The sequence below is a fragment of the Coffea eugenioides genome, chromosome 11 (genome assembly GCF_003713205.1).
Source record: "Coffea eugenioides isolate CCC68of chromosome 11, Ceug_1.0, whole genome shotgun sequence".
NCBI classification, from domain to species: Eukaryota; Viridiplantae; Streptophyta; class Magnoliopsida; order Gentianales; family Rubiaceae; genus Coffea; species Coffea eugenioides.
Window position 1 is genome coordinate 9,940,318 of NC_040045.1, and position 72,089 is coordinate 10,012,406.

Here is a 72,089-nt window from a genome sequence, read left to right on the forward strand (position 1 = left end):
GTTGTGGGGCCGTTACCAAAGTCGTCCAATCAACATTTATATATATTGGCTGTAACCGACTATTTCTCTAAATGGGCTGAAATTGTACCACTCAAACAAGTTAGAAAAGAAGATGTGAATTTCATTTGTATGAATATTATTTACCATTATGGAGTTCCCCGATACATTATCACTGATAACGGAAAACTCTTCTCTAATAACTTAATGGATAAACTGTGTGAGAAATTCAAATTCAAGCAACACAAGTCCTTCATGTACAATGCTCCCACCAACGGTCTCGCAGAGGTATTCAACAAAATTTAATATAACTTGTTGAAGAAAGTAGTGGCTAAATCAAAAAAAGATAGGCATGAAAAGATAGGAGAAGCTCTTTGGGTCTATCGCACCACATATCGAACTCCAACGCAAGTTACGCCATATGCCTTAGTCTATGGTATAGAAACTGTCTTGCCTTTTAAGCAACAAATTTCTTCTCTGAGAATTGCTATCCAAGAACGGCTCACGGAGGAAGAAAATGTTCGCCTGCGCCTTGAAAAATTAGAAGTCTTAGATAAAAAGAGATTGGAAACCCAACAAAATCTTGAATGCTATCAATATCGCCTTTCTAAAGCTTTCAATAAGAAAGTTCGGCGCTGTTCCTTTCAAATTGATGATATGGTGCTCACAATTCAAAGGTTAATAGTTATGATTGATCGTACCAAAGACAAATTGGTCTTCAAATGGGATGGACCATATGTTGTTCGAGAAATTTACACAAATGACGCGTACAAGATAGTTGACAAAGATGGCATCAATGTTGGTCCCATAAATAGAAAATTTCTAAAGTTATGCATGCCATAAAAAAAAAATACTCCGTGACGCATGAGTCTAAACTGCATGTTACGTCAGACCCGCATGAGCTAAAACTGTGGATAGCAACCGCCAAAGTGTAGCACGTGGTTAAACTACTGAAATACTCTATCAAATCTAAAGTGGTAAACAAAAGGATTTTTCTAACTCGTAAGAGTCTAAACTGTGAACGGTAGGAACTACGTGTGACTTAATTCTCTTTTGGGATACGTAGGCAGTTTAGAGGGTAACTTCTAAGTTCAGTTACAATCCTATAAAACTAAATTCTTTGCCCTGATTATTCTTTTGTTGCAAAAAAAAGAACGTTCCTCTTTAGGACAGTTCAAATTATTTTGCGGCATACACTTGAAAGTACGTTGTTCAGATTATCAAATTATTTGGACAATTATTTTCTCAAGTGTGATTAGAATTATGCAAAGATGGAATCGTTTATGTTACAGTTGATAACTTAAAATAGTGACTATTAAAAGAATAAGGAAAAATAAGGGACATCTACAAGGGTGTCATGAAAAAAAATTCAAATTTCATTATCGAATAAAAAAGAAATGGTTATGCCTGTGGCTACATGCCTTGAGCGATCAACAATAGATGACACTTGAAACAAAGTAAAAGATTGCAACTGATCCTAAAGTTTAAATGATGACAACTCTTTGCGATTGTTTTCAAGTAATGCTTGCATCTTGTCCAAGGTTTGACTCGCTTCAGCAAGTAGGGGCGGAGAATCCTCAATCTTTCGAACTTCATTTCATAAGTCGACCATCGTACCTTGCATTCGGGTATGCTCATATTGCTCTTCTTATAACAGTGAAAGTGTCTCCTTCCTGTGAGTATCTAAGAACTCAAGTCGCTTCATTAACTCTATTTCCTCGCGGTCAATCTCCTTAAGTTTCAACATGTGCGTTGAGATCTTTTCTACTTGTTGTTTCTCCTTACTCTGAGCGTCTCTAAGATGCTGGGTAGCTGTAGAAAACAACTCATTATATGATTAAATTGAAATTTTATTTGAAAGAAAAGACTTTACTACGACGTAACGAGCTGCATTTGCAAAAAAAGCCTTTAAAAGGCCTTGCAAGTTTGAGATATCCGTGGTATTGAAACTTTGCATTTCCTTTATGATTTCGTTTGCTTTCATCTCAAGAGTAGGCATGCCCTCCAGGGCTGTTTGCGATATCATCACTCTCAAATTATTCCACAGCATTTGAATGTAGTCTCGACGACATGTTGAGATCACCGTTTGGGGGTAAAAGTCAGACACTTGAGGTATCTTTGGCCACAATGGTGGGTCAAAAACCTTGAGTTTCTTTTTCTCCGGAGGAGTCATATGTTCTTCTTTCTGTGTTATGATTTGCTGAACCAAACTTCCATTATCTACCACCTTTTTGAAATTCTCATGAATATCCTTTAGTTGGGTAGAATCAACCACTTGTTTTGTCAAAAACTCAAAGGCAGTGGGTCCTTCAACATATCGTTGGCTTAGTTCTCCCTCATTAATAAAAATCAAGTTCTGATCATTCAGCAGCAAGAAAAATATTATGAGACATATCATGAGTATGATATTACTAAGTAATTTTCAAATGCCAAACTAAAGAAGACGAGAAGAGTTCTTACAATATTAGCATGGCTAATATTAGGCATAGATATGCCCAGAATGTCCTTAAAGAATTCTTTATAATCCAAAACAGTATCATCCAAAGGGAGAGTCATTACCTTGGATTTCCTACGCTTCCAATATTGGTCTATACTGGTAGACTGCTCGTCCTCATCAACAATGGAATCACGAGACTCATGATCAGTGGATTTTACAATTATTGAAAGAAGGCGGAATGAAGTACCCTTCAGAGATTCTTCATTGGAAGTCAGGATTTCAGGAGTAGCAACCTTGTTGATTGAACTCTTCAAAATTTTTTTCTCGCTTCTCACGGTCTTTCGCTTCATTTCAAGATTATTGCCAATCTTGGAAGGATTATTCGGGTTTGCAAGTTCCTTTCCCTTTGATTTCTTCTGCTCCTCATTTGATTGGGCACTCTTATCTCCCTTTGAGGAGATAGTCATCATGTACCATAAACCACCATGTTAAAAACCTGAAGATGTATGCTTGCTAGCATTCAAGGGATAGCTAGGAAAAACACATTTGACTCTATTTTATTGCGAATAGCAGTGCACCAAAGTATTCGACTTAAGTCATAATTTGTGGAACGAACATCTGCTCCAAGTTCCTGTGGGAGAACTTGTTAAAACCCGAATTGCCGCGCGAATCTATATGGACTATATGGCTCAACAAGAAAATCTCCTTCAGCATGCAAAACTAAGTAATTTGAGCAGGCACTTACAAAATAACGTAGTTCTGAATTCGCTAACTTGCCATTATCAACAAAAAGTTCATTTTGATTCTTCACAAGAGAAGTTGTCCCTCAAGTTGCTTTGTCTCCTTGATGAATGAGGTCGCGAGCACTGTTTTCATTAAAGTATTTCCCTCTAGAATAATTGGTCATTGTTGGTTCAGGCATGGTATTTGGAGTTAAATAATGGGTAGAGAAATAATTCGCTAACCAAGCATATACGTAGTGCATCGAAAAAACTGCACGCGCATACCCTAGGGTAGATGAATTTGAAATTTTATTGAGTCTGCGGTAGATATTGAGTAAGACAGGAACAGCAAGACAAGTCTTACGACTGGCAGCCAACATACTAGCCATTTTGAAAGTAGATGGCCTAATATAATAGAGGTCCTCATCTGGTAAAGCAAATACGCATAACCAACAAGATATAAATGCTGCAAGATAGGTCTTTTCTCGCAAGTGAGATTTAACTCCGATGGTATCAACTATGCCATTGTTTTGACTTGAAAACTTACGTGGTTGTCCAATTTTTCCATCCGAATTTTGGGTCGCTTGAGTACGAGAGCCTTCTTTATCCTTATTTGTTTTGATTTTGAATATCTCATTTTACCTTTAAACCAAAAGGTAATCCATTGGTTAGCAGAAAACTCCAACTTTGTTGGATTCTCCTTGTTGAAGGTGATGCAAGGTCTCGAACAAATTATTCACAACTTTGAGGAATACGTCTCGATTTATTTTCGTTGACTCCAATTAGCTCTTTTGCGCACGGAATTACCTCTTCATAGATACCTCCGATGATTGGAAGTCCTTCTAACTTGTGCAAATCCCAAAGTGAGAGAGACAATTCTCTGACAGATGTATGCAAGGTATTGGTGTCTAGGCACCATGCCTTATAAAATGCGCTAAGTACATGAGAATTCCTATCGTATGTGAAAAACGAAGCATATAAGGCGTCAAACAAGTGATTTTCACGAAGCACTTTTTTGCTCCTTCCGAGGATATCCTCCAACCACTCCCAGTAATTCTCGATATAACTAAATTCACCACTAAGTCTCAAGGAAGGACTCAAGTGTGCGTTTTCATCTATGATTCACCTGCCAAGGGTTTGAAAGGGAATTGTCCTTGGCTCCTTATTATGAATAAGTGATTTCAAGGAGTGAACTTTCGTGTCATTATCTTGAGAAAGTTTGAGTGACCAATCCTTCAATTCTAGGTACTGGTGAGAAGGCCTCTTACCAGAGTAAGTTCCTTGTATAGGGGGATGCACCAATAACTTCGTTCTTTTGTCACCATAGTCATCATGGCTGTCGGCGATAAGGAGATACTTTTCGTTTGAAGATATGACTTCCTTGAACATCACCATTGTATCAAGATCAACCTGCAACAAAAGTAAGAAAAAGAAAATTTGGTTAAAATAACATGGTCGAAAATAGTAAAAGAGCATCTCGAGTTTTGGTGAACTCTTATTGAAGTGGGTAATCGAGCCTCCTTCTTTGTACTCCTCAAGCCATAATAGACTCTCGTGGGAGTTTGCGGTTGCACCTTCTTCAAATTTTGGTTGCACCATCTTCTTTGTACTCCTCAAGCCATGATAGGCTCTCGTGGGAGTTTGCAGTTGCACATTCTTCATGTACTCCTCAAGCCATAATATGGCTCTCGTGGGAGTTTGCGGTTGCACCTTCTTCAAATTAAATGTCCACCATATATGATGTGTCGAGGGATCTTCCTTTCACGTCACGCAAAAAAAAGGGGGGGGGGGGTTTGGCGTTGACAAGAAGTAAGAGCCAGGGAGTATATAGATTATCTTGGCGTTTTGAATTCCAAGAGCTGTGGTCCTAAAATTGTGGACAGAATTGGAGCGTCAATTTGCTTCAAACAAGAGATGTCAACATTAGCTGCGACTCAAAAAAAAGAAATTTTCAGCCATAATTTTGCTTGATAGAAAAAAAGAAAAAAAGAGGGAAAGATGAAGGCAATATGGCTTACTTGAATAACCGTAGTATCCCCAAATTTAACCGATAAATCATGCTATGTGGAGGATATTGGTTCAATTTGCAAGTTTTAAAGAGTCCATGTAAGATGCCGTCAAGTGGAAACAGGAAAATACGTAAGCTATGGGCAAACTCCAATGGTGGGACACATTATTTATTTACGACAGTAGTGTAGCATAACCAAGTAGCTCTAGTGCAAGTAGTGCAAACGAGCAATAACGAGGATTTATTAAATTCAAACCCACAAGGTTATCATGTGAAGATGTGCTCGTTCAAAGCCTTAATTTCTAGAAGGCTAATTGCTACAAAGTCACAAGTCTATCCGCTAGGCTATATGAGCTTATTGGATTGAGTCATTCAATACCACAAAAATTGACGTGTTTAACATGAATTCTAATTCAATATTATGAATTGCATGTGTATTGAGTCAATTTGACAAACAACTAGGGTGCAAGGCTACACGAATGGTTTCGGCAATAATTAAAGTTTGGTAGAGCCCGATTTTCAGCAGCCTCAATCAAAAAGAGATTAAATGAGTAGCGGTCTCGACAAGCAAATTTTCAGTGTACTTCACTAAATTCACTAAATTCGTGATGAAATCCAAGTGAATTTTGATTCAGTAGATGAGTTGACAAGAATTAAAATTCAAGCAGCAAGGAATGTCGATGATTACCTAGCCAAAGTGAAGCTTGCTTGTTGCGTTTTCTTCAAGAGAACGGTGTGATGATTGGCCTTCGGCTGGTCAATTTTCAATGGGTCTTGCTCCTTCAAATAGAGCTGGTACCATTGAAAATAGGAAGTCGATGTCCATTGTGAGATCGCAGTAGTCTATAGCAACATATTGAATTTGAATTTGGAAGTTACTAACTCCAAGCGACTTTTGAGAGGTGAATTGAGAAGTTCCCAATTCAATTTAGGAAGCTTACTGTATCCAGTATTAAGTGTCAAGGTCTGATGAGTTTCCTAATCTTGACACCACGTTTCGGTTGTCTAAAGTGTAAGCTCTATGATAGATATTGAATGGAAAGTTTCTACTGAATGATTTGGTGGCCATGTTTTGATTGTCGAAGATGCTTAAGCGGTGTTGCGGTCATAAAAGATTTCCCAAGTGGTAACTTGAAACCAAGTTGCAACAGAAGCGGTGATACCCAATTGGATGTTTCCATTTTCAAATATTGCCGGTTACTATAAGCATTTGAGTGATTTTGGAAAGTGGAGCATTACGTTTTCTTTTAGAATTTCTGAAGTTGTCCAAAAACTTTTAGTTTCTAATGTCCGCGGCTAGTCTCTTAGGACATTTGGAATTCCAAAAGATTAACGAGACAACCATTTGGACAATGAAATTGGTTTTGGCAATTACTAAGTTCTTGCAATGGTACAACTTCAATTTTAGCAGCTTGGGTTTGATTTCCAAGAGAAGCTACGCTAATGGAATTCCAAATTGCTCAATTTTGAGACAAAAAGAAAAATAAAAATAAAGATGGAGATTAAAACTTCAAGCCTCGTCTTTGGCAATTGTCAAGCAATGTCTCACCAAGTCTTGAAGTGGGGGCATTTGTAGACAAAGAAAATTTATTTAATTTATTTAGTCAAGATTTATTTAAATTAAATTGATCTTGATTAAATTAAATTAAATTATAAAAGTCCATCATGTTTTGGACTGGCAAATTAGGCCAATATTATATGGGCTCTTAAATCAAATTAAATTCATAATATCCATTTAAGTTGGAGTGAATTAATTGATTTATTAATTCACCATGAACTATTTGGGTTGGCCTACTATTTAAGCCCAAGTTAAATGAGTTTCTTGAGTTACAAGTTATTCAAAATACAGGAAGGTTCTGAGGGTTTTCTTGAAGATTTAACCTACATATTTTGACTATAAATAGAGGTCTCCCCTCAACGCAAAGGGATATAGAAAAATTCCTAACTTTCGGAGAAACTCTGTCAAATTCTCTCAAGAGCTTTCTTCCTCAAATCCAAGTCCAAATCAAGCCAAATAAATCCTTCTGCCATTGGTGTTGAAGACTTAAGAGTTCCAAGTATTCGATGCCATCATCAAATCAATCGTTTTCTATGCCAAAATTGTAGGAAACAGTCTTTTGATCGGAGAATAAGCCTTTTGGCCCCTTTGATTGAACTCATTGGAAGAAAAGAATCCGGGATTAAATTCTGTGGTTCCAGAATTTTCGGAGGTTGTAACCCACTTATTGTTTGATTTAATAAATTTGATATTTGTGCAAGTTTTCTTACCCTTTATTTTAGGCAACGAAATTTGTGCTTACAATGTCCATTATAAGTAACTTTACGTCATCGTTCTCTGGTTCCTTAGTCTCAAGGGTGAATGTTATCAGGTGTTTGATCACTTTGAAGATGGTTTCAAGTTGAGGATCCTTCTTAGGTAAGAGAAAATCAACAAATGTTTCAACTAAATTATCAGTTGGTGCCCAGGACTTAGTCAAGGAATAAGACTTGAGTAACTTGAGAAACAGCTCTATAACTTGTGGGGTGTCTAGCTTGAACGCTTTCAGTAGATCATCAAGCATAACGCTCTCCTCCTCAATCTGGTCTTCATCCATTTGATAAATCTAGCACAAGCAATAAGCATATGCTGTCTGGACAACTAAATCTTCGAAATGAGTCAAGAAATGTTCATCTAGACAAAAAACAAAATTTCCGAAAGAGGAGACGTAGCTTTGGAGACGTTTTAGCATCTCGTACATGGTTTTAATATTGAAACCACACGGCCACAACTTGCAACAGATCATCGCAGAAGAAATACCATGCACCATAATGGCTTAGGGGATGGAAGTCTTGAAATGAACAATTGGATACAATATGCGCATAAGCCGCTTTCATTTGTGGTCTCAAAAGAATAAGATTTATTTGCAACTTAGACATTGAAATGGTTAGAGCTTTATGAACTTTGGGCTTATATTTGTTAGGATCACTAAACAAATCACACCTTGACATACCACTGAGACCTGCACTTAGCAAATCACTCCTTGACATTCCACTGAGACCTGCACTACCAAACCAGGACTTCAACTTTTTTGGGGGGCCAAAAAATAGGGGATGATACTGGATGTTTATCAATGAAACAATAAATAAATAAATAAAATGGCTCAGTAAAAAAAAGTTAACATGAAAATTTAGATGTATCTTCTAATTGAAATGCATGTATGTGTAGGGTTGAAAATGAAGCACCTGATCTTTTTTTTAAGGGTAAAAAACAAAAAAGCCCCCTGTGATAAACCTAATACACAGAAAAGCCCCCCATGGTTTCAAAATATACAACACGACCCCTCATGCTTTGAACTAAATTGTAAAGGTGACGGAATCCGTTAAACTTAACGGAAATGGTCAAAATGACCAAAATACCCTGATATAATTCAACAAAAAAACAGCTCAAAAAATCATTTATTTTATTTTCTAAGTAGAGAGAATTGAGAGTTAAGGGGTAGAATAGGTATATTTGATAAAAATTAGGTATAAAAAATTTTTTTTAGGTTCCAATATGTCATTTCCGTTAAGTTTAACGGATTCCGTCACCTTTACAATTTAGTTCAAAGCATGAGGGGTCATGTTGTATATTTTGAAACCATGGGGGGCTTTTCTGTGTATTAGGTTTATCACAGGGGGCTTTTTTGTTTTTAACCCTTTTTTTAAAAAAAAATAAAAAACACAAGAAAGAGGCTGGGGTTAGGCATAGAACCCAATCTGATTATTAAAAATTTTCAAATAGTACATGATAAATAAGATTATACCTCATAATTTTTGACTAACTGAAAATTTTACAAACTTTTAAATGATCTCAGCATGCTCCACATTTATGGTACTATGAAGCACCTTCGTTTCTTACCCTTCTCACTCAATCTATCTTAATGCACTCCTTTATCCTTAATGCGTACTGTATAAATTTCTTTTCCAAGACTAAAGATAATCCTTTATATGTAACTGAGGGAAGAATGAATTGAAATGTATGAATATCAAAGTGAAATAAATTAAACTAGAACTGTATCTAAAACGACAGCTATTATTAAATATCTTTAAGAGTTTCAACTTTGTAAAATAATTTACTAGAAATCAAAGCAAATAATCACTAATTAAACCCATTAATTCTCAAGTTTGGAGCGGAAAGGACTTAAAACTGAATTAAGCGGGGGCAGGTGGCTGCTGGTGGGCCTCCCTCCCTCCCCCTCCCCCCAAAAGGAAGAAAATATTTGTTCCGGCAGTGGATACTTGTTTCCTTATAAGCAGCTTTACAATCATTAGTTGCCTCTTTAAAAGTAGCATCAAGGTCCAGCCCGATCGACCCCATCTTTCGAACAACAAACAGCACACCGGCATTGCTCAAATATTCGAAATACCTCAAACACATTCTCCACAGTGTTACTTCCACTGTCAGGATCCAGATCTGATTAGAAGCAACTATTCGGTGCATCCCTTCCAGCTCTTCCCATACAAGCAGCTGGCACATGAGAGACTCAACACCACCAGTGGAAGGCTGGTTCTAAGTACTCTTGTTAGTAACTTTTCGAAGGAATTCCATGGAAAGATATCTCCTGAGACAAAACACTTGAATGGCTAGTTGAGAAAAGAAGTATGAGAATATAGAGTTGTTATAGGGAGTTTCGGTACTGGAAAGAAAGAAAGAACAGAGGGGACTTGGGGAGAAACGGAATGGTTGTTGAATGAGTTGTACACATTAAGACCAGGTCATAGAAGATAAAAGAAGAGCAGATTCATTGGGTGCTATCATGCTAGACACTGTAGTCAAAGTTTGCTGTGGGAGTTTTTAAGGGGCAAAATGGACAATTTGTTTCTAAACTTTTTTTTGCTAGAGTTGACTTAGTCCGTAATTTTTATTTCTGATCAAGTTGCTCTTTAAACTTACTCTGTTTGGATTTGAAAGTTTTTCAAATACTAATTTTCATCTATAAATCTACAGTAACACACTCCAAAAATATCACCAAAAAACACTCCTTATATTTCAAATACAACTTACAAAAAAAAAAAATAAATAAATCCTATTACCTTTTCTTCTTCCTCCAATCACTACCACCCCACTACTATAATTAGGACTGCAAACGAGTCGAGTTTTGAATTTATCGAGTCGAGTTAGACTTATTTATATGCGAGCTTGTTGAGCTCGAGCTCAGCTCGACCTAGGAAAAGGCAAATTCGAGATCGACTCGCTTATGGCTCGCGAGTTTAGCTCGATTTTTGTCTCGCGAGTGGCTGGAGTTTTGCTCGATTTTCTAGCTGACGTGAAGTTTGAAATCAGCTCAAAATTAGCTTGACTTTCTAGAAATTTAGGCAAGAAAACAACATTTTTGTCCGCATATTTTTGATAAAATTTGAGCATGATAACAACAATTTTCACATATTCTTGATCCTAAAGCCTACAAATTATCCATTAATACAATCATAAATATATAAGACATAGAAATCTAAATGTCCAACACTTGAAATGTTCAACCATTGTCACACAAGGAAACAAAGTACAGTAAGTCACCAACAAGTTTCAAATGTAAATAGTGTCTTCAACAGTTCATCAACAAGCCGAGCTCCGATGGAAAATTGATCTTTGTTTGTTGTACTGCTTTTTTTAGTTTTTGCAATCGGATAGCACATGACTTCCTATGCCTTAGCAAACTTAAAGTTGTACTAGTTTTCGTCTTCTTGAATTTTGCATGGCAATGAATACACTCCAACATGAGAGTTTTTTGAGGGCCAACTTCAACATATTAGAAGTCATCCCATGCTACTGATTTTCTGGCCCTCTTTTTTTTCCTAAAAGCATCCAAGCTATCATCTACAGCAACCTCTTGATTAGTTGTTACACTGGTTGAATGTGTATCACCTTCTAATGCCTCATCTTCACTCCCTAATTCTTCATCTCCAAGAGAGAATTCCAACTCTTCGTCAGTGTTAACATCAATATCTTTGTCAGTGATATTCACAAGACTAGCGGAATCACCAACTGATCTAATAATTGGTGAAGACTGCTCTTGGTTGAACGTATCCATCTTACAGTCTCAATTTCTTTTAGCTATACATAGAGAGAGAAAAAAGAAAGGCATATGCAGCATTCTTTTAGCCCCGAAATTAGTCTATGTATATTGCATGCAAGAACTTAGTCTATGTATATTGAAAAAATACTTAATAGAACCAAAAAGATCTTGTTTAATCATGAATACTAGTACTCCAACCTGTTTTCCCAATCATGGGATTAAAGCTAGTTCAACCTTAGAATAAAAACTAGAAGACAGGTGAATCCATTATGCACCATCTTTAATATCTAGGCAGAAACTTCTAAAATGTAAGAGCTGATATTGGACTTCAACAAAAAGCTTAATTATTGACTGGATAATTTTCCTGTCCATTTCTTTCAGTTATTAACAGGGAACAAAAACAATAAAACATGTTGACAGGCTTAGCTAATCCAAAGAATTTATGAAGTGAAGAATTGAGCAGTCACTAGGAAGAATTAAGCAGTTACTATGAATTAAGCAGGCTTAGCTAATCCAAAGAATTAAGCAGTTTGAAAAATGATGTTATTTCAATCAGCTATATCATACGATAACCAAACAGTTGCAAAAAAAAGAACACTAAGACAATAGGAAAGAACAACAACTGCTCTCTCTAGCCCCATTTTCAAGCGGTAGCGAGTGGATGGGTTTGAATAAAATTGAGAGCTTCTAAGATCAAATTCTGTTTTGCAGGTGTGTTAAAAAAAAAGACTTTGCTAGGCCAACAGAAATTATTGATTGAATGAAACTTCATTGCATCCAAAAACACAAAAAACATGACAAAGAAGAGGAGAAACAAGAATCTCTACCCTCCAAAAAAAAAAGGAAAAGAAGAACCAAAGAACAAGAGACAACTAGAGGAATGGCATAACGAAGGAAGCAATATATTAGTCAACTTAGCAGTAGCTGAGAAAAATTTCAAGAGCTGAAATTTTACTGGAACTTATGCATGCAAATGATGATGTAGACCACATGCAAGGGAAAAGAGCAAACAGAATTTACAGATAATGAAAATAGAGTCTTAACTCGATAAAATGAAAATTATAGCTAATCTTAATCAGCAACTAAATGAAAGCAAGTTAAAAAAGAATGCAAAAATTTATTTTTGACTGCAGATATTGTGCCATCTCACTAACCTATCAGCATCTTTACAAAGCAGAAGTAGGTTCCCTTCCTCGTCTCTTACAATCACAAACACCCTCTTTCTTAAACTACTGAACTCGATAACTTTTAGAAGTTCAAAAATTTTGCAAGAAAAGTGGAGACCTCTTTAGAATAAACATAACACCCTTTACATCTAATTCATCCCAAAAAAAGAGAATTTTTAAGCAAACAAACATAATGCAAGAGAATAAATTAAATGAGCTGATGGAAGAGAGATATATTAAGCCAGAAATATAAAAAACATGAAGATTTATCTCAGTCTTAATAAGAGACCTTTTAACCTTCTTATCAGTTAATGGGTCTAACTCATAGATTAAGATGCTTGTTTGAGACCTCTCGTAAAACTCAAATCCAAGTTCTCTAGCTGCAACTACAAACACTGCCTTGGTGGTGGTCAAGGGGGAGGTATTAATGTATGGCAGAGGTCTTGGTGGAGGTCGACGGGGAGATGGAGATAGAGGTGGTGGTGGCTTGCTTTGTTTCACTTAGCTCGATTTCACTCAGAGGTCTTCTCAAACTTAGTCAACTTAGCAGTAGTCGAGCTCAGCAGTAGCAGCAGTACATATGCGGGTGACAATCTAGGGATGTTAGACACGATAGGGAATGGTGGTCCTCATGGAGGTGGGCTCAGTGGGTTGCGCCAGTAGAATAGCTCAGAGGTGGTAGAGGTGGAGCTGGCAGACGTGGCGGTGGCGGAAATGGGAATTGGGGACAGAAGAAAAATTGAAGTTTCAGATAGGGGAAATGGGAATTTAGGAACCTAATTAGATAAACAGGTCTTCTTGTAAATTTTAATTGATATAGGGGTATTTTAATAATTTCACAATAAGTCAAGCTTTTTAGGCAGCTCGTCAAGCTATTGAACCTGAGAATGGAGGCTCGAGATCGACCCGTTTGTATTAACGAATGGAGCTCGAGCTCGGTATTGATCGATCTCGAGTCGAGTTATGACTCGAGCTGCTTGCGAGCCGAGTCGTGAGCAGCCCTAACCATAATCACTCTCTTCTCCATCATCGCTGTCACCTCCACTGTTGCTCCTCCCATTCTCTCTCCTCACCCTCCTTTCTCCCCTCCTTTTCCTCTTCTTCTCCTTCCTCCTCCCTCCCTTCCCCTCTCTAAAGACCCAACAGCAACTCCGGCTGCGACCCTCCGGGTGTGGCCAGCAGTTTCAACTAGATCGCACTAGCCGCGACCACGACCTTTTTTGGTTGGACCGGGAAGGTCACACCAACAATCTCCGGGTGGGTCTAAGGGGGAAGACATGGGGAAGGGAGGAAGAGGGGGAGGGGGGAGGGGAGGAAGAATAGGAAGAGAGAGAGAAGGAAGGGGGAGAGAACGGTGGTGGTGAGGGGGAGAGAGAGAGGGAGGAGGAGGAAGGGGGAAGGGTTGGTGGGGTGGTGGTGGGTGGTGGTGGGTGGTTTTAAGTTTTTGTTTAATTTTAAAAATATCCCATTAAAATTTTAAATTTTAAAAATATCTCAAAATATATATTCAAATATACCCCCAAAACACCATTAAAAATATTTACAGTAAAATATTTTAAAAATATCCGAAAAATAGCTAATGATTTGGTCCAATTAATTAAATCCCTTTATGATGGCGCCATCACCTAAAAGTGATCAGACTTCTAATTTAATACTAAATAAGGCTATTTTGGAAATTTTGTGCTCTAATGGTAATAAAATTAAGTAAATAAAAAAGAAATCATGTAATTGTTGGGGTACTTTTCATATTTAAAACATTTTTGAGGTATTTTTAAGATATAATTAATTTAACTTTTTACTTCTTTCCCTACTACAACTCTTCCTACCACTACCACCACCCCATTCTTTTCCCTCTCATCTTTTGCCTACTAGTCCACTCTACCACCCTTTTACCCATCAACCGACCATTCCCTATTCTTCGATACCCTTATCCCCTACCACACTTTTTGCAACCCCCTTACCTTACCTTTATTTGTTTTTTTCTCTGTTCCTGCTTCTCTCTTCCCCCATCCTTTTAACACCAATGCGCTCCCACCTCTCTCTCCTCTTTCTTGCCTCTCTTACACCTCTCTCCCTTCCCTCTTCCCTTTTACCTTAGCGCCTCCCACTCTCTCTCCTCTGTTGATATCCATTTTCAAGATTATACCTATTAGATTTGATCGTGATTTGACCAAATCTGGTTGCAATAGAATGGCGAGCTAAAGGGAAGAGAGACAGGAGAAAGAAGCCAGTGAAAGGAGTAGGAAATGGAGAAAAACAAGAGGATGAAGAGGAGGAGAGATAGGTGGAAGGAGAAGGATATGGGAAGAAGAAGGAGGTGAGTAATGACGGATGCAGTTTGGTTTGTGAAGAAAGTTGTGCACCTTTGGTGGTGGAGGCAGGAGAGAGAACAAAGTTCCCAAAATATCCCTATTTAGTTGTTAAATTAGGAGCCAAATTGCGCTTTGGTAGCGACGTCGCTACAAAAGCTTAATTGGATCCAAAAATTAAGTTCACATACCAAATTAATCACGAATAAAGGTTAGAGATTGAATTAGCTCTAATGAAAATGTTTAGGGACAAAATTGGGCAATTTTCCTTTGTAAGAAGATGACCCAAAAAATGTTTTAGTACAAGTTATTCAACTTAATCCGGGTGTTTTCAAAATTGGATTGGACCAACTGGTTCGATTGATCGAACCGAGAATCAATTATGATATTGCTCCGATTCACTAGTAAACCCAAAAAGTCAATTAAACTAGTCAAATCTGTTGGTCAAATCAGTCAAAACTAGTAAAGGGCCAAATTTTTGAATCGATAGATATTATTTTTTTTTAAATTTCAAAGTCATCCATGTTACTTAAAAGAATAAAGAAAGAGAAACCTTTGAACCAGTTGAACTAGTTTGAACCCCAAACCAAAAACTCATTCGATTCACTTAATGATGGGGGTTTAAAAACATTGGTTAATCTTAGTTAACTCACGAGAAAGAACATAAATGCTGGGGAAGGGAAGGGAAGGGAAGGAGGATGAATTAGAGAGAAGAAAATACGGTAGGAAAGGAGGCATTGAAGATTGTGAACCAATATTGCCAAGAAGAGAAATAAGTAAAACAAAAAAGGAAGGAGGACTAGAAGTATAGAAAAAATAATAAAAATAACTTATATAGGTAGGAAAACACACTTTAAATTTTCTTTTCCAAACAAAGACACATTTTGAGTGCGTGTAAATTATGAATTTCTAGCAAAATGATATAGAAGTCCTTTAAAATTATTGGAGGTTTTACTAATGAAAAGAAAAGTTTATAAGAAACAAGATGGAAGCTTGTATAGTGTTTCTTTCAGCCTTAGGTATAATAATAATAATAGCAATAATAAGTTTACTAGGAGGATAGAAGGAAAAGAAAAAATGTTTGCTTGGAGGAGAAGATTTTTAGGCGCTAAATGTAAAATTTAATAAAACTTATCAAATTGTGTGTGTGTGTGTGTATATATATATATAATAAAAAAGAGAAAGCGAATCCAGCCAAATTTGACTTGTAATTATTTGCCTTTTTATTTATGCAAATTTATATGGCTGAAGTGAGAAACAACTAGATTTTTTATGCATACCTACGAACTAATTTGTGTAGATACAAGTCAATCCTAATTTTTTTGGGTCGTTGCTAGAGGATAAGTACTAATAAGTAGAGAAAATTGATTCATTTGCTCAAAGTAAGAAACTAGCTTGGACCTGGCCGTGCTGCGCATCGGCTTGTCTAGTGATAATTTTCGCTGTCTATCTAGTCCTATTTTTTTGTCTTGTGCAAAATCCAGATAATTTTGTGGATGCTAATAATGTATCTGTGGATTTAATAGGCAAATAATGTTTAAAAGACCGAAAGACAAATAACATTTAAGACAGTGGCAAAGATTATATAAATAAAATCATTCCCTTTTGACAACACATGTGCTTTATACTGGATATTCATACATATTAGTACCTGCAATTAAGTTTCATGATCTATGCAGGTGCAGGATAACAAACTAAACTATTAATAGCAATCTCATGATCCATTATTTGTCAAGGACTGAAGCAGTTCAAAAGAAACTATCTAAGCAGTGGACCCAATCATTTAGCTATATAACAAAAGATTTAATAAAAGTAACATAATTAAGGTATTACAGGCATACTTGCCCTTAAGCTTCTTTGCTAGACTATCTTCAATATTCTCAGGCGGATTGCTGTCTTCTGGACCTTCTTTAGTACATAGCTAAGACATATTGGATGGATCTTTGGACAGTGTTTCCACTAGTGTAGCTCCATTTTCAGATAGCCCTTCTGGAAAATCAAGGCTCCTGTTTACTCCACTGCTCCCAGATGCATCATCTTTCTTGGAACAGTTGCCTCTAGCAGTTTCCTCAAGCGCCAACTTAGTGGTTATTGTGAACATTTCTTCCTTTGTTTGTTGTTTTTTGTTGATATCTTGGTGAGGACTGAGGAAGTGCCCACTGCAGAAGAAACTTCAATGCAATCTGGAAATGTTATAGTAACATATCATCTGTAGTGTAAGCTTTGGACACAATAGTTTTAATTTGTGCCTAGTCTTGAAAGTGAGTCTCATAAGTCTCGAAAAGGTAGACAAGTATATATTTCTTTAAGGAATCATTAAGTTCAATGTTTACTTCAAAGTGCTGCAGCAAAAATTATTTTTTGAGTTGTAGTAAGCTATTGTTATCTCTTTTGTTATGCATGGATATAAAATAGAAAGAAATTACCTACACTTTCTTGTGCCTATTTATTCTAAAGTGGAGTGAATAGAATCATTTTTTCTGCATTTTCTCCAGATATAGTGCAATTGATTGATCCTGAATCATCAATTAGAATGATGGAAATTCGAGCCCTCAAATTCAACAACAGAAATTAACAGCAATGTATATGCAGAAAGAGGATTGAATTAATTAAAGAGCATGAATTAGTAACTTTACCTCATATCAACTTCACTTTGTTGATTGCAAGAAGGACAACTGATAATTCAATCAATGTCTGCATTCACTGTTCCTGTATTTAGTGTTTCCAAAGGCAAGTTTCACAGTTGCTTGCACCCAAGCTGTTTTTCACTGAATCAAATTGCTGTGAAAGATATTTGAAGCAAAAATGACAGTTAACAGTAAAAAAGACAAGATCATAACTGTACCTAAGCTTTTTCTCCTTTGCTCAATATGATGAAAGAAAGAACCATCATCTTAAGGGTTTCTCCTTTCCCTTCTCCCTTTTGTATATATGGTAGGTTTTAGAAACCGTACCATAGATAATTAAAAATTGTTTCTGAAAAGAAAACACCACTTTGTAGCAGAAAAAAGGAAGAATTCGCTGGTAAATTCAAACAAAGTACAATCACTAAAAGAAGTGGATTCTTGGGGAAAAAGCAATCACGTGCATATGGAGGGTTTTTATGGTACTAATTGAAAGAAACTACAATGGTTTGTTCAAAAAATTAGTAGAACAGTAGCATCTTTTGCAGGTTCATATTCGGCTATCTAAGTGGAAGAAACGGAGAAGCTGCAAGAAAACTCTTCAGAAGCATCAAAATTAATGATTAGGGCTATGTGATACTAGCAATGCAAATGGGGTTATTAGTGAGAGGCCTAAAACTGACCCATATGCTTAAGTCAACCCATAAACAGTATCAACTATTTGCATCAAACAAAAAAATAAGAAGGAAATATTTTCAAATATACAAAAAATAGCCCTAAATAGTTAATAACTATTCACACAACAACTTTTCATGAAAGGATGCAATTGACTTTTAACACTTATTAAAACACAAAACAAAATTAAAAAAATGAATATATTTAATCCATTATTACCAATTGACCCCTAAATAGTAAGCTACTATTGGAATTCTCCATTGTAAGACCAAGTCCCAAATAGACATTTACCATTCTTTAAGGTCCAAAATAAATAAAACAAAGTTCCTTCCTCCCATAAGAACTTAGCACTTGCCAAATAAGAATATGCGACTTCAAGTCACGTTTTCCTGGGCTCCACGTTTTCTTCTGCAAAATTGCAGAAATGTTAACTTTTTAAAATTGTACATGGTACCCCAATTACTCAAAATGCATTCTAGATCATTATTTTGCCAAAATTATCATTGTATGCACATGTAAAATGATCAAAATATGCATTTTACGCTTTATAACGGATCAAAAACACCTTTAACGCAAATCGAGGGGTTGAGTTCTTTGATCAAACTTCACCTTTTTCGTCTCAAATGGTCATCTTTACTTCCATTTGTCGAACCTACAGTACAAAAATAACAAACTAACTTAAATACACACATTAAACACAAAATCATACCAAATTAACATATATAACTCAAACATTGGGTTGCTTCCCAACTAGCGCTTTTGTTTATAGTCATTGGCTCGATTCAAAAGATTTGGCTCATTAAGTTGAAGAGAGTCATCCAAATGACATATGAGTCCTTTGGGGACAATTTCACCTGTCAAGTATGTGACGACCCCACCTCCCCCTAAGGCGAACCAGAGGGCTTAGCGGGTCGCTTGCCCAACTCCCGCCAGAACTCGAAGTCCAAAAGCAAATAAAAGCTAAAAGTACCAAAAGAGTACCATTCACATTATATACATCGGCAAAAGAGTTCTATTTACATCCCCAAAAATAACTACCCATACCATTACATCCTTATGATTATAACCAAAACCAAAGAGTAGACTATAAGAAGGGTCCTTACACGGATCACTATAATAAGAAAAAAACATATTAACTCTTCGGTTATTACAAACAAAACCCAACTATACTAGTGATGGTGCCAAAATTTCCCCGCGTCAGCCCCTGCTAAGGAAAACAAAAGAAAAGGGGGTAAGCTATAAGTTTAGTGACTAACCAGGGGTAGAAATGTAATTTTTACATGTCAACATTTGCATAGTGAGAGCAAAGCAAAAGCAGAAAAGTAACACTACATGGTAAGGATACGGGTGGCTCCAAAGCCAACTCAGTCGTCGAGCTTGATCACTGGTTGACCCTTGAGATCCTGAACCATACAGCTCGCTTCTCTTAAAGGATCCCCCATAGAGAGACTATGAGCCTCAGCTCAAGTCACGAGCAATAAATGCTCTAAAATATTTTTCAAATAATAAATGCTCTAAAATCGTAGTTCAAGCAATAAATGCTTTCGTTCAAGCAATAACATGCTCTGGTTCAAGCAATAAATGCTCTGTTCAAGGAATAATTGCTCCGCAAATGTTTCACAAGCAATAAATGCTCCATAACAAATCACAAAATCATATTTCACAGGTATCAATAGCAACTAATGGGGTTTAGGTCGAATGCGATAAAATACACCCTCGCCTAAGTGCCCATTTTTCATAGTAAACTCATATTAGCATGGAGTTACACAGAAACCCTGATTACTCACCTAAAGAGTAAGTATAACGAGAGAAAGTACGGAAATGAATTCAAATTGTCAGCTAGTGGGCCCCACCGGCTCCGTCTAGCCCGTCACCGCCTGTAGCAGAAGGTTGAGCCATATTATCACACAAACAACTACTAAAGTGTGCGAATTAAGAAAAATGGCAAAATTGGCACATGCATGTGTGGAAACGGCAAACGAAAACGTAAACGGCCGGCAATGGAAACGGCAGATTTGGCACCTAGAACTGTTTTGATCAAATTTCAGGCTACGGTTATTGGATTGAAATGAATGAGGTACCGTTACGAAGCTAAGAAGAAAGGTTACAACTTTCATGAAGACACCTCAAGCCAGATCTCAATGGAACTAGGACAAAAATGTACAAAACAGTTGTAACCAGTTCATTTCGGGTTACTAAATAGGTCCTGTTTGAAAGACCCTAACTCACGACTCAGAGATTGGAATCAAGAAATTCCAAAGGCATTAGAAATATTATTTATAAGGCTATAACTTTTGTGTTTTGACCAAAAGCTGAATCAGTACGGAGCATAGGGAAAAATGGGTTCAAAGTTCCTGTCAGAACTGTCCAAATTCAAAGGCAGTTCTAACAACCGATCTTGTTTTGGACATAACTGAAGCTATGGAACTCAGATTTGGATGCACTTTATACCATTTCGAAGCTAAGACCAAGATCTACATTTATTATGAAGGGATCAACACCCAGTTCGCACGTTATCCAGGCGAACCGAGCATGGCCAGAGGCCAAATTTGAAAACGTAACACAATCCAGTGTTCCAAACAGGAGAGATTGTTTTAGCCATAACTCAGGCTACACTGATCTGTTTGACCTTAAATTTTGCAGGGACATCAAGGACTTAAGAAGCTGTAACTTTCATGTTTTGAGAAACTTCTGAATCAGCACACATCATAAAGAAAAACACAACTCAAATTTGGATTTGTGGATTGCCCTGTTTCCAGTTTTGCCGGTTTTTGAACTTTGCAAACACATGGTCCGTTGCTACGATTCTTATACCAGTTTTCTGACTAATTTTATACCAAATAGTCCTACATATATCAGCTTCTAAAAGACCTACCAATGGTCCAAAATCTTCTCCTCAAATTACCACAAAAATTACCAAACACCAACCACAATCTAGAATCCAATTTCACTAGTTTTTCACTCACTACAAAAACCCTAACCAACTAAACCCTAACCAAGCTAAACTAACTTCCATTTATTTTAGGGTTTCATAACCAAACCTGCTTTTGTTAAGAACCCACCATTCAAATGAGATAATCACACCAAAAGTTCCATTATCAAGTCTAATCACCAACCAAATCAACTAAGAAAACCTATAACAAGAAGCCCTAATTTCTCTTGGTTTGACCGAAATTTCAGCAGCAAAATATCACCAAGATGAACCATTAAACTCTATATAATCACCATCTATTTCATATAAGATCATAAAAACAACAAAAGCATCACTTTTCATGGATTCAAGACTTAAGCACCAAACTTTAAGTTCCAAGGGAGATGACTTACCTTCTAGTTGCAAGTTTCTTAGGTTGATCTTCCAAAACTCAAACCCCAAGTTGTTCCTCCAAGATCCAAACTCAAGGTTGATGAAAACAATTGCAAGAAACAAAAGCTTTTCTCTCTCTTTTTCTTTCTCTCCCTCTCGGCTCTCTCTCTCTCTCTTTTTCTTTTGCTATTTTGTTGATGATTAGCTTGGTTTCTCTTGTATATTCTAGAATTATGCTTAGTCATCAACCATAAGAGATATTTCTCACTCAACCAATCACATAAAAGTTTCACAATTGCCTCTTAGCCCCTACACTCCAACTTGCATTTTGTTCAACTCTTGCCCTTAAACATTTAATTCTTTGCAAATTAGTCCATAGGTCATTAACTTAATCTAGTCCAAACTAATTAATCTTACTTAGTTTCTCTACTAATCATCCCACTAACTTAATCATCTATACTTAACCATGCCTTAGCATGCACAAATGCAATTAAACAACAATCTTTTTACATTAGCTCAATGAAGGATTTTAAACCCAACTTAACCTTTATAAAAGAAATCGAATCCGGTATCTACTTATACGAAAACATACATTAGCATGCATAATATTTACTACCACATAAACTTTTGATTAATACGTAAACTAGGATTTTGTGTAAAAATATCAAAGATGTAAATCCATTAGGGTTTTAATAAAATTCCAAATTAAGGTTTTTTTTTTATTCTAAAAGCAAAATCACATGTAAAGAATTACCATCATCCTTAAAATCAAATTTTATAGCAAAATTTAGCACTAATAATCCTTATTCAAAATTAAGGACGAATCGGGATCTCACAAAGTAGGATTTTAATGGTCCTGACCACCACAACGGCCCCATGAGGAAAGACTTGAGTGACTTCAAATGGTCCTGACCATCCTGATTTGAGTTTTCTGGGAAACAATCTTAGGCGTGATTTGTACAAGAGCACTTTTTGCCCCATCTCAAATTATTTAGGTATAAGATGCTTATCATGCCAATATTTGACTTTATCTTTATAAATCTTAACATTTTCATAAGCATGTAGCTGGTGTTCTTCAACACCTGCAAGATTAAAATCCATATTAATTGCTTTGATAGCCCAATATGCCTTATGTTCAATCTCTACAGGTAAATGAAAAAGTTTTCATTTACTAATCGATACGGCGACATCCCCAAAGGTTTCTTAACCGATAAGCCCATAGTGCGTCGTCGAGTTTTCTTGCCCAATCTTTTCTTAATTTGTTCACTGTTTTCTCCAAGATGAGCTTGATCTCTTGATTGGCTAACTCCGCTTGTCCGTTTATTTGTGGATGGTATGGAAATGATGTCTTGTGCTTACAAGCATACTTAAGCAACAAAGAATTAAGTTGTTTATTATAAAAGTGCTTTCTTTCATCACTTACTATAGTCCTAAGGATGCTGAATCTACTAAAAATGTTCTTACTGAATTGCCTCCACCCATTTAGAAACATAGTCTATGGCTACTAAGATGTATTTATTATTAAAAAAAACTAGAAAATGGTCCCATAAAATCCATACCCCACACATCAAATAATTCTACTTCTAAGAAAGTAGTTAAGAGCATTTCATTTTTTTTAGAGATATTTTTGGTTCTTTGACAAGCATCACAGTTTTTAACATACTCCCTAACATTTCGATACATGGTAGGCCAATAAAATTTTGATTGCCACACCTTAACTACGATCTTAGAAGTACTAACATGACCAGCCGTTTCTAGGTTATGATAATGATATAAAATATCACGTACCTCATTTTCAGGAATGTATCTACGAACCATACCATCGGCACAATATTTATAGAGCAATGGTTCCTCCCAAAAATAACTTTTAACATCATGTAAGAATTTTTTCTTTTGGTGAAAATTAAAACCCTTTAGAAGTACTTTACTTACCAAATAATTAGCAAAGTCCGCATACATGGAGAATTGATAAGTGTTAGGACAAATTCATCCGAAAGATTCTCTTTAATTGGAATTTGGTCATTTGTCGGGATATACTCTAGTCTCAAAAGGTGATCTGATACAAGGTTCTCCGATCCTTTTTTATCCTTAATTTCAACATCAAATTCACGCAATAAAAGAATCCACTGGATTAGACGAGATTTTGCATCTTTCTTATGCAGTAAGTATTTAAGAGCTGAATGGTCCATATAGATGATAACTCTAGATCCTATTAGATAGGATCTAAATTTATCTAGGGCAAATATCACCGTCAATAGTTCCTTTTCCGTAGTTGCATAATTGAGTTGCGTCTTGTTTAGCAATATGCTAGCATAATAAATAACATACATCCTTCCTTCTTTCTTTTGCCCCAGAACTGCTCCAATCACGTAGTCGCTTGCGTCACACATCAATTCAAATGGTAGTGACCAATTCGGTGAAATTATAATAGGTGCGGAAATCAATTCCTTCTTTAACCAATCGAATGTAATTAAACACTCATTATTAAAATGAAAAGGAGTATCTTTACATAGTAAATCACACAATGGATTTGCTATCTTAGAAAAATGTTTAATAAAATGTCTATAAAAATCTGCGTGTCCAAGAAAATTTCTTATCCCCTTGACATTGTTTGGAGGTGGCATTCGCTCAATAATTTCTATTTTTGCTTTGTCCACCTCAATTCCTTTAGAAGAAATCTTATGCTCTAGAACAATTCCTTCACAAATCATAAAGTGGCATTTCTCCCAATTTAGCACAAGATATGTCTCCTCGCATCTCTGCAAAATTAAATCCAAATTAAGAAGACAATGGTCAAAATATGAACCAAAGACTGAAAATTCATTCATAAAAATCTCTATAATTTTCTCAATATAATTAGAAAATGTGGCCATCATGCAACGTTGAAATGTAGCAGGAACGTTGCATAGACCAAATGGCATCCTTCTAAAGGCAAAGGTGCCGTAGGGGCAAGTAAATGTGATTTTTTCTTGATCTTCCGAAATTATAACTATTTGGTTATAACCTGAAAATCCATCAAAGAAACAATAAAGTTCATAAGCAATTATACGTTCTAATAATTGATCAAGAAAAGATAAAGGAAAGTGATCCTTTCTAATAACTGCATTCAATTTCATATAATCAATGCATACTCTCCACCCAATCACAAGTCGTGATGAAATCATTTTATCGTTCTTGCCTATTATTATTGTGATTCCACCCTTTTTAGGGATAACATGAATGGGGCTAATCAAAATACTATCAGAGATGGGAAATATTATGCTTACATCAAGCCATTTAAGAATTTCATTTCTTACCACTTCTTTCATATTAGGATTAAGTCTCCTTTGCATTTCCACCACTAGTTTGCAATTGTCCTCTAGCAAAATGCGATACATACATATAGAAGGACTTATACTTTTTATATCCGAGATTGTCCATCCAATCGCCCTCTTGTACTTTCTTAGAACTCTTAGTAGATTCGTACATTGTTCCTCGTCTAGGTGAGCACTTACAATCACCGGTAGAGTGTTATTCTCTCTAAATTATTCATACATTAGATGGTTGGGAAGTAGTTTGAGATCTAATTTTTGTGGTTCAATCTTCGAAGGTGGTGGGAGTCCTTTTCCTTGACCAAGCGTCTCATAAACATTACCTCTTTTATAAGGTGTTTGAAAATCCAAGTACTTGGCCAATGCTTCAATTTCTTCATCCTTTCCCTCTTGCATCCCTACACTCGTTAAACAAAGTTCAAGAGGATCGAAGTCAAGATTGACTCGATTCAACTCTTGGGTTAACATTTCAATAGTGCCAATGGAACTTGTATGGTCGGTAAAAGAAAGATATTTTTTATTTCATTCAAGTTAAATATTACCTATTCTTCACCTATCTGAAATTTGAATTTGCCATTTTTGACATCAATAATAGTACCCGCAGTTGCTAAAAATGGTCTACCAAGAATAATTGACATAGACATATCTTCCTCCATATCTAATACCACAAAATCTATAGGAATGATGAATTTTCGAAGTTTAATCAATACATTTTTCAAAACTTCTAATGGATATCTAATAGACCAATCGGCTAACTGCAAAGTAATATTAGTGCATTTTAACTCATGCAAATCTAATTGTCTAGCCACCGTCGAAGGAATTAATGATACACTAGTACCAAGGTCACATAATGCTTTAGAAAATTCAATGTTACCGATGGTGTAGGGTATAGAAAAACTCCCCGTATCCTTCAATTTCGGCGGCAGCTTGTTTTGTATGATGGCACTACACCTCTCTGTTAATGCTATTGTCACACGATCCTCCAATTTCCTCTTTCGTGTCATGATCTCCTTGAGTAATTTCACATATGAAGGAATTTGCAAAATAGTATCAGCGAAAGAAATATTAATATGCAATTGCTTGAAAATTTTGACAAACTTTTCAAATTCTTTGTCGAGCTTATTTGGCTTGAGTCGTTGAGGAAATGAAATTGCCGGAGGTATCAGAATGGTAGTGGAGGATGAAGGTTGGTCTTCTTTTGATTTTTCTCTACTACATTCCCCCACACTTACCTCTTGCTCTACTCGCTCATCTCATTGTTTCTCGCTCTCATTGTTCCTCACATTTTCTACCACCAGAGGATCCTCTAGTCGTTTAACACTATGAAGAGTAATGGTTTTGACATGTTCCCTCGGATTCACCTCCATTTTACTAGGCAATTCTCCTTGACTTCGATTGTTAATAGAATTGGCGATTTGATCAATTTGGACCTTTACGTTTCTATACATCCTGATCAATTGGTCCAACCACCTCTCTAGTCTCTCGAACCTTTCTGAAGTGCCCATGGCTAACATCTCCACCGTTATTCCCCAACCCGGTTTAGTATCCACTTGTGATTGTTTTGGTTGGAATCCCAGTAGATTAGCCGGCTTTTGAGGATTGCCTTGGTCTTTTCACCCAAATTTTGGATAATTTCTCCACTCCGGATTGTATGTATTCGAGTATGGGTTATTTTGAACATTCCTATTGTAATTATTAACAAATTGAGCCTGTTCAAGATCAACACATTCATTAGTATTATAATCACCTCCGCATATGGAACAACAAGCTACATGAACATTAGATGAATTTGAACCACATCCGGCTTGTCTACTTAACACTTTCATCATATTACCCATTTGGGTACTAAGTATATTGATGGTATCCATTTCGATCATACCTGTTTGGCGCCTTGGATTACCTCTTTCATTAGCTCATTGATAATTGTTTGCCGCCATTTCCTCCATCAAATCTTGAGTTTCTTGGGGTGATTTTGCCATCAAATCTCCAGCTGCAGCTGCATCAATAGTCATTTTAATAGAAAAGGATAAACCACTATAGAAGGTTTGTACAATTAGGCAATCGGGAACTCCATGGTGTGGACATTTCCGAAACAAATATCTTAACCTTTCCCATGCTTCATATAATGATTCACCATCTAATTGACTAAAACTAGTAATGTCCATTCTAATTTTAGCCGTTTTACCTGGGGAAAAATATTTATTCAAGAATGCCCTAAAAAATCATCCCAAGAAGTGAAAGTGTTAGAAGCTTGAGAGTGTAACCAAATTTTAACTTTATCTCTTAAAGAAAACGGGAACAACCTTAGCCTTATAGCATTCTCACTAACTCCATTCATTTTAATAGTATCACATGTCTCCAAAAATGTGGCTAAGTGTGCATTTGGATCCTCTACGGCAGTACCTCCAAATTGAGATTATTGAATTATTTGAATTAATGATGGTTTAATTTCAAAATTGTTAGTATTTACCGTCGGCCGTGCTATACTTGTTTGAGATTCTTGGGTTCTCGGTAGAAGAAAATCTGCCAATTTGAATTAATTACTTGTTAGAGCTCGCCAATTTGTTTCATTTTCTACCATTTCATCTTCAAAGGTAGCTCTATAGCGATTCCCTCTATTTATTGTTGCATCTCTCCTTCTTCTTGTTGTAGTGTAAGCCTTCTTTACCTATGTAGTGTCCTTTCAATTTTCAGATCAAAAGGGGCGACTACCCGTAAAACCCGGTGCATACACTACATACAAAAATAAAAAAAATTATGTAATAATTATTTCATAAAAACTAATAAAAATTCCAACTTAACTATAACCAAGTTTAACGAACTAAAATAGAAAATGTCTAAATTAATAAAACTTGTTAGACCCTAATATTGCCGCTCCCCGGCAATGGCTCCAAAAACTTGACGAGTTTTTAGATATGAATGCAAGTTTATTCCAAATTATGCCCGTTTTGTTGCAAGGATACAGGTCAACTAGTAATTTAGGGTATAAGTCGGGTCAATCCCACAGGGAGCAACTTTACAAGTACTAAGACCTTACTAACTCTATTATTTAGACTAATAATCAATTAAAGCAGGAGAAATTGTAATTACTACTCCCTAACTAGTCTTAACTAGATTACTTGCAAGGTAACAATGGAGAAAACTCACTAAATACTTGAGTTAAGAGATGTAGATTCCACTTATGGCATCAAAGATACAAGTAAATAGATTTACCTCTTTTTACAACTTTTGTTCAACTAGAGATTCATTTCCAATATTTCAAATCTCATTCTCATGATGAAATGGCCTAAACTAGACTAGTTTTCCCTATTCTCATGGTGAATAACTAGATCTACTCTTGTTTCCTTCATGAAATGCAAGGTTAATCCACTTAAGTGTAACTCTATTCTCATGAGTATACTACTCAAGCTGTATTTATGTTGTTCCATCATTATTACCAACTTTCATTGAATAATAACAACTAATAACTTGCTATTGGTGATCAAGTAACAACAAGTGATAAGCATGCATAATAGACAAGTTAATACAAAGTGTAACAAGTGTAAATCATATTCAATTCATATCAAATAGTCATAAGTTTCATCTACTCCCAAGATCTAGAAATTTAGCTACTCATATGATAAATGACAAGAAAGAACATAGTTTCATTGCATGAACACATATTGAATCATAAGTAAAAGATAGATAAAGAAAGTTTAGCCAAAAAGTGAAGAAGCTCCCAATGATCTTCTATTTCTTCAACAAAAATGAGTTGTACAATGAAGTCTCCAATTATTCTCACAATGTTCTAACTACAAAGAACAAAACAAGACTAAAACTTAGCTCTAATGCTAAAATCTGATGAGAATTCCTTCTAATGTCCTCTTCTCCCCCTTTCTAATGATTTTTAGACAAGACATAAAGTTCATTTTCTCTTCCTTTTAGAATCTTCAGCATATGCTGCCAAAATTCTATTCGGAAGTAGAGCTGAAAAACAGTGTGAAAACAGAACAAGTGGCAAAGCAAGTTGCAGAAAGTAGGCCATAATACGCAACCTCATGAATACGCGACTTAAGGTCGCATATTGCCATCTTGCATTTGCACCTCTGCGAATCTAGCTCCACTTCAACTGATATTATCTCAATGATGGTGAAAGTTATAGTCCTTTGAGTTAGCTTTCCAATGCTTCAAGAATCATCCAATTTGGAGCTCTGTGGACAGAGAAATGACCAAAATATCCTCGACTAGTCGGAGTTCTGTTTCAGCTTTCGACCATGCACATGCTGTATTTTGACTTTTTGACAAGGAAAATGACTGAACTGGACTTTGATATCTTATTATCAAATATAGATCTATCTCTTAGCTTCAAAATATAAGAATCACCTTAATCTGATGCTTGCAGCTCAAGATATAGCCAAAATACCATAATATATCAAAGCTGGAAAACTTTGCATTTCTTCCTTTGATTATTTTGCACTTCTTGTCTTCTTTTTATCACTTCATACCATCATCAATCATCCAATTATTTTCTCAATTCATGCCATTTGATGATTGAATCATTAAACCTATAAAAGTATGGAGTTTTTACCATTAAAATCCATAGAAATGCAATTTTACCACTTAAACCACAAAATGTATATTTTCACTAAAATCCAAGTTAATTGGCTATAAAACTAAATAAAACACATCAAAACTAACTAATAAAATACATTTAAAACACGTAAAATATGCACTTATCAACATCCTTAGACTTTGCCATGTCATACTTATCACATTATTATATAAAATCTTAACAACAGTAAGTTTTGAGAATCTAGCCATCGCTTATTAGGGATAACTATAAAAATGCACAAGAAATGGCAAAATTTGGATAAATTTTGAAAATTTCGAATAAAAACTTCAACAAAAATGCCATAATGGCTAACACTCTTACTTCACTAATATACCACCCCACACACCTAAATCTTATATTGCCCCTAATGTAAGAAATAAAGAACAAAAAATTAGTTAAAGGGACAACAAAACTTCCCTAAAAATGAAAGAGAGCACAATATGGCTAAGGATCAGGAGCAAAAAGTGGGGTGAATCTAATATGATGAAAGTAGCTACCAAAATTTTCAATCATTTTAGATGAGGCTATGCCTAAAACATAAGGAGTTTTCTGGTAAAAAATTTTTAATTCGTCAAATTCAACACGATTCATAGATGTGGATATGTCTTGTGACAGCCCCACCTCCCCCAAGGGCGTACCCAAGGGTTTGACGGACCGTCTGTCCAACTCTCGTCAGGATTCAGTCACGTATCATGAAAATTTACAAATAAAACTTCAATAATAAAAACGATATTACTTACAACCTTCAATATATACACTCATGGACCTCCAATGTCCACACAATCTATAATACGGCCAAAGAGTCGAACTTGCAAAAATCAAACCAAACAAATCAGCTACACATCTATGAAGTACTCACACGAGCAGCTAACAAAATCTAGACAAAGTCTATCTCTTCTCCACTCCCATTCTCACGTTCTTACTCCTATAAGGAAAACAAATTTTATGGAATGAGCTAGAATCCCAGTGAGGTTCCAAGTAACCAAGCAAGTAAAATAAGAGACAAGATACCATACCCAAATATCAAGAAACAAGTCAAACTCAAATAGATCATAATCCAGTATATAGTTAAGCAAATAGCCAAATAGATCATAATCCAGTATATAGTTAAGCAAATAGCCAAATAGATCATGCAAAAGTGTACAGTAAAGAACACATTCATGGTATAGGATATAGGTTGCTCTCAGGAGCAAGTTCTACTGCGTTTTGATCAAGGTCCGTTGACTCTCTGTCAACCACGAAATTATAATGTCCGTAGATCATCACTTTACACCAATTTCCGTCCACCAAACATACTCCTTATTGGTCCCGAACGTCAAAGAAGTACCCAAGATTCATCGATCTCCTCGACCAAACCCTTGCCGGCTCGATTCGACCAACTAGCCTTGGGTTGGACTTATAGTCTCAGATATACAGTAACTCAGGATCTGGCTTATAGCCCCAAATATTCAGATATTCAAGAATGGAGTCATTGGCTGTTATCCAACGCTTACGCAGTAAATGATTGGAGACGTTAGTTGTCACTTAACACTCCGTATTCAGTAATATCAGTGTTCAAGTGATGAATTCTAGTCAAAAGTAAACAGGTTAGGAACTTAGTTCTTTACCCAAGATTTCCCAACTTACCCGATCGCTCTAAGGCTAGTCTAAAGCAAGAGGTCCAACGAGGGCTCAGTTCAACTGTTACCGACTTATATTCATGCATACACATGAGTAACCCTAGATTCCACTTAGCCGACGTCTTGGAAAAGGTCCAAGGCCCAGTTCAACCACTACAAGAGAAATGTAGCTGGTCTACAGTTCAACCGCTACAAGGATGTAGCCGGTCTACTATTCAATCGCCACAAGAGAAATGCAGCCGGTCTACAGTTCAACTGCTACAAGAAGGATGTAGTCGGTCTACTATTCAATCGCCACAAGAGAAATATAGCCGGTCTACAGTTCAACCGTTGCAAGAGGAATGCAGCCGGTCTACAACCATGCACATAAATATGCGGGTCAACATGCAGGATCAATTAACTCAAGTTCATGGAGGTCGAGCGCAAATAAGGACACACTTGCCTAGCCATAATCAAGTCACAAGTAATACCCAATAAGTCATATTCTCAAGCATTCCAAGAACTTCAAGTCATTTTACAGGTCACATGTAAATCAAATTGCTTGTTCATGCATGAATGAGAAATCAAGTGTTTAGTCAATCAGGTCAATTGAGTGTACATAAGAGCACACTCGCCTAAACAGGCTCAAGTCACAATTAAGCTCAGCATATCATGTTTCAAGCATTTCAAGTATTTCAAATCCAAACAGTTGAAAACTAGAGGGATACGAAAACCTAATCAAACAAGAAAACTGGAGGAAAACTGCAGAAATAAAAAATTTCCTCAGCAAATCCGGCCAATATTTGGTCGGATTGAAGGCCGGATTGACAGGGAAGGCAGAAAACAATTTGCTTATCTACTGCCTCGAATCCGGCTGGAAATCCGGCCATAAAGTGGCCGGATTCTGGCCGCAATTCAGTTATAACAAATGGCCAACACATGTTTTAACAGAATATCACAAATTTAGTCGAGCTAGGTCAAGTGCGATTAAGTACACACTTGCCGATGAGACGATAAATTAAGTACTTAGCAATTTCTAACAACAATGAGCACAAAACATATAGTTGGAGCACTCATCAATCAATTGCAACCCTTCACTTTAACCCTGGTTCGTTCTCTTGAACTCTCTCGAGTCCTGTAGTCACATACTATATTAAAAGACTAGCACTGCAAAACCAAAATACATGAAGAAATTAAGGTTTTCAAAACTTCATTTCCTTTCATTTAAACCTCAATTCTACTCATAAACCCAACTCAATATAGTTTACCAACTCCAATTCTAAAGTTGGAAATGAAAGTAAGAACAGTTCTAGGAAAACCGAATTTTTCCAGTTTGGCGCGATACTATTTGAAAAATCATATCTCAAGCTTCTTAAGTTCAAAATTTATAAATTTTATACCGTCAGAAAATAGACTCAAAGGGTTACAATTTTCCAGAAGACACACTTGTAAAATTCTGTCCACAAATTGGTCAAATTCCAGCCTCAAGTTGCTGCTTCATCCATTAGAAAGACAGAACAGGTATGGAAATTCAGACAAATTTCAAAAATCACAGATATTCATAGGAATTGAGAAAAATTATGACATTTTCATGGTTGAAAGTACCCCAAATCTAGTTTCAAATGCAATAAATAGAACTCAATTCTGACTTTTTTACACCAAGATATAACAGATTTCCCAAGACTGCTCAAGGTTCCCTGCGGACAAATTTTCAGCAGCACCTCCCCTTGTTTTCTTTACATTTCCATCCAAACTCAACACCAAATTTCATCTCAATTCAGACGCAATCGCAACCACAAATCATAAGCTATCAAATACACATAATTAAGGCCACAAAACCCTACAATTATAGCCAATTTATACTCAAAAACCAACCACAAGCAAGCTGAATTTGGAAACCCTAAGCGGAAATTTTTCTTAGGCAAGTCAACTAGCATATAAAAACTAGATTTTTCACATAGCAAAGCTATCAAACCATGGCCAACCCTTAAGCATCATATATAGGCAGAAATTTCACTATAAAACTGAAAATTTCCATATCACCACTTCAAACCATGAAATTTCTCATAAAACTACCAAAATTGCAACCCTAAACCACTAGTTTGCATATATTTGAAGTAGAGGAAAGTTTCTTGCCATAAATACCTTAAACCCTATGCAAAGAGGCTGCCAAGACCTTTCTCTTCCCAAATCACTCTACCAAAACCCTTAAGCTTCCTTAGTGATCAACTTTTATGGAGTAGTTTGCAAGATTATCGGTTGAAACTCAAGATTCAAGCTAGAAATTGAGGTTGAAGATGAAGTTCCTTTCCTTGTTTTGTCTCTCTAATTTTCGGCCAAGCTAGGAAGAAATGAAAGGAAATTTTGGTCAAAATTTGGTTTAGTAAAGTTAAGAAGGTCTTGGTCAAAGTCCAACTCCCAACGGTTTCGCGACAAATGGCGCCTTAAGGTTTATGCTCATTTCTTTGTCTTCCAAAGCTAATATATTTAGCTAACCTCTAATTATCCCTTAGCACCTTATAAAATAACATCTCTTTATGCAAAACTTCATCTAGTCGTCACAAATTTATCGCACTTACCGCACTAGCGGGTCCCACTTCCATAATGCACTTCAAACTCAACATGTACTAACTTATACCAAGAAAATGATTTAAAAACTTGACTCACTTATAAAAATATCGAGAAAATTAAGGTAATAATTTAAAGTAAAGAAAATACATTCAAAGAAATAAATAAAAGATAAATAATTTTTCGGGTCTTCACATGTCTTGTCAACCAGTAGTTTTCTGAAATTTCTAAACATATCTTTAGAACTCATTAGCCAGTTAGGCACGGGCACACCTTATCTAGTAGTAGTCTTTTGTCCACTAAAACAATAAAATCAAAATCAAACGTATAAAACACAAGAAACCTAAAATCAAAATAAACTAAAAAAAATTGGGTTGCCTCCCAATAAGCGCCTTTCTTTAATGTTTTTGGCTAGACATACAGCATTATTTCTCAATCCGATTGTAATTCAAACTTTCTTACAATGGGTGGAATTTCTTTAGGATCTAAATCACCATTACGTGCAACCATCTTCTTTAACTTTTTGCCCATTTTCACATCATAAGTTACTTTCAATCCATGATGTTTGTTTGTAGTAACTTTCAACTTACCCCTCTAATTAAACTCAGAAAATTCTCACACAGAGGGATTAATAGTATGAATAGAAAATACAAAATGTAGAATGTTTTATTTCATCAAAAATATTAAAATGAACTACTTCTCCACCAAATTCTATCGTAAGTGTACTCTTACTAACATGAATCTTAGTTTGGATAGTACTCAAGAATGGTCTCCTTAATATAATAGGTGATGGACTTGAAAAGTGTTCATCATCCATGTAAAGCACATAGAAATCAGCAGGAAAAACTAATCCATCTAGTTGAACTAAAACATCCTCAATTACTCCATCCGAATAAGCAAATGTGCGATCTGTTAATTGAATTATTATCTCTGTTTCTTTCAAAGGCCCTATATTTAGGGAATTATAAATAGATTTGGACATCACATTAATAGAAGCCCTTAAATCTAATATGGCATTCTTAATTCTAGAATGTCCTATCTTACAGGGGATAGTAAACATACTTTGATTCCCGCATTTAGGTGGTAGTTTTCTTTGTAAAATCACTGAAACATTTTCATCTATCATAATTTCCTCATCCCCTCTTAATTTCTTCTTGTTAACACACAAGTTCTTCAAGAATTTAGCATATTTTGGCACTTGTTTGATCGCGTCTAACAAAGGGATATTGATTGCTACTTTTTGGAATACCTCTAGAATCTCCTTCTCTTTGTCTTGCCTTTTTGGCTCCTTCAACCTACTAGGAAAATGTGATGGGTTAGTATTAACTTTAATTAAAGGGTTAGAAATTACTTCAGAAGTTGCCTTGCTTATTCCTTCTTCTTCCGACTCCTTTTTAATTTGATTCTCGCTCTTATCCTTGGGAACTATAGGTTTTGACCCTTTAATCTCTTTCCCATTTCTGAGGGTTATGGCACTAACGTTTTTTGGATTCACCTCAGGTTGAGAAGAAAGTCTTCCTTCCTTTTGAGACTCCGGGCGGTTTATTGCGGATGCCATCTGACTCATCTAATTTTTCAAATTTTGTATGCTCGCCTCCATCTTTTACTGGAACTACAAGGTGTTAGAAACTAATATCTTGACTATGTCTTCAAGAGATATTCCTGAATTAGAAAAAGAGGGTTGAGTTCTTGATAGATACTTTGGCTGGAACCAATGTTGTCTATTTTGGAAAAAATTCAGTTGTCTGTTCCCTCAATAGCTAAGGTTTGGATGATCCCTCCAACCCGAATTATAGGTATTGGAGTATAGATCATATTGTCTACATGGCACAGACACGTTACCAATCACGTTCATCTATTCAGCACCATCATCTTGCAGCATTGGAATCCATCAGTAGGGTGATTAGTATTCTTGCAAATTTCGCATGCCTTGACTTGCTGCACGTTTCCTATTGCCATTTGTCGAATCATAGAAGTTAGCTTAGATAATTGTTCTTGAAGTGATGCAATGTTCACCTCGTTCATTCAGCGAGTTGGGACATCCTCTCATGTGCCAAACTGTTGTGAGTTTTCTGCCATTCCTTTAATTAATTCCCATGGTTCTCGAAGAGTTTTGTTCACTAAGGCACCTCCACTTGTAGCATCAATAATGCTTCTGTCTCTATAGAGTAGGCCTTCATAGAGGTCTAGATTAAAAGCTGCTCACTAATCTGGTGTTGGGGGCAATTTGTACACAACTTTTTGAATCTCTCCTAATATTCATAAAGGGATTCCCCAGGATGCTACTTAATACCACAGATCTCTTTTTGCAGACTGGCAACTTGAGATGTAGAAAAATATTTCTCTAGAAATTTTTTCTTCATGTCATTTCAGGTTGCAATACTCCTTACAGGCAAATAATACAACCAATCTTTGGCAGCCCCCTTTAATGAAAAAAGGAATACCTGCATCTTGATCTACTCCTCTATAACACCAGGTGGTTTCATACTCAACCAAACAACATGAAACTCCTGGAGGTGTTTGTGAGTCTCAACCTAGCAGACCATGAAAGTTTGGTAAGATGTGGATTAAACCTGATTTTCATTCAAATGTTACATTTTCAGCAATATCAAGAAAAGTAATGCAAAGTGGCCAGTGATTCAAGTCAGAAGCGGCCAATTCCCTTAAGGTTCTGTTGTTAGCCATCATGTCTGCTTCTTGCTCAGAATCGCTTGAATAGTCACTTGAAGAGTCTCCTAACTCAACTGCTAAATTAAGCCCTGGGGATGCAGTAAGTGTTTGTCCCTCCTTGCGTTTCCCGATCTCTTTTGTCAATCTACGCGCTATCTTCTCAACCTTAGGATCTTAAATTAATTCACCTATGTGAGAAGAACGAGGCATAAACGAGCAAAAATATCAGAAAATAAAATAAACTAAAAAAACAAATAAACCAATGCTAATCCCCGGCAACGGTGCCAAAAAATGATAGGTGTTGAACCTGTACAATAATAAATTCCTGCCCACAAAAATATATGATAGAGTATAATGGTAAGTAGAGTCATTTCCGCAGAAATTAGGGAAAATTCGTAAGTGAGAATTAACTAGGGGTTTTAAAAAATTAAAATTAAAATAAATAATCAACATAAATAAAAACAACCAAATAGAAGAGAATTAAAATTAAATCAATAATACGTAAGTTCTAGCTAAGGAGAAAACTTTGAAAGTAGTTCATATAATTGCTCATCGATGTAATAATAATTTCATTTATTCATTAACAAATAGGTTATAATTACCGCGCAAGCGATGACAATAAATTTTTTCTTACCGTATCAATAGTTAAGGTACACCCGTTAACTATTTCTTTAACTAAAAAATAACCCTAGGTAAGTCATAGAATTTAATTTCTTGATTGTATTAAAAACTAGAAAATCTCTGTTCTAATCAATAAACACAGTACCAGGGTTTATTTAAATTAGATCATATGTTTCTCTAACATAAAGTCAATCATGCTAGTTACCACTAATTTAAGATAATTAAATAATTTCGGATTTAATTATCTTAATTGATAGTAGATTGTTAGATTGAATTAAATATCGGGCCCTTGATATTCAAACAACAAAACAACCATGAGAAATTAAATCAGAAAACGTACAAATATTAATGAATAAAAAAACAGATAAAAACAATTTGATCTCATACTTGTAATTGAACCAAATCCATTGTTACTTTTTGACTAGAATAAAAAATTAGTTGCTCATTGCGTAAAAAATTCCCAAGTCCCAACGCAAAGCTATGAAACATCCCAAAAGACATGTGGCTAAGAAGAAAGAACAAAAGTTGTCTTTCTTTACAAAACCAAAGATATGATGCTTCAAATCGTTTTCCTCGGAAGTACTAATCACCAATAAAGCTAGCCGTCCTTTGTCCCCCTATTTTATCTTTAAAGTGTAGCTATCAAGATAAAGTATTTTTCTTAATTGGAAAAAGAAACTATAAGTTGTTTCCTAATTACTATCCTCACAATTTTCTGCCAAACGTCCGTTCAGAATCGGACTCGAATTAGGAAGTCTATGGTAGGATTTAGACACGCCCACGCTAAATTGGCTATGAGTCTTCTGCCGGAAATTTCCTCAATTAACCCCCTTTTTACTCTTTTTCTTGCCATTTTCCTATAATCAACAGCAATTGCCAAATAAAGTAGAATTCATCCAATAATACAATATTTAACCAAAATCACAAGAAAATATTCATAAATTTAATAGCAATTATGCACCCTATCAATAAGGTTAAAGAGGGTGCTTAGCATCTTCTTATTTATCTAGTTCATCACATTTTGGCCAAGGTGTGCTTGTTTAACCAACAAAATTACGACCATTTTTAACTAACACAAACTCAATTGATATTGAAGTCGCCTTATTATCGTAATCTGACTACTAAGGATTACTTACTAATCCATGTTTCCAGATTAATAGGTAAGCAAAATTTGGTCATCATATGTAGATAGCTATTGTTAAGGATTGATGGAAGTGGCCCTTTTATTCAATACATTATGTTGAAGAAGATTCAACATGGACTCTATATATCTCACATGCACAAAAGCCACAATGTCTGAATGGGAAGTAAAATTTCAGCCATTTTCAAGTGCTATATATAAAGACTTGACATTGGGATTTGACTACATGAGAGACTGAATCCAGAAATATATGTATGGAAATGGGGCAGAGACGGTCATCAGAAGGACAGTCCCTGAGCACTTCACGGCCAAGATTTGGCTAAAAAAAATTGTACGGTCCAAATTTCATCTTGTATCTCGATTTTAACAACGTGTGGGACCCATAAAATTTTGTTTTAAAATTAAACGTTGTTGAAAGTAAGTTACACCATGTGCAAATAAAGTTACGCGCTGTGCAAAATGCACATAACTACCAGGAACGGTTGCTCCTATATATATATATTTTTCCAAAACGGAATGAAACACACACACACAAATAATGAGAGACACGCAGAAAGCATCAGCAAACCGGCCCAAAAGCAATCTAAGGGAGACCCACAAGAAACACCCATCTAACGGTTGCTCCTATATGTATAAGCACAATTACGACATAGAAAAGTAGTTAATTTGCTATTAGGTCCCGTGCAAAAATGTATTTTTTTTTTACCAGAGGTGTAATTTTTCAAACTTGAATTATCAATTCTCCAAATTGTCCAACAAAAACGCCAAAGCAAAGGAAAATATGAAATTTTGATATAACACTACTAAAGAACACCTGCCACCACCTACGTAAAATTTGTGCAAGATCAGTACATTGTGGTTCATCTATTATCACTCAATTAATGTCATTAATCGTTCTTTCACAGTTCATATAGTCCAAATTCCGTTTTATAAAGACGTGATTATGTACTTGTTTTCACAGTTTGAGTAGTGTCCAACTGAATTGAATATTTTTTTAGCATGAAGCTGAAGAAAGTACAACTTTGAACTGCATAACTTCGTCTACTCCCAAATAGAAAAATGTGAAGGGACAGGAATTGGAAAAATTATATAAAGTAGCGATTTCCAATTGAGTTCTGGATTGCTCAATTTTCCACTCTCGTTTCTAAAATGTTTTCTTCACGTTTAAATTTTAATGTTATTGCTTCCTTTTTATAATAAAAAAGAAAAAAAAAACACGTTCCAGCAGGAAGATAGGGGCGGGTCTAGAGGGTGTGGGCAGCAAGTGAAGTCTGAATTAGGGGAAGGGGAAAACTGATATGGCCGAAGTAATATGGGCTGTGGAATTATCATTTGTCGTTTTCTTTGTTTTTTTTTTTGGGTTATATGTTCAATCAGTCAAATTGTTGACTATGTTCCATGATTCTTTTGATATTGGCAAATGATAATATCACAGCTCATATTTTATTTTCACAGCAAGTTTATGATGATGAAATGACAAAACTATCCCTCCTAAGTCCAAATTGCACTTGGATTTGAAAAGGGCAATTTTGATATTTTGTGTAAAAATGGCTGTGGAACTTGAAAAATGGGCTGCGGCATTAATAGCACCCAAAGAAAATAGAGCAGGGTATGAATTTACCTCCCAAATTAATACCATTGAGCAAGCTATGGATGAAAAAAAGAGAAGACAGTTCTCTAAATGTGAAATCCGTATCAACTCGTTGCCAATCTTACATATGGTAGAGACAAACATGAACTCCGAGAGAGAGAGAGAGAGAGAGAGAGATGGCAATTTAATTAAGAAATATGTGTCTTTTTTTCACATATTAATTTCCTTGCAACATATTTGCTGTAACCAAAATAATATTACAAAGTTTTTGCTCTTTCTGACAAGCATTTGTAAGTGTTGGTGGTTCAGGGAGTTTACGTTCCTTGAAACATTCATCACAAGTATCAACTTCAGTTTGAGCTGCTGATGCTTTGATATTCACGCCTGCATAATCACCAGCTTGCAATCGCTTGGTACAATCACCAAGAACGGAAATGCTGTTTGTATAGTTTTCCAAGCAAGTATTGTATATCTCTTTTGATATCTTATCAGTTGCCTTTTTTCCAAGGGAAGTAACCAGGGCTTGGGTTGATTTGGCATTGGTTGTTGATAAATCAATCGAAATTTGGCAGAGGCCGGCAAGATTTGCAGTGCGAGAACGAGGGTCTGACTCTAAGGCTTTGGTACAAAATGAAGGGTCTTTTGATTTAGAGCAAACACGTTCAATTAGATCTTGAGTTGCTTCCCCACATGAAGAATAATAGCCCAGAAATGCTAGGAAAAATAAAAGCAATGGAAAATATGATGATCTATGGCTCCAAGATAACTCCATTTTTTTTTCTCTTTTCTTTCAGATGGCGTTGTTTTACTTGTAAAAATCTCTAACGCTAGATATATATAAAGCTTCAAAATGAACATCAAAGGAAATAGTTCCAGCTATTTATTATTGCTTACCTTTTTTGTAGCAGATTACAATAACTTTCCTTGTGGGCAGTTATTGAGTCATAATGTTCTTGTTGGAGGCATATGCCCATCAATTAAAGCTCGACAAAGATGATGAATATCTAGACTTGCTAGGAGGATAAGGATCATAAGGTCAAAACAATAGTCATTCCATATAGCTAGAGATGGACTATTTTGTACTCCATTACTGAATCATGTGCATCCTGATTAATTATTTGGTGTTGCAAATACTTACCATAAAAGTTCTTTTCTTGTTTTTTGTGCAGTAAAAGGTATTGGTGGATGGTATGTCATGGCAGCATAGAAAGCTCCAATAGATTAACAATTATTTTGAAAAATTGACAATAGATTAACAACTATTTCAATGATGATAATAATGAAGAAGATAGTGGCACAGATAAAGATATTAATGACGATTAGTTCATCCCAATAATTTCAAAGGAGGCCAAGAAACGAAATGAGTATTCAAAAACTGGCAAAACAATACAAACACGACAAAATTTCAAGTACGATAAATGTGGAGTGTGTTAATTTCATTTAAAAATTTGTCAAATTTTTAGTTATTCTAAATTAAGAGGTATAGATTCTCTATCGTGTACTCTTTAAAAAAACTTTTAATAGATAGGTCGGGATTTATGCCTAAACCCCACCATTCCTTGATGGTTTCCTTTAAACAAAAAAGATAAACAACCATTTTGGTGAGGGTAGTAGTTTTTGAATTTAGTCCCTTCGGTGATTTGTCAAAGTTGTTCTAGTTGCCCTGACATTTGTTAAGGCTAATAAAGTTAAAACTATTTAGAGGTGCTCATGAAAAGAAGAAATTTCACGGGAGTATAATTCTCAAAGACGAGAAATGTATCCACCATTGGCCTGTGTGTCTATCCCAAATAGCTTGTCATGCTTAACGTACTTATTTTATTTTAGCTTTCATACAATTTCCAGAGAAGAATATTTGAAAACCTTTACAAAATCATATAGTATATTCCAAACCTGTTACAAAATCATATAGTATATTCCAATAATGCATTTAAGATTTCAAAACTCTAGAAGCAAACACTAACTTAACGGGCAATCATGGAAAAATTATTTTGTAGCTAATCAAGTATCGTTTTTACGATATTGTGTACAAATTTGACCATGAAAAATAAAGTGAAATGAAAGGGGTATATCTTTCTTTCTTGCTTTCAACATTTACAAGTAGATTAATTCTTTCTTCCTTTCATGGAAAATTATTTCAAAATATATGAGAAACTTTTTATACACAAATCTTACGGATCAAATGGAAAAAAGTAACAAAATTTCTTTTTATTCTCTTTAATTAATAAAAGTAAGGATTAACACAAGATTACTCATAGGGTAAGAACGCATACCGAGCACTAAGCCAATTGTGATCAGTTGGTTATTTGTTGAAATCACAATGAACTATTTAATTCTTTTCCAGCAAACTTTGCCGATGGTCAGAGGAGAGTTTTTAGAGTTCTATTCACTGTTCGGTTTGAAATTTGAATCTTCTACCTGATAGTTAGAGGAAGAAATGGCGTGAAGAAGAGTGAGAGGGTCTAAAAAAAAAATGCAAACTTTACAGGGCGGTTGGATTGAATGAACAGAATTGGTTAAGAACAAGTAGCTATCATATAATTAACTAAAAGGATTTAACGTTTTTCCAACTCTAATTTTCATATAATACTCAGTGAATTAACACGTAGAATTGAAAGTGGAAGGTCTCAGCTGCATTTAGTTGAAAGCCATTAGTAGCTCGTATCAAATCTCAATTATTGCAACCTCACATTATTTTCCAGCCCTCAAGTTACAATGTAAAAAAAAAAAAGTTGGAATTAATTTGTAGGGCGTTGAAATTTTGAAAGATAGAGAATATACGTCATATGTCATTGTTATAGGTGGAAATATTTGTATATTTTGGGCACATGCATACCTACCCGTAAGTGTGTAGAAATAGCGCATTAATCCTTGGGTGAATAATTTAAAAGTAAGCGTGTATATAGAGACTTTGGGGTATATGCTTTTAAAACTCGGTTTCTACCTACTACAGTTCAACCAAAAAATAAATAAATAAAAACATACAGCATTTTTACAGTCTTACCCCCAAAGTCCAAAATTCTGTTGGGAAATGAGTAACATTGCAGGCATACAATATTAGAGAATATCAGACATAGAATATCAAAATTAACATAGGACAAATTACTTTTTTCTATAAACCAATTAAAACAGGAACAAACCAAATCACCAAGTAATGATATCAACAGTAATAATAATGCAATAATAAAATGTAGAAATGTAAAAGTCACAGGATATCAAGATTTCTAATGTAAAAAATCCAAATTGGAAAAAAACTACGGGATCTAGTCCAATAAAGATATCTACTATCATAACAATGGGCATACACATATGCTCCGGATGGCAAAAACATTAACCACATCAATCAAGTTGATCAAATGGATCTACTACAAATTTATCCTTCAAATATTACAACTTTCTAAGAAATGGGTTTGGAAAGGCGTTATCAATCAAAGAGGAAATCCAAAATCAGAACAGGTAGATGTATAGAGTTTAATGAAAGGTTCACATAACTAAAATTTCATCTCAAACGTGTTTCAAATCATCATGCGATCAAGATCTTGAAGTTGCAAAGCCTTCACCTCTCTAACTCTTTTCAACCTCAACTCTTTTTTCTCTCTCTTCGGCTTCACTAGGCTGGCGGCTTATGATTCTTCATATGTCCAAAATGAAACCCGCGGCTGATCAATTAGTCTTGCGGTTGATCAATCATCAAGTCAAACATAACTTGGACCCGTTTAACGTTGCGGTAGTTTATTAAAAAATACTTTATTATTAGAGTTTTTAATAAAAGTGCTTATTAAGTGCTTTTAAATATATTGTTTAGAGACATAGTTCAATAAGTACTTATTGTATTGGATAATATATAATTTGAAAATTTTAAATATATTTATCTCTTTATTTAGTTCATAATATAGAATAAAATAATTAAATTAAATTTTTATTTTTTAAAATCACAAAAACTACTCTAAAAGTACCAAATTTCTGCTTTTGTTAAAAATATTTTTAACATTAAAATCTTAATTTTATGGGATGATATTGATATGTTGCATTTTTGTTGTTAAATTTATGATTGTTTTCCCCTTGATTTTTATCAAATGTTGTGTTAATTGGTAGATTCTATTAATATTTGATAATTGGTGTTGGTTGTAAGGATTCGGAGCAAAGGAGATTGAGTTTTTGGTTAAAATAATCTACTTTTCAAAAAATAATTCCAAAGTAATGCTCTTTCAGTTTTTATTCCCTTATTAATCTAGTTATTGCCATGTAGACTCTCCATCAACGGAAAAAAATTACTTGTAAATCTTTTGTTTAGATATTACACAGTTTTTCTTTATTTAGTGCCTTAAGGACATTCTGTAAACAAATTAAAAAAGGAAAGTGCATCCATAATTAGTGTTTTAAAATTGTTGATCACCCTCCAAATTGCAATGATTTTGCCGAAGAACCTTTTTTTTTTTTGCTGCCATTATTTCTCCCTAGCTTTATTCTTGATTATTATATCACAAGTTCCTTTCTTTTTTTCTTGTTACTTGCAATTTTATATATGGTAGTCTCCTAACTTTGAAAATTTTAAGAAGTTTGCAAAAACTCAAATTGTTTGAAGTCCGAGTAAACATTTCAAGATACATAATAAACATAGTTTACATGAACTATAAAAATTCCACTATAAGGGGAAAGAAAATTCGAAAAGAAATTCTCTTGCATTTTTTGACTTATCAAAAAAGAATACATTCCAAAAAAAATAGGAGAGAGAAAATATAACTAAGTCAGTAATAGTATCAAAATTAACACGCTATATGAGCCAATTTAATGTGAGAAACACTAATTAACTCAATAATAGATAGAGAAATATTTTTATTTATCTTTAAGATTGTACATAAGTAGCAAAATTTGAACAATTGAAAAGTTATTAAAAATCCATTGATATGGATTGTACCTGTTAATATAAGATGGAAATGTGAATACTTTCCATACTCAAAGTCCACATGGCAACAAGTAGGTTAATAAGGGAATATATTTTGAAAGTGCATTAGTTTGGAAATAGTTTTAAAGAATGAAGTTATTGTGGAAATAAACTCAAAGGAGATTAAAGACGTGATTTTCACTAAACCTTTATGCTATTCAGCGCGGGCGCGTCACGTCCGGAAGTTCATGATTTGGCACGTGATCCCCAAATTTCAAATTAGTTGCAATAATCAGATGTTCCACCGGATGGAGAGTGTTCTACTTCTACTAGGATATTACTCTATTTATCTATTAGTACTTTTCTTTTTTATCGGATAAGAGATATTGACTTCTTGTCAATTTGATTTCATTGAGAAGTGGTAGTAGTTTGGTAGTAGTAGGAAACGGAACAAGGAGGCATATTTTTGTTTTTTTTATCTTTTCTTTCTCGGAACATCAAGAGGGAACTTTTCTCCTTGGGAGGAACAAGAATTGACTTTTTTTTCTCTCTTCTTTTCTTCTTATTCAATATTTTATCGTACTTGTTGGAGAATGACCATGACAATTGGTTCAACTATTTTGCGCGTGGCTTTTTCCATGGAGATGAGCTAAACACTTTATTCTAGTCAAGAAAAAGCAGAGGATTTGGTTCATCTAAAATTGTGAATTTGAATTGATTATATTTATTTCTTTTATTTACTAGTATTCGTATGTTTTCTGATTTAATTTCTTATAGTTATTATATTATTTGAATATCAAGGGCTCGGTGTTTAATAATCTAATAACCTAAAATTAATTAGACCAGTTAAATTCATAATTGTTTAATTATTTTAAAATAGTGGTAACTAGCATGATTGGATTTGTGTCAGGGGACTATATAGGATAATTTAAAATAACCATCATAGCATGTTATTCGGTTAGAACAGAACTTCTCTAATTCTTAAGGCAATTGAAAAATTGAACTCTAAGGTCATACCCAGGGTTATTTCTTGATTAGGGCAGTGGTTAACGATTGTACTTTAATCACCAATACAGTAAGGAGAAATTAACTGTCATTGCTTGTTTGGCAGATAACTTGTTTATCAGTTAATAAATGGAATTATCATTCCATCAGTGATCAATTGAGTGAAGCATTTCCCAAATTATTTCTTGGCTAAAGTTTACTTATAAGAAATTAAATATTAAAAAATTGTTATTTGGTTTCGTTTTATTCGAGTTATTTAATTATTCTCATTTACATAAAAATTCCTCTTACTTTATGCTCTAGAGGAAACGAATTTTTCCCAATCCCTGTAGATTCGACCTTACTCACCACTATTTACAAAATTCATATTTTTCTCGAGTAGGTTTTTATTATTGCATAGGTTCAACACCTATCAATTTTTAACTCCATTGTTGGGGACTGGTGCTTGATTAATTTGTTTCTTTTTCAATTCATCTTATTTTATTTTTTTTCTCTTTTTTAACTAGTTTATGGCTGCTAATATTCAATATTTTGGTGATAGATTGGATTTTATTCCTAGGAGGGTTAATGAGGTTCGTGTTTCTTTTAATGATCAACTTTCAAATACACTGACGTCTCTTGTAGAAAAATTGGTTGTTGCGACTTGTGAAATTTGTTATGTTTTCGGTCATTCAACCGACATGTGCCCCACATTTCAAGATAACTTGAGTGCCCCCATCAATACTTTTGAAGGTTTCCTAACCCTGTCTCAAACGTGGGATAACCCTTATTCAAACGTGTATGATCAAGAATGGTGGGATAACTCCAACTTTAATTATGCAATTGAGCCAATAGGTTTTCAATATCATTATCAACAGTAACAACTATCATCCACATTAGGTATATCTCTTGAAGAAATGATTGAATCACTAGCTATTAATATATATCGAGTTTAATAGGAGACAAAAATGATTAGAAATCTGGTGGATCAAATGCATCTGTTGGCATCTAAAGTGACGCAATTGACTTCTCAAATTTGTGAAGAATTACCCTCACAGATCATTATCGACCTTACGAAAAATGAGAGTGCAATTACTCTGACAAGTGACGAGGAACTGCAAAAGTCTTCAGAAGAAGAATCTAAAGATGCAGTTGAAAAGGAAGTTTTAAAAAAATGGGACCACAACCTCAAATCTATCTAATGAACGAATCCAATAAACAATTCTCAAATATGGTGACACCTCCTCCATTGCCTAACCAATATTTTCTTGACTCTTACTATGTAATTTTTGTTAGTGAGATTGATTTTTTTTATACCAGAAGTTTTTGAGTCTCACGGCAGGAATAAATTAGGAGTTGCGATGGCCAAATATCTTGAATTGAAAATTGCTCATGATGGATGAGTGAGTGAAGAATTAAAATCATTGCTTACATATTTGGCACCATCCACTAGTCAATAGAAGAAAGTGACTCGTGTGCTTAAGAATCACTCTGCTTAAGAATCACTCTACTTACGAAGGTTATCAGAATTACATAAAGGATAAAATACCAAAATGAGTTACAAGATTTTATCCTTCTTGAACAGAATGGTAATGTCTAGTCAAAAATATTAAAGAAAAGTGCTTATTGGGAAGTAATCCAATTCATTAGTTCATTTTGATTACTTTTATTTTAGATTATGGTATTTTATGCGTTTGATTTTGATTTTGTTATTTTAGTGGATAGAAGACTACTATTACACATGTCGTACCCGCGCCTAACTAATTGATCAATTCTAAAGACGTGTTCACAAATTTCAGAAGACTACTGATCGACAAGGCGTGCTCACGTCTATGAGTCACGCTGAAATTGGCGAGTTGAAAATTTTTTACCAGAAGACTCCTTATATTTTAGGCATTTCCGTGTCTAAAATTACTAAAGAATTTGGTGGCTATTTTCATTCTATTGGGTTCACCCTACCTTTTGTTCCTGACCCTTAGCAATATAATGCTCTCCTTCATATTTAGGGAAGTTTCATTGTTCCCCTTTCTATTATTTTATTCTTTATTTCTTACATTTGGGATAATGTAAGATTTAGGTGTAGGGGATAGTATATTGAAAAAGTGCAAGTGTAAGCATTTTTGTTGAAATTTTTTTTTCGACTTTTGTTCGAATTTTATCCAATTTTTGCCACTTCTTGTACATTTTTGTGGTTATTCTTGATAAACGATGGTTAGATTCTCAAAATTTTTTATTGTTAAGGTTTTATATACTAATATATTAAGTATGATGTAGTAAGATCTAAGGGTATATCTCTGGTGAATATTTGAGGTGTTACAGCTTTTGCACTTTTAGTTAACTTCTCTAGGTATTGTAAACATTTTTCTGGCATTTTTCGTGTGAATTGGTTCGACTATTAATCTTAGTTCTCCATGTTTAGAAAATGAAATGGGCTTGTATGGACTTTAGTTTTAATTTTGTGCTTATTTGTGAATAATATTTAGCTATACTCCGCTGGTTATGCTGCCTAATAACTAGAGATTTTCACCATAAGTGATGATTTTAACGTCAAAAAGTAGCGATAGGTATGAGTCTATCGTCTTTAAATGATAATAATTGAGTAATCGGATTCCTTCATTTGATAGATATTGAAATTCACGTCAAAAGGTTTAAATGGCTAAGGACTAAGCATTTCTCTTGAAAAGAAAAATTCAAGTGTGGGGAGCATTGTCGCGCCCCATTTTTCAAAATAAAATAAAATAACGAGTTTAGGAAAAAATGAATTTTTTTTGATTTAATTTTAAGTGAAAATGTGTGAGTTGAATAATTTGTAAAGAATAAATAAAGAAAATGGACCTAATAATGGGGTTTAAAAGTGCGACGATTTTGGCCCAAATTATAGTTTAAAAAGGGCTTTGAATAAAAATCAGAGTCGCCACTTGGTATCGAGTTAAGGTGTACCAAGTCACCTAAAATGAATTTTAAATGAAAAGTAAAGAAAGCCCTTTTTAAACGACTCCAAATCAGAGAAAAGTGTTCGGGAGTCACATTTGAAGAAAAGGAAGGCAAGGATAAAATCCAAGGCACCCTTTCAACCTAACCAAAGCTAGTTGTGTGATTTAGTCAAAGATTTTCTTATTTTAACCTAAGAATTTATCACATTTGGATGTCACTATATGAATGCAAAACCTAAACCTAGGAGGGTATCGGGGGGGTCGGAATATCTCTTCAAAGTTTAATTGGTGCAAATCACATTAATTGTGATGACCAAGAGTGACTCTTCGAAGAGGTCATGAATATACAAAAATATGAGACTCTAAGAAAAGAAAAGAAAATAATAATAATATACAAATATACATGGCCTAAAGGAATTCATCATAACAGGTGCGGGGGACTATGATTCGTGACTTCAATTTTCCCTTTTATAGAGAGAATACGAGCGTGCTAAGGTTAGAAAGCCAAACTCGTCCATATCCCATACGAGGGGTATTTCCTAATCTAATCAAGCAAATGCACTAAACTATCCCTAATTTTCTTATATGAAGTGCAAGTCTAATGTCATGTCTCACACATGGGGTTATATAAAGGGAAATATGGGATAAGGGATATATATAGGGAAAATATGGGATAAGAGATGTGTATACAAGGGAAATGTCATGCAAAAAATGATAAAAGACCCTAAAAAGTAGAAACTATGTGTGAGAGTGTAGTGTAGTCATACAACATGATCTAACGCGTGGAAGGTCCCTAAGGGTCTAGTATTGGACTAGCCCATATCTATGAATTTTCACTAGTGTTGGACTAGTGAAAAATCGGAAAACGAGCCACAACTAGCGTTGGACTAGCGTAGTGACGGGAAAGGGGGGCCACAACTAGCGTTGGACTAGTGTGGTGACTCACACATTAATTATAACTAACTAATCATGTAAAACATAATAAAAGCGTGTAAATGCATAATGTCACATAAACACATAACACATAATCATTATATCTAGATGCAACGCCCTAAGAAAGCGAGTAACACCTAACACATAAGAATGCAAAAACACACAAGGCAAATAAAGCAAATAAAGCTCTAACTATTACACTTGGGGCTCCAACTACAATCTAAGAGGGGAAAGGAATAAAATAAATAAATAAATCCCTAACTATAACATATTCTATCTAAATACAGATCTTGAACTCCCTAACTATTACAACTTGGCCTTTAAATGCCTTTCAAATAATCAAAATTGAACTAAAATAAATATACAAGAATTAAAACAAAAAAAATAAATAAATAATATGAAAACATTCAAAAAGCATGCAATTAAGCACATAAAGTCACATAGGGTCAAATAGGGTCAAGTAAAAATCAAAATAAGGGGTAGAGTGTACCTCCATTGAATTGGTGCCCTAATGAAATGAAATTAGTTATTCACCCTCCAAAAACAAAGAAAAGATCAAGGCATCACTTTAATTAACAAATAATCACAAGAAATGGAGATAAACATGAAATCGAATCAATCAAAGCATTCAAATAAACTAAACAACCCATATTCATCAAATTGAAACAAACAAGGACCCATTTGAAAGAATTAAAGAAGTTCGAGGGATCAATTTATTATTGTTACAAATATTAAGGGTCCAAAAGGAAATAAATTAAAATTAAGGGCTTAAGGTGAAACCTACCAATCAAATGATAAAATTCACAAAAATAAATGAAAACCAATTTGTTACGATTAAACAACAAAATTTCCAAAATTCCACAAAAAAAATCAAATCAAAACTACAAATCTAGAAAAAATTCTTAAAACCTTCAAATTCATCCTAGAACTCAAGCATATTCTGTACAATAAACACATTAGAGCATACCAAAGGAAAATAACATGTTAAAGGGGCACAATTGATTAAGTTATTCAATTGGTTGGGCCAAAGTAGCATAATAGAAAACTTGAGGGGTAAAATGCGGTTTTGGAAACTCCCATGAAAAGCTTACGAAGAAGCTTATATTTCTGCAATTCCACTTCCCAGCCAAAGTTATTTCTGCAACTTGTCTTCATTTAGCCAAACAATATTCAGACAAAATGATTCAAGCAAGTCCCAACTCATTCAAGCATAAAATACGAGGACTTGAAACAAAGGGGAGAGGAAAGATCCAACAAGCTTTCGGACTCAAAATGCATCAAAAATGATCTGAACACGTACTAAACTTCGACCCAGATTTCCAAGAAAGCAAACCCGAAACAACACAAGTGAAACTGATGGTTTTTATCACTAAGTTCCCAAACACGCACATGCTTTGCGTCATGAAAAGGAAAACAGCAACTAAAATCTCGCTTCATGGTAAACCAAACCAAAATCTCTCAAACAAGCTCTTGAGCAATCAACAAGACTCCACAGAAACGCAAGGAAAACAGCTACAAGAACAAATGAACAAACAAGAGAAAGAAAATGAAAACAACACAACAAAAGGCCGCAGGCATGTACAACTACGGGAACCCAAATCCTCTCAATTTTCTCTTGCAAACATCGAAAACATTTTCTGCATTTTCCAGTCGCAGCTTTTGCCGCAACTTCCCTTGATGCTTTGGAGTTTTAACAAATTCATGCACCAGTCGTTGACAACACCAGAAAACAAACTCAAATCTTTGTTAATCTTGCTATGAAACCCACGAAAAACCAGAGTGAGCACCCACGAAAGAAAATAAGATCTGAGTTAAAAAAAAACTTGCAAATCCAGATTCATTCAAAAACTTTCTATGCATTTCTGAGTTCATCATCAACGTATAGATGGTTCGAATCAGTCCCAAACCAACAAAAAATGCATCTTATACCTATTATTGCTAAAAGACTAGCATAAAAAGAAATATACAAACAAACAGAAAGGAGGGGACATCAACGAAGGGAGCATCAGAAATTCAACTTGCTGAAATTTGCATGTTATTTCTCTGGTTTTGTTCTCGTTCGTCATGCGAACAGCGGCCATAAACTCAAACCAGAATCCATGATACGATCTTATAGAAAAACCTAAACTTCTACCCCAAAACCCAGTCTAAACTCACGAGATCCTCTACCCCAAACCAGATTCACATAGATAACACACATGGAGGAAAACAGAAATAGGTATGACGGAAGCAACTTCAATATGATACAAATCAAGCAAACTACGAAGAGACCAAGTAGAAGATATTACCTTTATCCTTTTGAAAGGCAAATCAAGGTCTGGGATGATCGAAAAAAGGAATCTTTGCTCAGCCCAAAAACCCTCTCTTTCCGGTTCTGCCGCTCTCCTTCTTTCCTTCAACCCTGCAACCTCCTTTCCTGATTTCTTCCCCTCTGCTTCAGCTGGAAACCCACTCTTCTCAGTCTCCCTCTCACTCCCTCCTTCCTTGCTGTTTTCCTTTTGTTCCCTGCTCACCCGAAGCTCCTTTCTTTTCTAGTTTTCTGTTTTTCCAACTTGTTCTCAGTCTTCCTTTCCTACTCTCCCGTTGTCACTCAGCCGCCCCACTCTCTTCTTGCTCTCGGTCCCCCTCTCACTCTATCTCTTGCTCTAGTTCTCTAACCCTAGCCACCACCCAGATTCTATGCTCTCTACCTCTAAACCCTCGCCTCCCTTTTATATCAAATGGCAACCTCAAAACCCTGATCTCAAGGGCTTTCCATAAACCTCAGCTCACCGCCTCTCTTTTAAACCATTAGATTGGCTTTGTTTCTATGGGATTTTAGAGGTTTGGATCAAAGCCAAGTGGAGTGAGGTTGAGATGATCCAATGGTGCTAAAAAATATGAGGAAAGAAATGGTGGAAAATGGTACGAAATGGAGCTGTGGTTTTCCTACTGTAGCATTTTCCATGGTTTCGCATCAGGAGCAATGGGAAAGAAATGGCGGGCGTACTAAGCACGCGCGCGTAAGGCACTCTTTTTTTTTCTTTTTTTTTAATCAATGATTTTCTGTTAAAAATGGAAATCAATAAAAATGCTAAATTTTTTTTTGTGTTTGATAAAAGAAATGATTTTCTTCAGTATAAAAATTAAAAATTAAAAATGAATAAAATAAACAAAAATATGAATAAAATGAATAGTAAAATTTTGGTGTCTACAGCTTGCCCCTCTTTGTTTGAGTTTCGAAGAAACTCGAGACAAAAACGTAGATACCAAATACCTACCTGTAATTGTTCTGCTGTGAGTTGGAAACATGTAAATATAACAAAGGTCAGTGGGATGAAAACCCGAGCTTGCGGTATAATAACTTGGTCAGTAAGATGAAACCCGAGCCTGCTGTTTGATTTGGTCAGTGGGATGAAACCCTAGCCTGCCATTCAATTTGGTCAGTGAGATGAAACTCGAGCCTGCCGATAATTGGCAAAGAGGGGAGATAGAAGGATGTGCGGCGGACGCTGAGACTTCACCAACAAGAAACTAAAATTTAAAATTAAATTTGATTTGTCAAGAAGGGGCGATAGAAGGGTGCGCGGCAGACGCTGAGACTTCACCAACAGACAATTAAATTCGAAATTAAATTTGATTTGTCAAGAAGAGGGATAGAATGGTGCGCAGCGGACACTGAGACTTCACCAACAGGAAATTAAATTTAAAATTGTCAAGAAATTAAATTCAATTTGTCAAGAAGGGGGGATAGAAGGGTGCATGGCGGACGCTGAGACTTCACCAACAGGAAATTGAATTCAAATTAAATTTGATTTGTCAAGAAAGGGGGATAGAAGGGTGCGCGGCGGACGCTGAGACTTCACCAACAAGAAATTAAATTTGATTTGTCAAGAAGGGGGATAGAAGGCTGAGACTTCACCAACAGGAAATTGAATTCAAAATTAAATTTGATTTGTCAAGAAGGGGGGGATAGAAGGGTGCGCGACGAACGCTGAGACTTCACCAACAAGAAATTAAATTAAATTGGTCAAGAACTTCACCAACAAGAAATTAAATTTGATTTGATTTTTGATTTTTTGATTGATTTTTTATTTTTTATTTTTTATTTTTTTTAATTGGTAGAGTCTTTTCAAAAATAATTTGCCCTAGTTTTGACCAATTATTGTGCAACCGATCATTCGATTTGTATTATGACATTGTTGCTCCTCCTTAAAACTTTGGATTCACATCTCCTTCTCGATCCAAATCACGAATATTTAATTCTTAGGCGACATTCCACAATTATATAAAATTTGCCCCAGTTTTGTTATTTGAAACACGTATGGACCTGCAAGGAAAAAAAAACAAATAATGCCACCACTATTCGACACGTCTAGCCTTCAAGAAACGTGTAAACATGAGTATTTTGATGCTTTCCTCTCGATGCTGCAAAAATTCAACTTTGATCTGTGAGTTGTGTCAAGTTTCGTTGACTTTCAATGCTAATAAGACACTTGGTACCCCAGCCATTTCAATAGAATCACAGGGATCGCCATTTGATACATCCCCGATGTAGCAAAACTCAACTTTGCTCTGCAAACTACATGAAATCTTCTTAACTTCCAATACTTATCAAATATGACGTTTGGTATCCAGGCAATTTCAATAAATCACAGGGATTGCCATTTGATAAATCCAAAGAGATAAGTGAGACAATGAAACAGATGAATGAATATTTTATTTACACAACAATGATGAAAATCTCAGTAACCTGAAAACAATCACTTATTTTTATTTGAAAGGGAATTAATTTCAGAGAAATGAACCTATAAACTCAACAATTTATGTTGGATAAACCAAAACAATTTGATCTCAAACAAATTGCCACACTTGACCTTTTGGATATCGTCCTTCTGAAATTCAATGTTGGCAACCGAACCACAAGGTGAATAGAAATTCAAATGAACCGAATCACCAGTCATTCCAATCCAAACTCACTTTTCATTAGAAACCCTACCTTATTGCCCTTTCGGGTTTTCACTAAGGCTACCCCCACCTTTTTATTTTTTTATTTTTCCTTCCTTTTTATTTTTTTTTTCATTTTCTCTTTTCTCTTTCTTCTTTTTCCTTTTCAAAGGTGTTTTTTCCGGTTTTCACTAATGAACCAATCCCGCCGATAGCCTTCATCAACTCAAAATGTGTTTAAGAAATGATGGTATCAGTGCGACAAACCTTCCCTTGCAAAATTGGTGAAGGTGTATTGACATCATTTGCCAGGTGATTAGAAAATTTCCTAAAAGAGGTAGCGCAAAGAACGAAAGTCAGGACTTGCGATTTTTTGTAATGTGGTCAGGCGAGATGCTAAGAAAAAAAGTTAAGGTTTGAAGGCGGATTTCAAAAGTGGTTTAATTGATCTGAGATCGCATTGTTGTGCCGACCCTATTTTAATGTTAAATCAAACTTGCCTCAGTTTATTCTCAACTGAGGTTCTCTTCTTTTTCGTTTTCCCTTTTTCTTCTGTCATTCCATTCATCTTTTGAATGTTCACAATTTGCCCCAATTTATTTTTAATTGAGATTTTCTTTTGTTCATTTCCTTTTCTTTCGACTTTCCTTCAATAATTGAATTTGCCCCAATATGGGGTTTGCGATTCTCAGGGGTTGCCAAACGAAATAATTTTCAAAAGGGATAACTAGGAATAAAATATCTCAAGGGGAAAGGAAGAGGACCTGACTTTCATTCCATTCTTCGCATTAACCCTAAAAGAAAACTTCCATTTATCATATGAAGGATTTCTTACATATATCCGAATTGATCGGTTGAGGAAAAATTTGTCCCTTCCACTTCTGTGAGAACGAGTGTTCCACCTGGTGATACCTTTTGACAATAAAAGGGCACTGCCAATTTAGTGCAATCTTGCCCTAAGCCTCTTCTCGTGCTGGCAAAATCCGTTTCAATACTTTATCTCCTTCAGTGAATAGTCGTGGTCTGACCTTCTTGTTGTAAGCACGGGCCATTCTCTTTTGATAGCACTGACCATGACAAATGGCATTTAGCTGCTTCTTATCAAGTGATCACTGATTTCTATTTTCTTAATCTTGATTCCAATTTGGTTTGAGTTTCTCTTTATACCATTCGGGCCTCTTTGAAACATTTTCGGATGTCTCATCGATACTCATCTCATTTGACATTCAAATTCACATTCGTGAGATATCGAGATTGCTGCCATCAAATTTCGGAGTAGTGATATCCAAAAGGGTTAGAGGATTTTATTCTGGGCCATTTGAAAAGAATGCGTAAGTAACACAGTATATAGAAAACTGTACATTTTATTGAATTTCAAGATAAAGATCAAACTTAATAGTATGTTACTTGTTAAACAAGACGTGTCTTCAAAAGCCACTTGATTAAAAATTACTTACAAAAAACATAGTTAAACAAAAGACACACACATGGATGATTTTTCATTGGCTTTAACTAAAGCAATTCCCCAGATTTATCGAAACTCCCTTCAAGAGGGAAAGATCTCACTAATTCACCCCCTTCCAGGATTTTCAAATGTCGTGATGGTGTCCTTGTGTTCAGGAAAAAGATTCACACTTGTACTCGGTCCTTGTTCTTCCCTTTTCCTTAACACTATATCTCCTGCTTCGATCATGTCCTGGATCTTATGCTTTAATACCCAACAGTTACTAGTCGAGTGACCGGGTGCTCCAGAATGGTAGGCACAAGCAACTTGAGGGTCGTACCCAGTAGAGAAGCCTCGACGAGGGTAGTTTAGAGGAGGTATGTCATCAATTTTACCGGCGGCCTTGAGCTGTTCGTACAGTTGGTCAATAAGCCTGTCTAAGTTGGTAAAAGTTCGAGATCGGCCGGGATTTTGTACTTTATTGGTTTGAGGATGGTTGTAGATCTGTTTGTTTGGTGGAGCAGGTCTGGGATTATAAGGTAGATGAGGTCGAATTTGAGGGTTGGTTTGAGATATTGGGAAGGGCATTGTAGGTGGGTTTGCATAGTTTGGCCAAGGGCTAAGGTGATTAACAGTAGTATGGTAAACAGGGCGTGGGTATGGGTATGGGTAAGGGCATGAGCAGGTAGATTGATTAGTAGGTAAGGGATTATACTGAACACCGCTACTGCTAGCAACCAGTTGGTCAATCATTTGCCTTTGTGTAGTCACCTCCGCTCTTAAGTCATTGATTTTGTTCAACATTTCACTCAATTGAATTCCCAAATTTGCAGCACCTGTTATGGGTTCCATGGCGGATCTATCAGACGATTCAGGACGTGTACTCATGTTTACCCTATTTCTCAAAACTCGATTACGTGATCGTCTATTAATGGGGCTTCTTGGTGTAACTTTTTTACAATTACCTAAAAATTTAGGAAAAACCCTGCTTAGATTCCCCTCTTGATTAATTGCTGATGAAAACAAGAAAAGAAAGAAAAAGAAAAAGACATGATTTAGTATATATTGAGGTAATTCGGATGCATGTCCTATTGGGGAGCCCTTTTTACGCCAAGGGTTGGCCTAGCATGAGAATGCAATCCTCTAGGGTAGGCACTATACAATACCTGATGAATCCGATTAGAGTGAAAAATAATTTGAAAAAAAAAATTTACCAATTGGAGTGAGAAGAGACATTTGTCCAAACAAAATGAGGACAAAGTCCGAATGGATTGACTACTTTGATCAACACATAAAATGATGTGTGAAAGAGCCTACTCTTGAAAGGATTGCCACATCTCGACTAGATTTATTTAGTGAATCTTTGGATCGAAACCCTAAAAGAGAATAAATGGATCAAATGGATCGGATAAAATTGATGAACTTCATTGGATCGCCTTAAAAATGGATAAACTAGTCAAATGGATCGAATGAAATTGATAATTTATTCAAAATTGAATGGATCACCCTTAAAAAGGGTAAATGGGTCAAATGAATTGAATGAAATTGATGATTTATTCAAAATTGACCGGATTGACCTAAAAATGAATAAATGGATAAAATGGATTCGATGAAATGAATAAATTGATCAAATGGATTGAATGGAATTGAAGGTTTATTTAAAAAAATCGATTGAATTGTCTGTCCACTTGTAGTTTCAAAAAATTTATTGCAATGCATTAGTCTAGGAGCCTTCTAAAATCAAGATTTGGTCTCGATCTATTTATCGTCTCAACAATGAGGAATTATTTGTGAATTTCTTCAAATTAATGTCCTTTACGCAAGGGAATTTTACCAACTATATTAAAATGGCCAAAAGATGATTATTAGATGCTCATATTCTAATGTGCAAAAATTGCTTTGCCGTTTTCGAAAAGATCGGATCCTACCTTACCTCGTGCACTACCCCTTTGGATGATACAAAAAATATAGGCTTGCAAGTCTCATTGAATTACATATCCGAGACACAAGGTGGCTTATTCCTAACGTGGGATTCCCTACATGGCATTCCCTCTAAGGTTTATGCATGATGCCAATTTATCAAAGCAATTAAATGCACAATTTGAAATGAAACATGACCTAAGGAACCCTTTATATGCTAGGGTGGGCTTAAAATGATGTGCATTTATCAACCTACAAATGCAATTCATTGAAATTTAAACATGCAATAACCTATCTAAGAGGGTTGGTTCTAAAAGAGTATCACTCCAGAACTCTTATTTTGTAATGTTTGTGAATGCAATAGACAAGAAACAAGGAAATGTTAGTTCAACACATAATCGCATAACACGTTGGGCAATTAGATGATACAAAAAGTGAAAAGAAATTTAAGGAAAGAGGGGTGGAATCCCTCCCTTCATGCCTAGTGTTCCTATTCAGGTAAGGTTGACTCAACCCTAGGCGATTTTTATTATGGATGCATGAGGTTGGACTCACTAATGCATCTAGACTCGATAAAACTTCAGGTCCCCAAACCTTCAGACCAAAGACGAAGGGTCATTAATCCCAAGGCCTAAGAGTCAGTGGTTCGAGTGATCCCTCGGACATTGCTACGGGCACGTCGTGCCACGACCACATGTCCAAGTAGATCGATCCTAATCCTAATCGGGTGGAGTGGTGTCACAACCACTAAAAGTAAAAAGAAAATGAGGGTTCATAAAAGTAAAACGTATGCACGCATGAAGTACCCCTATTGAAGGGAGGGATTGAATACCATTTAAAAGCGGGTGAAGGTTCTAGGATGACTATTTCCCCCACCCAAAATGCAAGCGCGATATACAAACACAAATGAAAAATAAACACATAAACGATCACGTACGTGGATATTTGAGACGATTGTGTGTTAGATGCAAGAAAATCCTTAAAAAAGAAGAATGCAACCCTAAACCTCCAAATGTGATATATAAAAAGGTTCAAAGAAGAAAAGAATTGACTAAATCAAATGCTCGGACTCTCTAAGTCTCCAATGGAGTCGCCAACTGTAGCGCCCCATTTTTTAAAATAAAATAAAATAACGAGTTTAGGAAAAAATGCATTTTTTTAATTTAATTTTGAGTGAAAATGTGTGAGTTAAATAATTTGTAAAGAATAAATAAAGAAAATGGGTCTAATAATGGGGTTTAAAAGTGCGACGATTTTGGCCCAACTTATAGTTTAAAAAGGGTTTTGAATAAAAACCAGAGTCGCCACTTGATATCGAGTTAAGGTGTACCAAGTCACCTAAAATGAGTTTTAAATGAAAAAGTTAAGAAAATCCTTTTTAAACGACTCCAAATCTACGAAAATCAGAGAAAAGTGTTCGGGAGTCACATTTGAAGAAAAGGAAGGCAAGGATAAAATCCAAGGCACCCTTTCAACCTAACCAAAGCTAGTTGTGTGATTTAGTCAAAGATTTTCTTATTTTAACCTAAGAATTTATCACATTTGGATGTCACTATATGAATGCAAAACCTAAACCTAGGAGGGTATCGGGGGGGGTCGGAATATCTCTTCAAAGTTTAATTGGTGCAAATCACATTAATTGTGATGACCAAGAGTGATTCTTCGAAGAGGTCATGAATATACAAAAATATGAGACTCTAAGAAAAGAAAAGAAAATAATAATAATATACAAATGTACATGGCTTAAAGGAATGCATCATAACGGGTGCGGGGGACTATGATTCGTGACTTCAATTTTTCCTTTTATAGAGGGAATATGTGTATACTAAAGCTAGAAAGCCAAACTCGTCCATATCCTATATTCGAGGGGTATTTCCTAATCTAATCAAGCAAATGTACTAAACTATCCCTAATTTTCTTATATCACTACAAGAAAATTGGTCTTCAGTGGCAAACCATTTTTGTCACAAAAAAATAAAAAGTCGTCACTGATAACTTTTATTGACAACTTTCTAGTTGTCACAGAGTCATCACTGAAAGCCCGTCGGTAAAAGTACATAGTGACGACCCTAAAAGTCGTCAGTGAATAGGACTATTTTGCGACAACTGGTGTCGTCAATAATTGTTGTAATTTTAGTGGGACATAGTATCTTGTCAATGATGTGCAAAGCATGTCGTCACTAAAACTAATTCATAGTTGTCATTGGTATAGACTAATTACTGACAACTTTTGTTGTCACTAAACACTTTTTAATTCTATGACAACAGGTTGTTATCAATGGAGATTTCTGATGCAGTGACAAAACTTTATCACCATGAAATTGAAGATTTTCCTGCTACAATTATATCTAAAAATGAAAATTAATATATCTTGCATGCCATTAAAAAACAAATAAAAGTTGTAACTGCATTAGAAGCTGCATGCCAATATACCACAAATTATCTCCAAATGTCATATAAGTTCTACATCGCAAAATAAATGTTTTGATAAGGGGTCTAGGCGTCCCAAATTTTACATCAAATTAAGGTCGTTTTACAAAAAACTACTGAAATAAAGAAATAGAAAACTCATAAGTGAGCTGCATGAACAAAAGACACATTCATCTCCAATGTCGGCCAGTCAAAGGCATGGACTGTAGTGCTGGAAATTTCAGTAATATTCATTGATCTTCCGAAAAGGTTGAATGAACAGCCATTTTCTGCATCAAGGAAGAAAAATAAGTAGTAAATACGAAGACGAGCATAACATCAAAGTAAAAGTAACTTTGATTAGCTTATCTACCTAAAAATGCAGTTGATTCACATGAACATAACAAATTAAGTACATAATAAATCACTGTTAATCAATTGGCTGTGTACATAGCTTCAATTCAAGTAAAATTCATTGCAAAAGGCTATTGAACCAATATAGTTTTGGCAAAAGCCGTCTTTTACTATCTTCCTATAAGAGGCTTCTAGGCAAGTTGCTTGCAATATAGTACAAGTGATCAGCCACATATTAAGTAGATATAAGCAATGAGAGAAACCATCAATTTTCCCATCCACTTTCCCACAAATAAGCACATAAATATTTGTCTTATATCTGACTGCTATTTTTAAGCGAAGAGTATATAATTAGCAATCAAGGTTTACAATAGGTAATCAATACTCTTGACCAATGTTAGTCTAGCATCACTTATAGCAAAAGGTTAGTCTATACGGGCCATATAGAACAGTACATTTTCATATAGAACAGCACATTTTCAGAATTGATTTGGAAGAGCAAATCATAATTGACCACGACAAAAAAACAAAGGAAGAGAAGAAACAAAATTAAAGAAGAAAGACATTTTCATATATGAAAACAGGGCCAATAGATGACATCGGCTTTCATCTATTTATCTACAGAATTTCATCAACATAGTAAGTCATCGAGATGCTTTACATCGAAGTAGACAGTGTTGGAAATTTTCACAGCAAGTTTAACAAAGGAAATTTGAATCAAGAACAATCTGGACATATAGTCTGGTCATATGTTTATGGACATCCATCACATTTAAAGGCCTTCATTCATCAGACATATCCCAAAGGAGAGGCTATTTCAAGGTCATACATACTATTAGAGATGTCGAGATAACAATTATAAAAGCTTCCAAACTTGTAACAAATGATATCAGCTTATATCATTAATCTCTAAGTAATTCACCCAGTGGTACAAATCTAATCATAGTTTCTACAAGATAGATTATGTACCATTACAAAAGAGACAAGATAAATAATTCTAAGGTTTCAAAGTTTTCAAGAAGCAAATCTTGTACTTTGTCTGCACGAAAAGGTTCTCTCCTTTATGACATCAGAGATTTTCTGTTCAAAACTAAGTAAAGCCTTTCTGAAATCCAGGAGCACGGGTGTGTCAGTGAAAGTTGAACTCCTGTACTAAGATGAGGCAACAAGGACTTTGACCATGGGTATATCTACTTCTCAGTTCTTGAATAAATGACAGAATTGTCCTCCTGAAACTTCCACTGAACCAAACGTCTTAACCTTTTGCATGCTTCAGGAGAAACCAAACCTCAAAATGTCAATAGGAAAAACTGGCCATAAAATGTCAAGGAAAGCAGCTGAAAATAGAATTCTATCTCAAAAAGCAAAATAACATTGAAAATCAAAAACAGATAATTGATTGTATAGTTTGTTTATAAGCTATACGCCATCTGAACCAGTGAGGTTATCAAGCATACTTTGTGCTAAAATGCCATGTCCAAATGATTCTTTAACTCAAATTGCTTTGAAAGTATAGCCATTTTTGAAACCAACCAACAATACTAAGAAAAGAAAGCAAGGGAAGGAAAATCCAGAGAGAGGGAAAATAAGAATAAGAAGAAGATGATGACAAACAAGGAGCAGCAAATCCCAGACACCAACTTCTCAGTTTATATTAGCTTTAATACCCATACTTATGGAACATGCAGGCCGCACAGAAAGCATCTAAGAGATAATTAGAAACAAGACAAGATCTTAACAACAAATTAAACATTAAACACAACAAAAGCATATCCAAGACAATAAGATGAGATCTTACCATTAAGGTTGATAGGCATCAGGAAGTTGAAGACCCCCACTAGCAGCAGATTTCCCAAGAATTTTTTTCATCTCATCTGATCTGTCAACTGCAATATTTTAGGAAAATAGCAAGTCTTGCACAATCAAAAAACAAAATTAGCCACAGATCAAATACCAAAAGCAAGCACGTATCGTCATCCATCAGAATACATCAGGGGCTAAGAGAGGCAAACAATCTGTCAACAGTGAACCCTGGCAGATAGACCATTAATATTTTAATGACCCAAACCATTATGACATCGATACAAGAAATCAAAAGTCACCTGATAGCTAAAGAATTTCTAATGAAATCAAAGCATCATCGATCCAACATTTCAAGATTCAGTGAAATAGATGATACAAGTGGGCCAAGAAGCAGCAAGTCCTTCCCAAGTGGGCCAAGAAGTAGATGATACAAATAATCTAGGGGATTCACAATAACTAGGCAAAAAATTTTCCCTAATTTTTTCCCTAAGTTAAGATTTAGGGCAATAAAATTTCAAGGGATGAAAAGATTAATCATATAAATAACCATAAAATTACACCCTTAATGCAGGTTCAACAAGAATGCAGGTAGAAATTTTCAGAAAATAAAAAAAAAGCCTAGGGCCAAAATATTTGCAAATTATCTTAGAGACAAAGAAGAGAGGGAAAGAACTAACCTTTGCTGCAAAGACTTGGAGAATTACTTGGTCTTCAATGCCAAAGAGCCGCGGTACTTCACTAGTCTTCAATCATCAGAGAGATCGAGAGTGTGGCGGAGGTGGAGGTGGAAGTGGAAGTGGAGGTGGGGGCGTCTAACGGTCCGAGCAAAAGTGAGGTGATTTGAGAGAGTCTGAGAGAGTTCAACACTAAGTCTTTGTTTTGCATCTACATAGTATAAGAGACTTAGACAAATTTGCGCCTCTTCTTTAGCCTTGAATTTTAAAATTTGCGCCACTTTGTTTTTGTCTTGAATTTTAACTAGATTTGGACATTATAATTCCCCCCATTTTACACAAGAAAAATTTGTGAATTTTTGTCTTTTATAATTGTATTTGAAATATAGATTTCATTTTTATTTATTATTTTTGTGTCACAATTTTAAAAATTTTAGTATGATTAAAAATTTTAGTATGAGTGGCAAAATTTTAAATAGGTTGCCATTAATTTTTGGTAGATTTTAAATAGAGCATATTCAATTAACAAAGCACATTTTAAATAGAGCACATTCAATTAACATCCAATACAAAACTTCAATATTAATCCATTATCTTCAAATAAGAAAAAAAATGCACAATTAAACCAATACATAAAGAGTATTAGTTAATTAACTATGGAGTTTAGGATTTATCCACTTCGATAATTGGTTTAATTTGAAAACTCTTATTTATATTCATATCAAATTAACTAATAATCATTCTAAGTTAAGTAGTCACAAGTTTATTTACACTAATGAATTTTTATTTTTCAATTATTTTTTATTCTAATGAAGTTATTACATATACAAGAAAATTAAACTAATAAGGAGGCTCATGACTATATAACAGTTAAAAATAATTAGAGAACACATAATGATTACAAAAAATTAGCAGTAATAGTTGCAAAAAGCCACAAATATTTTAAATCAAACAGTGACAAAACTAGGTTGTCACTAATGGCTGTAGAATGTTATCAATGACAACAATTGGAAAGTTGTCAAAGAAAAGGCTATTAATACTGATGACTTTTAGAAAGTCATCACTATTGCAGTTCCCGCTCTCTCCATGACTCCTGGCGGGAAAAAAATTGTGACGACAATGAAAGATCGTCAGTGATGTGTTAGCTTCCTTGACTCAATTGTGACAACTTGCTATATTGTGGTTAAAGGACCCTATTCTGTGCCGACCTTTTTTCGTCACTGAGAAATGTTGTCACTAATAACCAAATTTCTTGTAGTGTATGAAGTGCAAGTCTAATGTCATGTTTCACACATGGAGTTATATAAAGGGAAATATGGGATAAGGGATATATATAGGGAAAATATGGGATAAGAGATGTGTATACAAGGGAAATGTCATGCAAAAAATGATAAAAGACCCTAAAAAGTAGAAAATATGCGTGAGAGTGTAGTGTAGTCATACAACATGATCTAACGCGTGGAAGGTCCCTAAGGGTCTAGCATTGGACTAGTTCATGTCTATGAATTTTCACTAGTGTTGGACTAGTGAGAAAATCGAAAAACGAGTCACAACTAGCGTTGGACTAGTGTGGTGACGGGAAAAGGATGCCACAACTAGCGTTGGACTAGTGTGGTGACGTCACACATTAATTATAACTAACTAATCATGTAAAACATAATAAAAGCGTGTAAATGCATAATGTCACATAAACACATAAACACATAATCATTATATCTAGATGCAACGCCCTAAGAAAGCGAGTAACACCTAACACATAAGAATGCAAAAACACACAAGGCAAATAAAGCAAATAAAGCTCTAACTATTACACTTGGGGCTCCAACTACAATCTAAGGGGGGAAAGGAATAAAATAAATAAATAAATCCCTAACTATAACATATTCTATCTAAATACAGATCTTGAACCCCCTAACTATTACAACTTGGCCTTTAAATGCCTTTCAAATAATCAAAATTGAACTAAAATAAATATACAAGAATTAAAACAAAAAAATAAATAAATAAATAAATAAAATGAAAACATTCAAAAGGCATGCAATTAAGCACATAAAGTCACATAGGGTCAAATAGGGTCAAGTAAAAATCAAAATAAGGGGTAGAGTGTTACCTCCCTTGAATTGGTGTCCTAATGAAATGAAATTAGTTATTCACCCTCCAAAAACAAAGAAAAGGTCAAGACATCACTTTAATTAACAAATAATCACAAGAAATGGAGATAAACAAGAAATCGAATCAATCAAAACATTCAAATAAACTAAACAACCCATATTCATCAAATTGAAACAAACAAGGACCCATTTGAAAGAATTAAAGAAGTTCGAGGGATCAATTTATTATTATTGCAAATATTAAGGGTCCAAAAGGAAATAAATTAAAATTAAGGGCTTAAGGTGAAACCTACCAATCAAATGATAAAATTCACAAAAATAAATGAAAACCAATTTGTTACGATTAAACAACAAAATTTCCAAAATTCCACAAAAAAATCAAATCAAAACTACAAATCTAGAAAAAGTTCTTAAAACCTTCAAATTCATCCTAAAACTCATGCATATTCTGTCCAATAAACACATTAGAGCATACCAAAGGAAAATAACATGTTAAAGGGGCACAATTGATTAAGTTATTCAATTGGTTGGGCCAAAGTAGCATAATAGAAAACTTGAGATGTAAAATGCGGTTTTTGGAAACTCCCATGCAAAGCTTACGAAGAAGCTTATATTTCTGCAATTCCATTTCCCAGCCAAAGTTATTTTTGCAACTTGTCTTCATTTAGCCAAACAATATTCAGACAAAATGATTCAAGCAAGTCCCAACTCATTCAAGCATAAAATACGAGGACTTGAAACAAAGGGGAGAGGAAAGATCCAACAAGCTTTCGGACTCAAAATGCATCAAAAATGATCTGAACACGTACTAAACTTCGACCCAGATTCATTCAAAAACTTTCTATGCATTTCTGAGTTCATCGTCAACATATGGATGGTTCGAATCAGCCCCAAACCAACAAAAAATGCATCTTATACCTATTATTGCTAAAAGACTAGCATAAAAAGAAATATACAAACAAACAGAAAGGAGGGGACATCAACGAAGGGAGCCTCAGAAATTCAACTTGCTGAAATTTGCATGTTATTTCTCTGGTTTTGTTCTCGTTCATCATGCGAACAGCGGCCATAAACTCAAACCAGAATCCATGATACGATCTTATAGAAAAACCTAAACTTCTACCGAGAAATTTCTAATGTGGTGATGGTTTTTAAAAAAATTCTACAAAGGGGGCCACTACAACAAAAATGACCTTTCCTGACATGCTTATAAGGACACTTGCTGGTTTGTATCATTATAGCACTCCTATCATGACACTTATTAGCAATTCAATAATATATACTCTAATTTTTTTTTATTTTATCAGATATAAAAATAATAATGTGCTTTTAGACTACCTAACATAACACTTGAGAAAATGTGAGATGTACCAAAAAAAAAGAAAGACACAAAACGGCATCGTTTGATTTTGGCGGAAGATTCATTTGCTCTAAAACACTCAAAATTTTCATTCTACCGGCCAAAACACTTGGTCAAAACACTTACCCAAAATTTTCATTTTCCCGCTCCACCATTTCCAACCCCCCCTACCCCTCTCTCTGTGGAGGTGTTGGGCGTACTGCTCAGGCCAAGAATAGGCATTCAAATGGACAGGGTCGCTGGCCTGTTAAATCGGCTAGCTTCATTTTGGATTTGCTCAAGAATGTTGAAAGCAATGCAGAGGTTTGTCTATGTAGGTGAAAGGCTTGGATGTAGATTCACTTTTCATTTCTCACATTCAAGTGAATCAAGCACATAAACAAAGACGCCGCACATATCGTGCCCATGGACGAATAAACCGTATGTCCGATAGATGACCTTTTTTTTGTTTTCTATTCTGTCCATTATGTCTATTAACCTCAATGTATGATCTTTTTGGCTAGCCTACATGTCTTCCGATCCTCCTGCCATATTGAGTTGATTTTATCCGAGAAGGAAGAGTCTGTCAAAAAGGAGGTAATACATACTAGTAGAATGTGACTATTTTGTTATGGATTTGTTGTCCATAACTTGTTCAATAAAATGTCAAGGAGAATGCAAACCTTTGGTGAGGTGCAGATCTAGGTGGCGTTTGGGTCGTCTGTTTATGTTTCTTTGGTTACTTATGAATTTCAACCTTTTTTGCAGAGTGAAATTCTGATAAAATGGTGCACAGACTATTGAGAGACGCTGAAGCAGACGGATGGGAAATGATCCGACTTCCCTATCATATGCGAGTCTTGCCTCGGCGACAGCCCTTATGTTCGAATGGTAATGTTTCTGTTGTTACCCGCCCTCTCAGCTTTATAGCTTTTCTGGGTTAATTAGGGCTTTTTTTTTCCTTTTCTCCAATTTGGTGTTTTGTGAAGTAAATTGATAGTCTTCGGACGTTTTAGTTTAATTAAGGCAACGTGAAGTTCAAATCTTGCTTGACAGCGTTTTAATTTTCTTTATGAATTTGATTACTGGATTTATATAAGTATTTTGTAGTATATGCATTGGAAGTTTGGCAATATTCGTTAGCCCAATGTCTGTTATAAATTTGGGATATGGGGGTGGGCGGTGTGGGAGATGAGGAATTAAACATAACATTTATCTTGGATATGTCAGGTTTCCATTTAGCTGCAAAGTTAGTATCCTGTGAAATTTGTTCTCAGTTACATTTATTCTTGGTATATGCTACGGGCTAATTATGAATCGAATGCTCGGCTTATAATTAGTCATAGCATAGCTGTATGTCATATAAACATCAAACAAACTATGGATTGCTAGTTTACATTTTTTATTGTGAAGGGAAAATTGACTCTAGATGGGTAGCGGAAATACGTTGTAGTTAGAATTTTGCAAGTGTGCAAGAAAGAAGGTGATTAACTCTAGTAAGCTAGTAAAAGCAGAGACTTTGGCTGGGATAAAGGTGGGTGCTAGATGAGTAGATGTTCGAAATATATACTGTGACTCACAACCTCGAAACAAGATTTTTTATTGACCTCTTTGAGTGATGTTATGGGCTGCGGCTGGCTTAATTTCGTCCATCTCTTCACCACTCCCCTCTTTTTTCTCTGTATGTATCTTTCCTTTAGCTGCTCTAATGACCTTAATTGTAAAGGTGGTTCACGTAGTTCGGATTCAGCAATCTAATTGATTGTACTATGAGGAATAATTCTATACCGCATTTCTTAAACCTTTTATGCAGCCATCTCAGTTATATAATGATCGTATGTCTGATTTTTAGAACATCTGGACTGACTATTGTCAATGTTGTCAATTTGCATTCTAAATGAGGTGATCTCTTGAAGGGAAGTACTAGATTTTAGGCCACCAGAATGAAGCTTGAAAAAATGTAGAATCATAGTAGGCATCAGGATTCTTTGTTATTTGATTGTTGCCTATGAACATTTTGTGTGCTTCCAGTTAATTGATCTTTAGGAGAGTCATTCTAGATTTATTGTCCCATAACAATCTTTAGCTAATATATTACTGGTTTTGTTTTGGGTTGGCAGACCACACTTTTGGATTACATCAGGAAAAGCAAGGTATGAATCAATTATTTTTATTGATGTTCACATTGAGGTACATTATTTGTAATGCCATTATGATTTGATGACTTTAGAAGAAGTACCTTATTCTTTCTTATGTTATGATACTTGAATAGCTGGGAACTAAATCTTAGACAACCTACTGTAGGTGGCAGCATCTGAAGTAGGTGGAATTACTCAAGGCATGGGGGCATACAAGGTACAAGTACCTTTTGATGGCAAGCCACAGACTTGTGTTTTCCTTGACACCCCTGGACATGAGGTAATTAATGATGTAGCACTGGTTCTAACTTTTAACTGCTTATTCATGCAAGTTTTTTTTTTCTTTTTTTAAAATTTTTATGTCAAATGCTCTTCTTGGAGATTTTGCATCTTAAAAGGCCTTTGTCAAGATGAATTATCTAACATAACTGTAAAAATGGTTGGATAGGGATTTCGAGCAATGAGAGCTCGTGGAGCCAGAGTAATAGACATTGCTGTTATTGTAGTTGCTACTGATGATGGAATTCGATCTCAAACAGAAGAGGCCATTGCTCATGCCAAAGCAGCTGGAGTGCGAATTGTTATTGCTATAAATAAAGTGCGCTTGCATTTATTCTGAGATTTTCCACTGTGTGTTGGCTTGTATATCATTTAGTCTCATTTGCATTCTGCTTTTGATGTATGAAACATGATGACAAATCTCCTCTTGCTAATGGGAGTTGGCATTTTCAGTTCTCTTAATCACAGTACTGCTAAAGTTTGATGTTTCTAGATTTTTGCATCATAGCATATTATCTTATATGCATTCTGTTCTTTGGGATAATTTTAAAAGTGCTTTGGGTTTCTGATTGACAGAATGTATAGCAGGGAGCATTACCTGCAGGTTGCTTCTGTCTCAAAAAAAAAAAAAACTCCTGACATTTAAAAGTGTCAGCATAGAATTCGATATTCTAATGTTGTACTATACCTATCATAACACTTTCAATTATCAACAAAAGGGTTTTTTGTTGGCAGATGGGATGTTATAACAGCATAGTTTTTCTGACATGTTGAATAGTATGAGTCTATCCCCACATTGGAAGGGACAACACTCGCCCTAGGTGTGAGGATAGATAAAGTGTCAGGTTAGATTATCTATATTGACACTTTTAAATGCCGTTAAAGGCCATTTTTGTTGTAGTGGGTGTTTTTAGGGTGTCATGTTCTGTAAAAGGGATGTTCGCATTTGTCAAATGCGAGTTCATTGAGATCGCATTTGCTAAATGCGAATTATCCCCCATTTTCCAGCCACCAAGATCCAAAAGAAAAAAAGAAAAAGAAAACATGACCTCGCATTTCTTCAATGCAAGGTCATGTACCTCGCATTTAACAAATGCGAGGTATATACCTCAGTTTCCCATCATTGTTTCATATGATGCTTCCATATTTTGGCATGATTTTTCCTTTTGCTTCAGCTGTAATGCCATGTACTCAATATAAATGATTTAACTGCAAATTATAAAATGATTTACAATTTGCAATGAAAGCGTCTACAAATTTTAGCAGTTAAGGCTCTAAATTCATTAGAACTGGAAAAAAATCCCATAATATTGCCATCAATAGTTGATAATAATTTGGGGCAATAAATCTTAACCAAACTAGCAAGCTTTTTGGTTGGACTGTATCTTGCATCCGCTAAATACGAATTCCTAGAAAATTGCATCAAAAATTTTTAATATTTTTTAAATTACTTTTTAAATTTGTTTATTTGTTAAATTCATTCTTAATAATTTGTCATAAACTCTTTTTTATTAAAAAATATATGTAGCTGATGTTGTAAAGTGTATTAATCTAGTAAGTCAACAATTTTTGTAAAGTGTATTAATCTAGTAATTCAATAATTTAAGTACCTATAAACTAATTGAGAATTCGTAGTTACTCAACTACTTATAATAAAAGTAACATATTATATACCACATAAAAAAGAAAAGTTAGCAATTATTATTTGTAGTGAAATAAAAAATAAGAATGAACAAGAATAGTAGTTTATTTTTTTGTTATTGATACTACTAATAATTGATTAATCAATTTCTCTAATTTGCTATTATATATTGGAAAAGTTAAATTTCTTAAATGACATTGAATTCAACATTTGGGAAAAAAATCTTTTACTCACATAGATTTTTTGTATAAAATATTGACCTACGAAATTAAGAAATAAACAAATTTTGACTAATCTAGTCTACTTATTTAAACAATGTTTAAAGAAAAAAAAAAGAAGAATTTAAAAAGAAAATTAACAAATAGGATAAATTAAAAGGGATAAATTTGTCCAAACATATCATTCAAGAGGGCAAAATGCCTATTATTATAATTTAGGGGATAAACTGCAACTGGGTATATAGTTTATAGGGGTTTTTTGCATTAACCCTTTATCAAATGATTATTACGTGATTATTTATCTTAGGGTTAATCGCACTTTATCCCCTTTAAGTATAGGTCATTTCTCACTTTACCCCCAACGTTTGTTTTTCCTCAGTCTACCCCAAAAACTAACAGTCAACTCTAATGGACATAAACGGAATATTGAAAAGACAATAATATCCTTATGAAAATATTGAACAACCCAAAATACCCATATATGCTAGTTTATGAAATGCAAGTTTCCAAAATTACCCTGGAATAATGGAGGGAAATTTCCCTCCATCTGGCACGGGACAGAAAAACGTTTAATTACTCGAATTTATCAACAAAATCATTTTATTATTTTTGCTAAAAATTCTAATCAAAATCTATTTTTTGGTCACAACAAGAAGTGTCACCTATAACAGGAGCGGGCAGTTTAGATATTTATTTATCGGATAAAATAAATTTAAACCCATTGTTGAATAAAAGACCAGCTCTTAATGGCTTTCGTCCATTATGCTTACAGAGTACCCATTTTCCTTAAATACTAATTTATTTGTCGGATAACATAAAATAAACCCGTTATTGAATAAAAGAGCCCCACTTTTCAAAACTTTCATTCATTATAAGAACAGAGTACCCATTTTTCTTAAACAAAAATTTAGTTATCAGATATAATAAAAATTAACTCGTTGTTGAATAAAAAACCAGTTCTTTATGGCTTTTCTCCAATACAACAACATAGTACCCAAGGTGCCTTAAATAGAAATTTATTTATCGGATAAAATAAAAATAAATCCGTTGTTGAATAAAAGACCAGCTTTTTATGCCTTTCGTCCATTATACTCACAGAATACTCAAGGTGCCTTAAATAGAAATTTATTTATCGGATAAAATAAATTTAAACACATTGTTGAATAAAAGACCAGTACTTTATGACTTTCGTCCATTATACTCACAGAGTACCCATTTTTCTTAAATACTAATTTATTTGTCGGATAACATAAAAATAAACCCGTTGTTGAATAAAAGAGCCCCACTTTTCAAAGCTTTCGTCTATTATAAGAATAGAGTACCCATTTTTTTTAAACAAAAATTTAGTTATCGGATATAATAAAATTAACTCGTTGTTGAATAAAAAACAAGTTCTTTATGGCTTTCCTCCATTACAACAACATAGTACCCAAGATGCCTCAAATAGAAATTTATTTATCGGATAAATAAAAATAAACCCGTTGTTGAATAAAAGACCAGCTCTTTATGCCTTTCGTCCATTATACTCACACAGTACCCAAGGTGTCTTAAATAGAAATTTACTTGTTGGTTAAAAATAAATTTAAACCCGTTGTTGAATAAAATACCAGTTCTTTATGAATTCTTCCCGGATTTTCAAGTGTCCAAGAGGTGCACAATGGTGCCTCTTTACCACATTCACACATTTTTTGGGGTGATCTTTCAACATTATTTGAAGCACTTTGTAACATTT

General features: G+C 34.9%; 1 protein-coding gene and 1 non-coding gene across 2 annotated transcripts; one reads left to right on the top strand and one right to left on the bottom strand.

Annotated features, from left to right (window-relative positions):
* The first annotated feature begins 26,652 nt into the window (after positions 1–26,652).
* LOC113754652 lies at positions 26,653–26,759 on the top strand. The gene has a single exon (XR_003465330.1). It is a non-coding gene; the product is annotated as a small nucleolar RNA R71 (small nucleolar RNA).
* Positions 26,760–39,582: 12,823 nt separating this feature from the next.
* On the bottom strand, positions 39,583–40,137 carry LOC113751538 (pectinesterase inhibitor-like). Its single transcript, XM_027295579.1, has one exon. It carries the CDS (start codon positions 40,135–40,137, stop codon positions 39,583–39,585), a length of 555 nt encoding a protein of 184 aa, XP_027151380.1.
* Positions 40,138–72,089: the final 31,952 nt, after the last annotated feature.

Bases quoted from the DNA above. Each gene is read 5' to 3' on its own strand.
- LOC113751538 (XM_027295579.1), bottom strand. From the start codon at position 40,137: ATGGAGTTATCTTGGAGCCATAGATCATCATATTTTCCATTGCTTTTA.